The sequence below is a fragment of the Electrona antarctica genome, assembly GCF_951216825.1.
Source record: "Electrona antarctica genome assembly, contig: scaffold_25, whole genome shotgun sequence".
Lineage (NCBI taxonomy): Eukaryota > Metazoa > Chordata > Actinopteri > Myctophiformes > Myctophidae > Electrona > Electrona antarctica.
The window spans coordinates 1,234,661-1,306,749 of NW_027637034.1; the positions used below are offsets into that span (position 1 = coordinate 1,234,661).

General features: G+C 42.7%; 2 long non-coding RNA genes across 2 annotated transcripts; one reads left to right on the plus strand and one right to left on the minus strand.

Moving 5' to 3' along the window:
- Positions 1-12,578: 12,578 nt before the first annotated feature.
- Positions 12,579-24,059, plus strand: LOC306919467. Its single transcript, XR_013789542.1, has 3 exons — positions 12,579-12,744; positions 16,859-17,050; positions 23,017-24,059. It is a non-coding gene; the product is annotated as an uncharacterized lncRNA (long non-coding RNA).
- A 13,107-nt stretch (positions 24,060-37,166) lies between these two features.
- Positions 37,167-38,521, minus strand: LOC306919289. Its single transcript, XR_013789498.1, has 3 exons — positions 38,368-38,521; positions 38,166-38,286; positions 37,167-38,083 (listed from the first exon to the last, which is right to left on the minus strand). It is a non-coding gene; the product is annotated as an uncharacterized lncRNA (long non-coding RNA).
- Between the last annotated feature and the right edge of the window lie 33,568 nt (positions 38,522-72,089).

Sequence of the window (72,089 nt, forward strand, 5' to 3'; positions counted from 1 at the left end):
GGTATGGGAGAGGAGCAGGTTGCAAAAAACTTTAAAAGTTGCCTAACGTTTCGGGCATGGTTTTGATGGTTTTGTTGATGACAACACGACAAGTAGTACCCTACTACTGGAACAACCTGGAACACAATACATTGTTGTCTGTTTTGGAGGTATGTTGTGCTATATTTTATTCATGCAGACTTATTCAATGACTCATATATACTGTGTGTGTGTGTGTGTGTGTGTGTGTGTGTGTGTGTGTGTGTGTGTGTGTGTGTGTGTGTGTGTGTGTGTGTGTGTGTGTGTGTGTGTGTGTGTGTGTGGATGCAAGCTGTACACATTCACTGTATTTACAGTATACTGCTAAATCCTTATCTTTAAATGTATGCAACGTCACTACATTTTTACTCTGTTTCATATTTGAATGCCTAACATTGTTGTCTTGCAGATGGTACCATTGACATCACGGTATATGAAGTATGTGTTGGAGGAGTCCTGAAAATGCTGCACAAGGCCTCTGCTAATGGTATGGGAGAGGAGCAGGTTGCAAAAAACTTTAAAAGTTGCCTAAAGGAAATATTCTCTTGTGATCTCTGGAATGAGTATGAACGTTGGTATGTAAAGTATGAAAGTAGAGCTCTAAAGAAACTCAACATGATCGATGACTTCTTAGTCTTTAAGGATGTGGATGATGATATAGAGATCCGCTGTCCTTACAACTTAGCTTACCTAGCTCATAAGAAGCAACCAATAGAGAAGTACTTCAAGAATGTGCAAGGTGTCAGCTGGGACGATGGGGTGATCACAATCTCAAGAGCAAAGAAGAGATCTTTCTTCAATGAAAGTCTGAGTGGCATCACTAAAGGTCTCAAAGAAATCTTTAAAAAGGATCTCAGCATTGACTACCTCTTGTTAGTGGGGAATTTTGCCTCAAGTGAGATTCTACGCAAACACATTACAGAGCAGGTTGGTGCTCAGTGCAAAGTTATTTGCCCATGGTTGCCCCAGCAGGCTGTTTTGAAGGGAGCTGCCATGCTTGGAAGAACCCCTGACTCCCTGAGGTAATAGCATCACGGCAAAGTGTTGCCACCAAAATGTGGAAGGTCCTACCAACAGTCATTTGCCACCAATATGTGGAACGCCCTACCAACAGTCTTTTGCCACCAAAATGTGGAACGCCATACCGATACCAACAGTCACAAGTAAGACGCGCGAACGTGGGTACCTTTTTAAGGTTTTTTCTTTAGTTCTTTTTTTTTGTTTGTTTTAAGTTAAGTTTTTTTTTAAAGTTTTTTCTATTTAAGTTTTCTTTTTAAGTTTTTTTGAAGTTAAGTTTTTTTGAAGTTAAGTTTTTTTTAAGTTAAGTTTTTTTTTAAGTTAAGTTGTTTGTGTGTGTGTGTATGTGCGTGTGTGCGTGCACGTGTGTTTGCAATAACAACAATTAGAATAAATGACATACTTTTTTAAGGTTTTTTTTAGTTATTTTTTTGATTTTTTTTTAAGTTAAGTTTTTTTTAAAGTTTTTTCTTTTTAAGATTTTTTTAAAAGTTTTTTCTTTAAGTTTTTTTTTTAAGTTAAGTTTTTTTTTAAGTTAAGTTGTTGTGTGTGTGTGTGTGTGTGTGTGTGTGTGTGTGTGTGTGTGTGTGTGTGTGTGTGTGTGTGTGTGTGTGTGTGTGTGTGTGTGTGTGCGTGCGTGTGTGCGTGCACGTGTGTTTTTGTGATACAGCTGCGCCCTCTGGTGGCGGGCAGGTGGTGTTACAGCGTGACACACACACACACAGACAGACAGACAGACATGATCTGCTGGGTCTCATAGTAAATGCTCACTGCGTTCGCAATCACTGCGTTCGCAATCACTGCGTTCGCAATTAAGACATGCAAATCCCTTGACTCCTTCAAAACCGCTCTCAAAGGGCACCTACGGACGACTGCAATTTGAAACTGGCCCCGGTAAAATCTGAAACCCCAACCCACCCCCTTTTCCCCTCACTGTAGGCCTTTTTTCCCTTTTTTCCCTCCATTATGATGATTTCCTGTTTTTTGCTATATAGAAGTGTATATTTTACGTCTCTAAATGTTATGATGAATTGAAAATGGTGGGCAATATTACAAGTGTAATGCTTTATGGTATCGTCCACAGTTAACAGTTTTTGTTTTGAGTTGTGCTTGAAATGTACTGTAATTCTGCAAACTTTTAATAAATACTTCAATCAAGTCTTTGAGTTGTAATGCTATTCATTGCTCATTTAGTGAGAAGTGGAGAGGTTAGTGAATTCCCATCAGCATATGTGATAAAGGCTCTCATCGAGTCGACCTGCAGGGTCTAAACCCCCCTCGGTTAATAATGAATTGCATTTTTAATAAATTGCATTTTTATAGCGCTTGTCCAAGTGTTCAAAGCACTTAACAATGGTTCATTAATGTATACATTGGGAGGTGAAACGGCGAACAGTCGGCGCCAGCGTCCTCACTTCCCACAGTCACACACCAATGGTGGCAAGCTCACACCGACCGACTCATTGGAGGCCATGTAGGGTTCAGTGTCTTGCCCGCAAGGACACTTCCACATGTGGACAGGAGGAGCAGGGATTCGAACCACCGATCGAGGGATCATTGGACGACCTGCTCTACCTCCATAGCCACAGTCGCCCTTTCGCCCGCCATTTCGACGGTTAGACTTTTTCGGAGTGGTATGGAGGTATGTTGTGCTATATTTTATTCATGCAGACTTATTCAATGACTCATATATACTGTGTGTGTGTGTGTGTGTGTGTGTGTGTGTGTGTGTGTGTGTGTGTGTGTGTGTGTGTGTGTGTGTGTGTGTGTGTGTGTGTGTGTGTGTGCATGCAAGCTGTACACATTCACTGTATTTACAGTATACTGCTAAATCCTTATCTTTAAATGTATGCAACGTCACTACATTTTTACTCTGTTTCATATTTGAATGCCTAACATTGTTGTCTTGCAGATGGTACCATTGACATCACGGTATATGAAGTATGTGTTGGAGGAGTCCTGAAAATGCTGCACAAGGCCTCTGCTAATGGTATGGGAGAGGAGCAGGTTGCAAAAAACTTTAAAAGTTGCCTAAAGGAAATATTCTCTTGTGATCTCTGGAATGAGTATGAACGTTGGTATGTAAAGTATGAAAGTAGAGCTCTAAAGAAACTCAACATGATCGATGACTTCTTAGTCTTTAAGGATGTGGATGATGATATAGAGATCCGCTGTCCTTACAACTTAGCTTACCTAGCTCATAAGAAGCAACCAATAGAGAAGTACTTCAAGAATGTGCAAGGTGTCAGCTGGGACGATGGGGTGATCACAATCTCAAGAGCAAAGAAGAGATCTTTCTTCAATGAAAGTCTGAGTGGCATCACTAAAGGTCTCAAAGAAATCTTTAAAAAGGATCTCAGCATTGACTACCTCTTGTTAGTGGGGAATTTTGCCTCAAGTGAGATTCTACGCAAACACATTAAAGAGCAGTTTGGTGCTCAGTGCAAAGTTATTTGCCCATGGTTGCCCCAGCAGGCTGTTTTGAAGGGAGCTGCCATGCTTGGAAGAACCCCTGACTCCCCGAGGTAATAGCATCACGGCAAAGTGTTGCCACCAAAATGTGGAAGGTCCTACCAACAGTCATTTGCCACCAATATGTGGAACGCCCTACCAACAGTCTTTTGCCACCAAAATGTGGAACGCCATACCGATACCAACAGTCACAAGTAAGACGCGCAAACGCGGGTACCTTTTTAAGGTTTTTTCTTTAGTTCTTTTTTTTTGTTTGTTTTAAGTTAAGTTTTTTTTTTAAGTTTTTTCTATTTAAGTTTTCTTTTTAAGTTTTTTTGAAGTTAAGTTTTTTTGAAGTTAAGTTTTTTTTTAAGTTAAGTTGTTTGTGTGTGTGTGTATGTGCGTGTGTGCGTGCACGTGTGTTTGCAATAACAACAATTAGAATAAATGACGTACTTTTTTAAAGTTTTTTTTTGTTTTTTGTTTTTCTTTTTTTTTAGATTTTTTTTAAGTTAAGATTTTTTTTTAAGTTTTTTCTTTTTAAGATTTTTTTAAAAGTTTTTTCTTTAAGTTTTCTTTTTAAGTTAAGTTTTTTTTTAAGTTAAGTTGTTTGTGTGTGTGTGTGTGTGTGTGTGTGTGTGTGTGTGTGTGTGTGTGTGTGTGTGTGTGTGTGTGTGCGTGCGTGCGTGTGTGCGTGCACGTGTGTTTTTGTGATACAGCTGCGCCCTCTGGTGGCGGGCAGGTGGTGTTACAGCGTGACACACACACACAGACAGACAGACAGACATGATCTGCTGGGTCTCATAGTAAATGCTCACTGCGTTCGCAATCACTGCGTTCGCAATTAAGACATGCAAATCCCTTGACTCCTTCAAAACCACTCTCAAAGGGCACCTACGGACGACTGCAATTTGAAACTGGCCCCGGTAAAATCTGAAACCCCAACCCACCCCCTTTTCCCCTCACTGTAGGCCTTTTTTCCCTTTTTCCCTCCATTATGATGATTTCCTGTTTTTTGCTATATAGAAGTGTATATTTTACGTCTCTAAATGTTATGATGAATTGAAAATGGTGGGCAATATTACAAGTGTAATGCTTTATGGTGTCGTCCACAGTTAACAGTTTTTGTTTTGAGTTGTGCTTGAAATGTACTACTGTAATTCTGAAAACTTTTAATAAATACTTCAATCAAGTCTTTGAGTTGTAATGCTATTCATTGCTCATTTAGTGAGAAGTGGAGAGGTTAGTGAATTCCCATCAGCATATGTGATAAAGGCTCTCATCGAGTCGACCTGCAGGGTCTAAACCCCCCTCGGTTAATAATGAATTGCATTTTTAATAAATTGCATTTTTATAGCGCTTGTCCAAGTGTTCAAAGCGCTTAACAATGGTTCATTAATGTATACATTGGGAGGTGAAACGGTGAACAGTCGGTGCCAGCGTCCTCACTTCCCACAGTCACACACCAATGGTGGCAAGCTCACACCGACCGACTCATTGGAGGCCATGTAGGGTTCAGTGTCTTGCCCGCAAGGACACTTCCACATGTGGACAGGAGGAGCCGAGGAACCGCCGATCGAGGGATCATTGGACGACCTGCTCTACCTCCTTAGCCACAGCCGCCCTTTCGCCCGCCATTTCGACGGTTAGACTTTTTCGGAGTGGCGGGTGTTCGAAATGGGGGGTTTTCGAAGGGGGGGGGGGGGGGGTGCTTCAGAATGGCGATCTGGTTAAAAGTGACAATTTAATTATTTTCAGAACAATAACGCTGCTTACCCTTTTCTGCACATTGTATCCAAAAAGTGAAGGTCCGTTAATGGTCTAAACTAATTTGAACTTAGGAACGGCAAAGAAAATCCAAGTTTAAACGTTTGGAAGCCGCTTCCATTTTTTTCCAAGGAAAATGCTTTAGCGCCTCCCCTGGTCGAATTCTCCAACTGACTCCAGGTCAGTCGACATGCACACCACAAGCACAACACAACTAACTTGGGGGGGGTTTCTCAGTTCAAATTAGTTTAGACCATTAACGGACCTTCACTTTTTGGATACAATGTGCAGAAAAGGGTAAGCAGCGTTATTTTTCTGAACCGCAGTGGGAGGGGACGTGACTGGAGGCTGGAGTCTGTGGGTGAAGTTATGTGGCTGCCGTCCGACCAACACAAGCAACGTGCAGTGTGGAGAAAGTTACAAAGCACACCATTTGCTCCAAGGTAAGTTGTTTGTTGTTTATTAGACGATTGATTTAACCATTGTTTAGTAAAAGTTGACGTTAATAGTATGATTTAGTAGCAGGGAGGGTGAATGAGTGACCGCCGCGTCCTCCTCCTCCAGAAAGTAAACATTGACATGTGCGTGTGCGCACCCACGGGAAAAGGAATAAAAAGAAAATGCCCCAAACGTTCTGGGTACTTATGAAGCACTGCTGCAGGACGCCCAACAGCAACGTTTCACTATGGTGTTATTATAGTATGAATGTTGGTGATTGGAATGCTTCTATTCCTTCTTGGAAAAATGCCGACATAACACGGTCCTCAATGGAGGCTCGCTGATAGTAGGGATTGTTCGTCCTGCTTAACAACGATATCGATGCAGGTGCGCGAGCGGGCGGGGCTTACCGCAAAGTCTATTGGCTAACATCTAAGTGGAGCAGATTACTGAAACGATCGTTCACTTGATCATACAAGCACCAAATTTGGCACACAGGTGCTTCAGAACCTACTCTCTCAGAAAAGTACGTTGTCCACTTGAAAAAACAAAATGGCCACAATTTTTCAAGATGGCCGCCTTTCAAAATGGTTTTAAACAGTGTTTGAACTATAGTTTGATTGAATAATCCTATTGTGATGGCCTATACATCGAAATGTATGTTTCTGAGTATGAGAAATCCAATTCCGCATTTAGCAAATCAAAATTATTGAATATTATGATGATACAATGGGAATTAAACGAAAAGCTGGGGCAGATTAAGTCAATATTTCATAAGAATCTTTCACTTGGTGGTACAAGCACCAGAATTGGCACACATTGGGCAGTATTATGCGTGTCTTAAGTACCAGGTCTTATGACTTAACTTAAGACCTGGAGGCGTGGTCAATGCTGTTTGGCCACTCAGAATAGCCAAATGGCATTGATCACGCCTCCAGGTCTTAAGTTAAGTAATAAGACCTGGTACTTAAGACATGCATAATACTGCCCATTATGTCCAGGATGTACTTTCTATGAAAAGCACATTATCCAGCTGATAATCCAAGATGGCTGCCAGTTTTCAAGATGGCTGCCTCGTCAAATGCAAAAAACAAAACAAAAAGGTTTTCAAAGTAGAATTTAAATGTGTTAATGATTCAAACATCAAAATGAATTTATTCTGACTGTAAGAACTCAATGGTGTTCCAATATGGCCGCCAGTTTGCAAGATGCAGCTATTACGTGACTCAAAATTTGCGTTTTCGGAAGCTGTCTGACCACAGATATTGTTGAAGGGCAACATCATCATGCATTGAAATGCTGTGATCAAGCTCTATTGGTTTGTAATTTTGTATATAAGAGTGATGTCAAAGCACAACCAGGACACACTGGTTACATCACTGCTGTGAGACTCAGCATGGGGTTCAGTGTCTGCTTGTAGCGTATAGCTGTAGTTGTGGTTTACTAACTGTTGTAGTGGTGTACTCATTGTAGTTTGTAGTATACTGTGCTAATTAGCCCCTGTATATATCTCCACTAGAAGTTTAGTTAGTTGTAGCATTGTAGTTGATAGCCGCACCTGAATTGACAAGATGTGCCAGCGTGGGAGAGCTGAGACAAGGGTAACAGGGATTCAGTTACCTGGATGGTGTACAGATCGCACAGGACTTAAATGGCACTGGATGAACGGTCGTGCTAGGTGTAGGGCACCAGATGCTTGAACCTAGATCAAGGTTCAAGGTTGGACTTTATTGTTACATCTTGTGTACAGGTACATACGAGTAAAACCTATTTTTGTTTGGCCTCCTTACAGACGATGCAGCAGCATAGATAGCATAATATTCAAACAACAAAAAACACTGCAAGCACAGCAAACAAAGGGATAGAATAAAGAATACTAGAAAAATAGTAACACATGTGCATGTTTCCCTGTAGTAGCAAAGTTAGGTAAACTTTCGCCCTAGCTGGTTCTTATCAGTTCGTTCATGTATCTGATTGTTTGGGGAAAGAAGCTGTCTGTTTCCAGTGGCTTTGAGACTGTGAAAACGTTTTCCATGTGGCAGCATCTCAAACAGTCTGTGGTTGGGATGGCTTGGGTCCCTCATAATTCCACGAGCTTTGCCGACACAACGATCGTCATACAGGGCTTTGATGGGGGGAGATCACATCCGCTGCACTGCACTCTTTGAATTTTTGCGTGTCCTTCACCAGGATCATCATCATCGTGGAACGCTGGAGTTTCAGTTGCTAAACATTTGCCCGACAATTTTGGTGATACTTTGTACTGTTTTGCCTCAATGTATCCTCACTGCCACCTCCATCATCCAATCTGGATGAGTCTAACATGATGGGCAACAGGTGCATTGCCTCAAATACAGGGAGACTTCAACTCCTCTTTTGTATCTGTTTGACAGAGGAAACACTTCCTCCAATCAGTTTTAGTAGCAGAACATCTTGTGTTATACGGTTAAAGGCCAAGGGCTATATCCTTTTACCACCCAACCATACAAAACATCAAAGCACATTGAAATATGTTCAAGCATCTGGTGCCCTACACCTAGCCCGACCATTCATCCATTGCAAGTCCTGTGCGATCTGTACAACATCCAGGTAACTGAATCCCTGTTACCCTTGTCTCAGTTCTCCCACGCTGACACATCCTGTCAATTCAGGTGCAGCTATCAACTACAATGCTACAACTAACTAAACTTCTAGTTGAGATATATACAGGGGCTTATTAGATAGCATTTAGGACACTAAAGTATACAACAAACTACAGTGAGTACACCACTACAACAGTTAGTAAACCACAACTACAGCTAGTACGCTACAAGCAGACACTGAACCCCATGCTGAGTCTCACAGCAGTGATGTCACCAGTGTGTCCTGGTTGTGCTTTGACATCACTCTTATATACAAAATTACAAACCAATAGAGCTTGATCACAGCATTGATGTTGCCCTTCAACAATATCTTCGATCAGACAGCTTCCGAAAACGCTAATTTTGAGTTGCGTAATAGCCGCCATCTTGAAAACTGGCGGCCATATTGGAATTAAATTGACACCATTCTTACAGTTCTTACAGTCAGAATACATTCATTTTGATGTTTGGATCAATGTGTGGATCACACATTTCTGTTCATTAAAGTTTTACTTATTCATTTGACGAGGTGGCCATCTTGAAAACTGGCAGCCATCTTGGATTTTCAGCTGTATAATGTACTTTTCTTAGAAAGTACATCCTGGACATCATTTGTGCCAAATATGGTGCTTGTACCACCAAGTGAAGGTTTATAATGAAATATGGACTTAATCTGCCCCACCTTATCGTTTAATTCCCATTGTATCATCATAATATAATAATTTTGATGTTCTAAATTCAGAATTGGATTTCTCATACTCAGAAACATATATTTTGATGTATAGGCCATCAAAATAGGATTTTAAAACTCAATATAGCTCAAACACTGTTTAAAACCACCTCAAATGGCGGCCATCTTGAAAAATTAAGTAACTTTTCTCAAAAATCAGGGTCATTTTCTGAAGGTTTCTTTTTTTCTTCCATTTGGGAACCAGTGTATATTCTATGAGGAGCTGTCTGCAGTAATGACCTTTCTGTCTTGATGAAAAATAACCAAATTAATACCAAGATGTATTTAAAATGGTGCACGAGTTAACTATTTAGAGGAGGGCCACCTAAACAACATCTTTATGCACGGTGGATCACCGTATTGGTTGCAGGACCCCAGTAGTTTAATTCATAGATGAGTCATAATCATATTCTCAAGCATTTTTATAATTGAAAGTTCTCTGACATCTCTTAAAATGTATATTTTCATTGTATTAATAATGTTTTTATGGTGCCTCTATGAAATGATATGGAGAGAAAAATCAATTGTTGTGACTCGGGAGGCAGACAATTACACATTGTACACACATGGCGCGCGTGCTGATGATGAAAGATCCCATTCACAATTTAGCATTCAAATACTTATTCCTTTGTTAATCCAATATTCCAATGCAATAAAATAAAGTTTTTTTTATAGCGGTTTTCCCTACTTTAGAAGTGAGTTGGGGATGCGTCCTACAGGCTGAGGAGTTCATGTGCAGTTCAACACTGCATGCGTGATGACATATTTGTATTGGGTTATTGGCATGAGAAAACGTACGTTTACATTGGCAAAGCAAGTGTCAAAGTATCAGTCTTGTTACTTCAGCACCATGGACAGACAGCAAATGGGAATCATCTCTCTTTCTCTCACACACACACACGCTCACACACGTACACTCACAATTTAGCATTCTAATACTTATTAGTCGTTAATCCAATGCAATAAAAATATGTTTTATAGTGGTTTCCCTAGAAGTTAATTGCTTATGCGTCCTGGCTTGTAGATCAGCTTTTTTGTGATCCGTGATGCATGCATCCGATTTTTACATTTCTATTCTATTGAGTGGTTAATCATCAAAACATAATCGATACACAGAAGTGGGCCTAACAGACACTTCAGAAACAGAAATGATGAGCTTTTATTTTACCATTGGCCCCGCATTTGGGGGATTTCACCCTGTCAAACCACTCTGTCGATCATCAATGAGAGTGCATGGGAAACGGTACTACTGTCTGTCATGTATTATGTCTAGGGATGGAGCCCGAAAATCAGGCAGAGCGCAGAACTTGTGCTCTGCTGTGAAGTTATGTTTGGCAGCAAGGTTACAGTTAGTTAATACGTGTCTGTGCGCGCTGCCGCCGCTGCGCAAATCATAATTATATTACGATTTGCTGCGCAAATCATAATTCATACACAGAACAGAAAGCAGGACATAGCCTACACACAAGACAGAGGTATTAAGCATTCATTTTATTACAGGAGTTATAGGCCGCTACACTGTTCATCGGAATGGCGGGGTTTAAACCCCTTTTCGATAGGCCCGCCATTCCGAATAGACTTTTTCGGAGTGAGTGTTCGAAATAGGGGGGTTTCAAAGTGGGGGTGTTTCTAAGTGGCGGGCTTCGGAATGCCAATCTGTTCCCCAGTTGGTTAGCGGTGAAATGAGCCTCCTCATTCGGACAGAGTGAGCAGAGAGGTGGGCAGTGGAAGTTATTAGCACCTTGCTGCTTGGAGTGCAGTTTGGTTTTGCGGGGGAAAAAAACGTTTGAAACGCGAAACAATACCGAACGGACAATCAGTTAACACACTTTGATTTGATTTAAAAGCATGTTATTGACTCTGAAGCCTTATGTATTGTTGATCGCCATTAATTGGACAATGCGTATCGGGTTGGTCTTGTGTAGGTTAGGTTGTGTGAAAATACACGACATTCGCAACTTCGCATTGCACTTTACAACTTTGATCTAGGGCAGTGAGCATCTCTGTGTGCATTTTCACATGTCTTCCGTGACTCGAATGATGTAGGTAGGCTATAGCTCGCCTGAGTCGCCTCTAAGCACAGCGTACACAAGTTTACCCCATGTCGCACAATGCAAACTGAAGAAATAAGTATGAAGACCCCCCCCCCCCCACACACACACACACACACACACACACACACACACACTCACACGTACGTCCATCCCCTCATGTGAAAGCCTGGTAACACGAGGTTACCCCCATGCTGCAGATCTACAGGGCAGTACAAGCTCACAATGTCGCACCATGCAAAGAAATAAGCATGAGGACCCCTGTCCCCCCCCCCCCCCCCGTCCATCCCCCCATGCAGATCTACAAGCTCAGTCACTCACAATGCGTCGCAATGTGAGCTTGTAGATTTTCAATTTGACAAAATGTATAGAGCTGAAATGGTTGATGTACTGTATGTTTTGTAATAATCAAAATCTACAAACTAATTGATAAATAAAGTTTTCAAATAAATGTAGTGGAGTAAAAGTACAATATTTGGATCCAATATGTAATGAAGTAATAGTGTTGGAAATTGGAAATATTCAAGTAGGCTAAAGTAGCCTACACATAGGCTACTTGTATTACAAAATTATAATTAAGTACAGTACACAAGTAAATGTACTTAGTTGCTTTCCACCACTGTCTCTTTTATCTTCAAAATAAATACAGAAGTAAAATCTAACTGAACCAATTGGCTGGCATGGAATTGGAAACAAGCCTAGGTTGATGCTAGACATCAGCATTATAATTACTAAAAGATGTGGGAGGGGAGTAGCTGGGATGAGGGTGTGGCGGAGAAAATTATTTGCATGAGTTGGATTACACAGGGGCACAGCTGAGGCCATTGTGGTACTGCAGCTAAAACAGCTTCAGAAGCACATAAAGCAATGTCATGGACTGGTTATATGCTGAGTGAGGCTCAAACCATTAGAAATATGCTTGAGGGAAATATACAATATGATATTCAGTATTAAAAACACATTTAAAATGCATGTTATTTGCACTTTAAGCATTCAATCAATAGAATAATACAAATACAATAAGCGACAGTAAAACATAGGTCGACAAAGCACCTTGGACACCATTGGCAACTCGATTTCAAATTGTCAGTTTCGTCCAAAATGTTTTAAAAAAATCTAATATTTGAAAAATAGTCTCAAGTAATGTAAAATACACACGATGTGGACATGCCCTGTGGTGACGGTACATCATTATCAGACTTAATTTGATCCTTCAACTTCTTGTTTATGCCCTAAAATGACTGGATATAGCTAAGCACCCGCTAAGCCTACAGGTTACTATAAAATGACTGGATATAGGCTATAGCTGTTCCATAGCTGCTCCCCACTGTATTACACTGTACCATGGCTCCCTCTAGTGACCGTTTATATTTAGTGCACCGTACGCTCCAGCAGCGCTAGTGCGCATGTGCACAGTGCACAACGATATGTGAGTTTTCCGGCTGCTAGGTATTAGTTTCGGTAGCTGCTGCTAAAATCCACAGACAGAACAACAATAAGAAGTTTGTTAAAACAACATTATGGCGTCTGACTGTTGACACTTTAATATGCACAGAACACTAAAAGGTGGTTTGAAAACAGTGTGGTCGTTAAGCAGCAGGAGCACGTTTGTTTGTCAGCAGCTAAACTACTGAAAGAAACGCAGCTACAGGTAAAAAGAAGAAGGATTCACCACGTTGTGTTTTTACTACATGTATCTTTTAACTTATTGACTCATCTTTTAACATGGAACGTGAGTCGAATGTCTCTCTGCTTGTTTGTTATAAATGTGATCATAATAAACAACCAGTGTACCAGCAGCAACAATAATACAGTCTATAGGCCTACATTGTTTGGTTGCATCTTGTTGATGCCACTATTATTATTACTAATGTAACCACAACGTTACAGCAATTTGTTGTAGTTATGATACAGTATCCTACATATTTTGATTGTCCACAAATATAACCTTTTTCCTTCTGTTTTAAGATTTTCTTTCACATTGTTTAAATGATCATTATAGACTAGCAATAACCTCACCTATCTCCCAGACTCTGTCCCTAGTTAGAGTTCAGAGTATTAATGAATGTAGAATTATGTGCAGGATGCAATTTTTATAGAAATGTGAGGGACTTTGTTTATTTAACTAATTCTTTAATTAGTTTTTTTTTTTTTACTCCTCTCTCACACTCTCATGCCAGTGTGCCAGTGCACCCTCCTTTGTGCCAACGTTGGCACTGGTGCCTAAGGTTGCCCAGCCCTGCTGTAGGCTCTAGACTAGGGATGGATCCGATTTAGCCCCTCTCGGGACCCTCCATTTGACATTTTGATGTCACTTTACGTAGGGTCCCTATGCATTACAGTTAGTTAATTTAAAATGTATTTGTGTGTGCTCGTGCTCCGGACAAGTGACTTTTGTGCCCGGACAAGTTAATGGGAAATGTACTTGTCCGCAGGACAAGTCCCTCAAAAAGTTAATGTCAAGCCCTGCAAGCAATGCAAATGTAGATTGTAAACGAGTAGGATATTTACTCTGTCCACTGTAATGTTAATGTGATTGTCAAGTGAACTTAGAGCTCCATGTCTTCATGAACCAAGCATTGAAACCGTACCAACTAAACCTTTGTCATGCTCTATTATTGTGTCAGTCTTAGAATGACCATTCAGGTAATGCATAACATTTGAAATTTTTTTCCTGTCTTGTTCATACGCTGAAAACTTTGCCTCAAACCCACTTTAACACAATGAGTGCTGCCTGCTGGACGAAAGTGGTATGACACTTGGGTGCCGGTGATTTCAATCCGCTTTTGGCATCCATCTTGGATACTAAAGTATTAGCGTTTATTACCAAGCTAAAATAAGGCCAATCCTTGCTCTAGAAAACGCCAATGTTCCATCCACGATCACTGGATAATCAGAAATGACCTCCGAACACTATCCGAGAATAGTTAAACCACACTCTAGTAGGCCTAGTAATTCATGAATCCCATAATCTCAAGATTCTTATTAACCCTTAGACAGATTACTACTGGAAAACACGTGGAGTTTTGCATTAGTCTTTTCTGCCCTGTACGTGATTTTCCGTAGTTCTCTTTTTTTACTAATACCAATACATTAATTCGGTCCGCACCTCTGTATTGAGTATTGAGCATAAATATCAACTACATTTCCCAGAATTCCCGTGTCACGTGACACACGTGTATGCTTTCCTATTGGAAACTGACGCCCAGCCCCCAGTGAACAGGGGGGTTGGTTGACTCCTCCGAGGTGGGCACTGGAGGAAGAGTTTTTCAGCCAGGTTTGCAGTCGCCGCAAAAAAAACAATCTGAAAAATGATCCATCCGTGTCCAGTGGCATTCTCCAGTCCCAGACCGTTGGCCGGGCTGCAACATCCACCCTCGCGGATTACACGTGTGCAATGTTTTTTCTTCTCCCCACCGGAGTTACCACCAAGGCTGATGCCTTCGCTAAAAGGTAATTTTATTGTATTCGAAAATGCCCTAATATGACATGTCTAGTAAGACGATCCCTATATTTGGCCCGAGCCGACCTAGTGCTGATATCAGATAGATGTGGTAGAACCATATATGGATAGATCTAACTGGTTTAGTCATCGTGACAGGCATAGTCGGAGAATATATAACAAGGGTCGGTACTATAGGTGATCGACGTAGCTAACAAAAACATCTGATCAAATGAATGTATTGTACTGTGTCTTTGTGGGCCGAATCGTGGCATCGTGGCATACAAATAGATGTTTGTATAATTAGTATCACGATAAAATAATATGGCGACGTTAGAATGACACCACCAATGAGTGATCGCGTGTAATGTAGCTGCCCAGCGTATATCCAGCACCATCACGTCACCACATTCCACTGGCTGTTGGCTAGTAGTAGTTGCTAACAAACACTGCACAAATGGTACTGGCTATTGGCCGGGCCACAAGCCCGGGCAATAGCCAGTACCAATGTTGCTGGATGATTGCGACGCAATGGTGCTGGATATACCCTGGGCAGCTAGCTACATTACCACCGATCACTCATTGGTGTTTCATTCTAACGTTGCCATATTATTTTATCGTGATACTACTTATACAAGCATCTATTTGTATTTGTCATGCCACGACTCGGCCCACAAAGACACTGCACAATAAAATCATTGATCGCCAGCAGCCGGGTAAAACGCCATGTAATAGTAGCGTGCACTGACTACAGCTAAAATGTTTATTTCTTTTTATATATTTAGAACTGGCATCAGATGAGGAGGAGGAGGAGGAGGATGAAGAGTCAAGACTGCGATGGCGTTCTCCGACACTGAACCGGATTCATTCATTCATTCATTTCAGGGGGGGCAGTTTTTGGGTGTTTTTTTTATTTAGCCTACTCACACATAACCTGACTCCGCCAGATGGGGCAGCAGAGAGTACACTGGGTTCCCCCCTCCTGCTCCCATCTGGGAACTCTCAGGCAGACTTGATGCCCGGCCACAAAACGGCCTGGCCAATCAGCAGCAGCTAGAAGCGAAGTTGCTCACAAAATGGCCTGGCCAATCAGCAGCAGCTAGTAGAAGCTAGAAGCTGCTGCTAGAAGTTGCTAGAAGCTGCTGCTGATTGGCCAGGCCGTTTTGTGGCCGGGCATCAAGTCTGCCTGAGAGTTCCCAGATGGGAGCAGGAGGGGGGAACACAGTGTACACTCTGCTGCCCCATATGGCGGAGTCAGGTTAACTCACACACACACACACCGTCAAGGACTGGGTTTGGGGACATTTGGGAGGAGTAGCTCTGATCCATAGCTCTAAATGCGCATTTAGAGCTATGGATCAGAGCTAGGGGAGGAGTAACTGTTTTGTATGTAGGCCTATTTATTTTCTGTAATATTTATCATTTTATTATGTTAGTAGTCGTAAAAAATAAAAGACGCTTTTACAATGAGTTAGACCTGTCATGACTATTTTGTTCACTATTGTGAGGTTTATTGTATATGACTAAGCAAGTTTCAACTGTGATTTACTCTGTAACGGTAGATGGTAATAACTCAATTTCTTTTTTATAATACAGTATACATTCAAGTCTATATTTTGATACATATCATGGGCACCAAGTCATATCAAAACAATGTCCTTGGATGTGTTTTTTATCAAAACTGTGTTTCTTCATAACAGGTTTTTGAGATACATGCATGAATAGACAAGGTACTGGTAAGACTATGTAAACATGGTATATATCAAAATGTGCGTTAGAATGTCTAATTTTACCCCAAAAAAGAATTGAGTTTATATGATGTTCCAATTTCAGAGCTATGGGGACTTTTAGCTGGATAGGTCAGATTGATCATGACTGACCATGCTATTTATAGATGGCAAAATATCTACAGTGGTACATGTGAGAAACTTTTTATTTTATTTTAATTGAACTAGACAACTCACCCTTTAAAATGAGATATTGCATGGCTATGTATGCCCAGCAGAAAAAAAGTTATTTAGAAAATAAAACTTCAACCGGGCATAACTTTTTTTGGTTGTCCTAGAAACAGAAACAGTGTAAATGCAGGCTCTTTTAAATGGCTTCCAACACAAGAACTAAACATTTTATCAACTCAGTTCATTTTTTTGCTGGAAGCAGACAAGTCAAGCTTTCTCTGAAGGTCTTTCGTTGTCACACATTCACAACAGAGAATTTTCAATAAATCATTCAAAAACGCCATTCTGCCATAGAGAAGTCTACAAACTATATAGAAATCCTTGAAACTCTCAAAGAGTTAAAGTCCTGATTCACTTGATTTCAGACCGGTGTATGGAGTCCAGACTGCAGGTGAAAATGAACTCTCCAGACTCGGCCAAGGATATTTCTATTAAACAGGAGGAACCTGAAGACATCTCTATTAAACAGGAGGAACCTGAAGACATCTCTATTAAACAGGAGGAACCTGAAGACATCTCTATTAAACAGGAGGAACTTGAAGACCACCCAACCCGTAGTATGTATTTTCACTTGGCCTAAATGTTTTACTGTACCTAAAGGTGGCCTTACACTAGCCGATAATCGGGCATTTTTGACGCTCGGGGGGTGCCCGACCGCTCAAAGCGCGATCGGGATCGGCCCGATCAATATCAAGAATGTTTGATATTTGCTCTGCCCCGCTCCGATTATCCTGTAGTGTGTGGTGCTATCAGATTTCAGATTGAAAAAAATCGGCTAGTGTAAGGCCACCTTTACCCTAATCCAAACCTTGATGCTGAGCGGGGAGACATCGTCACTTTGGAATATTTTGCAATACTACCAAGCGATTACACCTTTTTAAAGTGGATTTTCATGACAAGCAACTCAGCGGTCGGTGTAATCGCTGTTCAAAGGTAACTTTAAACATAGGCAGTCTAGCCTGAAAGACGGCCGTAAATTGTCGGCATTCATCCTGTTAAGGATCACATTTTTATTACACAACAAAAATACAAAGAACCACTCTTTAAATAAAATAACCCTTTCCACTTTTTTTTTAACTAAAATGTTTCTGAAATTCCAGCCCAACAAAAATCACTACATAAACATTTTTTTCTTTCTTTCTTTAACATGATAATGTTGACAGGAGTCAGCAGTAGGTTGCGTGCTCTGCTCGCACACATGTAGGCCATCCATGGCCAGCATGTGTGCAAAGCGCAAGTTGGAAGCTCGACAGATCTCTGATTTCAAATCATTCATGTCCAAATAAGGCCTTAAGGTGGCCTTACACTAGCCGATAAACAAGAATGTTTGATATTTGCTCTGCCCCGCTCCGATTATCCTCCTGTTGTTGTGAGAGGTGGATGTTCCGGCGAGATGTTATAGGTGATAACCTCAGTTTTCTTGGCATTTAGCCTAAGGCCAACATTGGCACACTCCAGCTCTACTCTGTTCAGGAGTTCCTGAGCTTGTTCCACGTTGTCGGAGAGCAGGCTGATGTCATCCGCATAGTCCAGGTCTGTCAGGACTACTTTGGGATGTCGTCTCGACCTCCTTGGTGTTAGGGTGAAGCCAAGATCCTGCTCTCGTCCACTGATGGCTTTCCTGAGTGCATAGTCCAGGACTATGATGAAGTGGAAGGGAGCTAGGGTATCCCCCTGCATTACCCCAGCCTGGATATCAAACTCCTCGCTGTTGCCATCTGGGGTCACCACCTTGGCCCTTGTTCCTGCATACATGGTCTCTATTGCCCTGAGCAAGTTGGGAGGGACACCATAGGCCTTAAGGATCTTCACCATTGTGCCTCTGTGAATCGAGTCAAATGCCTTTTTGAAGTCGATGAAGCAGAGAACAGCAGTCAAGTTATCCTTCTTCACCTCCTCAATCATTCTCCTCAGTGCCAAGATCTGTGCTACGGTAGTTCTCCCCTCTCTGAAGCCATTTTGGTTCTCCCTCAGGAGAGGGTCGATGGCATGCCGTATCCTGTTTAGGATCATTCTGTTGTAAACCTTTGCAGTGATACAAGTTAGGCTGATGCCTCGGTAGTTGTCTGGCTTTGAGAGGTCCCCTGCTTTAGGCACTGGAATGATGTTAGACAGAGACCATATTTCAGAGACCATGTTCATTAGTGCCAGGTTGCAAAACTCCAGGGTGAGGTCATCAAGGTCACAGTTCTTTAGGACCTCTGGGGGTATGCCATCTGGCCCAGCACTCTTGCCCTCCCTCACTGTGGATTTCGCCTTGGAAAGCTCACTGGTCGAGAAGGGACCATCTTCGATGTCCAGGCCCTGTAGGATTGCTGGCACATCCTCCTCAACTCCATCCGCTGCTGTACCCAGGAGCCCCCGGAAGTGGCCGAACCAGGTAGTCACCCTGTCCTCTGGGCTGTGTCCCTCCACCTGTCCCTCCTTAGCTCTCTACCGCCCAGTCATCTCATTGATGACTCTCCAGGCCTCCCCATATTGCCGTTCACCATGCGCTGCCTGCACTCTTTGTATGCTCTCCATCAGTTCCTCTCCTTTTATGGTGTCGTATGTACTGAAGAGAAACTGCTTGGCTTCATTCAGTACAACACGTCTCTCCACGGTTGGTTCCGTGCTTCCTCCACCCTGCTGCGTGCAGCTACAACCTCCGGATGTCTGGACCGCATGGACACTCTGGCTTTGTCCAGCATTGGCACGCACAGCCTGGTCGCCTCCTCATTCGCAACAACGAATCTCTCGTATTCGCTGCTGGGCTCAGCTCCCTTGTCCAGCTGCCGAAAGCGCTTCCTAACCTCCTCCGTGTACCTGGCTTGCAGGCATGGGTCGGCTGCGGATGCCTTCCAGTCGTGCCGGATCTTGGGGCTTGGCTTGGGGACCCTGAGGCTCAGTTGCACCCTCATGGAGACCACGCGGTGGTCAGAGCCCACAGAGCTGAAAGTGCTGAACGATTCAGCATTCAAGATGGAGCTCCTCCACTTTCGCCTTACAAGTATGTAGTCCAGCTGACGTACAGTACCTGTGGCTCGGTCTCGGAAGGTCCATCTCTTGCCTGTTCTTTTCTGGAACATGGTGTTCGCTGCCAGGAGCTGGTGTTCCATGAGGAGGGCGTTGAGGTGTGTGCCATTGCGGTTGGTAGAGTCGTGGTATTGGAAGGGTACGTCCTCTGGACCGAGCCTTGCATTGAAGTCCCCCAGGATTGCCAGGAAGTTGTGTGCTGGGACGTCTCGGACTGCTGTTGCAAGGTCCTCGTAGAACTTCACCACTTCCACAGATTACACGACTATGACTGTTGTTACTGGGTTGCCTGAGAACTCTGCGATGAGGATCCTATCGGTATGGTGGTAAACCCGACGGAGAGCCTTACGTGCCAGAGAACCCAGCATTAGCCCTACACCCCCTGTTGCAGCCTGGGCCTCGTTTCGCCACGCAGCTGAAGTGATGAGCGTGCATCTCTCCACTCTGCAGTACACGATCCGCTCTTCAGTGTGCACTCTTCTGTGTTCTTGGATCCCCAGGATCTCTACTCCACACTTCTCCGCACAGTGTGCTAGCTCCACCAATCTTGCTTCTTCTACACTGTGCATGCGTTGAAGGTTCCCATTACAAATGGTCTCCGACAACGCAAGAGTGCATTGGACGGGGTGCTGTGATCGGACAGGGCCCTCCCTTGCGGGTTTAAGGTCCTATCGTCATGGTGTCCTCCGGGAGGAGGACCAGCACCACCGTCCTCTGCGATGTTCCTGCGGACTCCCGCCGCTGGAAGTATAGGATTTGGGATGACTGTGTTCTTCATGGTTGGCTTTACAATGCTAATTAACGACTGTGGGGCGCAACTCCTCGCAGTCCTGGTTTTAGTTCAGAGTGTCCTTATCCTAGATGGGTTGCCTTCCACGGCTATGAGCCCCATCTGCCCATGCTATTTGCCCATAGCTGGGACAGTGGTTGGCAGGCGCCAGGGCGTGTCCACACACCGGTGGGCCTGCGCGCCTTGCCTCTGGGGCCCACTGCTGCTCCGAGGTCCCCTACAGTTTGGCCTGGGACCGCAAGGTACCCAGTTACCGTGTGTGGCCACGAGGAGGCACTGCAGAAGTATTGGCGGTGGAGCGGCTTTGTACCAGCAGGAGGAGACTTACGCACTCGGCTCCTCTTTTCACCCTCCGCGAGGAGGGCTAGCCGGCGGCAGTAGCTGAAAGCAGAGTAGCAAGCAGAAGCAGCATGCACAACATGCACTAACTACAAGCACTACTACAGTTCTACTGCACTACGCATCACACAGCCCTGCATGCACGCACGCACACACACACTGCTGCTAGATGACTCATTTGAACACTCATTTGTTTTACCATCATTTTGAAACCTTTTTAAGGCTGTCAAAATTATTGCGTTAACGGTGTTAATCAATTGCGTTAATTAATTGCATTAAAAATACCCGCAGTGTTGTCCCTGTACGCGTTCAATGAATGATCGTTCACAAATCCGTTTATTTTTTGTTGAACTGAACGTACTGTATTTCTGCTTGATGAACGTCATTGTGAACGCGTTCATTCTGGGCATGTGTGAACCACTCTCTGACAGTTCACTTCAAACAGTGTCCCAGATTTCCATAGAGCCTTCTAGGAGAAAACCAGCTAAAACACACCCTAAACATAGAGTCTTCTAGGAGAAAACCAGCTAAAACACACCCTAAACATAGAGCTTTCTAGGAGAAAACCAGCTAAAACAAAAACACTGAGGTAAACTTGATGTTGGTTGATTAAACACAACGTGCTAGGCTGCCACCGAAAACTAGCTTCCCGTAGCTTATTACTTTTGCGCTGTGTAACGTCGCTTCGGCCAACAAAACACAGCTCTCAAGTGAAGCTTGACTGGTGCTTGACTTGTGCTTCGTTGTACGATGTGTTGCATGCTGAAAATAGTTGATCTACAAGCTCACAACGCATCACATCCACAATATGTTGTGAGTTTGTAGATCGGCTATTTGCAGGTACGCGGAAATATGCAGAATGTGAGACATTTAGAAACTTTAGCCTTCACAATATTATAGAGCAGCAGTTTATTCAGAGTGACAACGTTTCGATCTAAACGAACGTCATCAGGTATCCTAATAATAAAGGTTGTTTAGACCGAAACGTTCTCACTCTAAATAAACTGCTGCTCTATAAGTGAAGACAGTGTGCGGGACCCTTTTCTTCTCATGATTTGCATTCGGTTGCTGGCTCCTACAGACCTGTCCTTGTAGGTATGCACAAGGCCTTTTCTCTACAAAGCTTTCACAAACCTGGGCTTCCATAACACCTCAACAGTGCCACAGGCTGATCACCTCCATGCCACGCCCCGTTGATGAAATAATTTGTTCAAAAGTAGCCCAGACCAAGTATTAACTGCATACATTAATATTCTTTTCAGATGGTCAACATTTCTCGTTTAAAAAAATAATTTTTTTAGTGGTCTCGTAAAATATTCTAATTCATTGAGATAGGACTTTTTGATTTTCATGAGCTGTACGCCATAATCATCAATATTAAAACAATAAAAGGCTTCAATTATTTCAGTTGTTGTGTAATGAATCTAAAATATATAAAGGTTTATTTATTTTTATTACATTATGGCAAATAATGAACTTTTTCAGATTATTCTAATTCGTTGGGATGGACCTGTATATCTTCGGGATTAATTAATTAATTAATTAATATCGTTACATGCCTAGTGGGCACCTAAACATTGTACGTGGGCACCTCAGAGTTAAATTGGCTTTTTTTTCCAAAAATGTAAAATAAATAAATATGGAATTCATTTGTATTGTATAATGTAATGTGTGGACTAGGCATGCCACGGTATGAGATTTTACAGTACGGTACGGTGCCGGTATTGATAACCTATACCTCGGTATTCCACGGTATTTATATTAAAAAAAAAAAAAAACTCCTTATAAGCCCTTCTTTGTTCCCCAACTTGTAGGCCTACATATCTTATTTTTTTATTTTTACCTTTTATGATAATTTGAATTTTGTTATTTGTCATGTGACTTGTCATGATTATGAATTGAAACCGAATGGAAACAAGACTGCAATGAATCAATAGCTATTCCCCACTGTATTTCACTGTACTATGGCTCCCCCTAATGGCCGTTTTGTACCCTGCACGCTGGATCAGAGGTAGTGCAATCTGCGCATGCTCACAACTGCGTGCCTCTGTGTTGACAGTTCACACTTTTAGTTTAGTACATGTGGAAATATGGAATATACAATTGGATCTGGGTGTCTTTCAGCAACACTAACTCAACGGTAGGAAGCAACTTTTCAATCTACTGCAGCTGTGTGGTGAAAATAAATGTTTTGCCTTAGTCTGCGAGTGGAGTTGCACTGCATGCGCAGCATGCGCCGCCCACCAACGCTGTATTAAAATACCGTAAGCTCGGAAATCTCACGGTATCAACACCGTGGCTGTTCCTGTCGCGGTAAGTCCATTAAGTAGTGTCTACTACCTCTAAACAACATTCCCTTTGTCTGTGTTTCCAATACAGTGTTGCATCATCAGTCTGGCTTCCCTGTTCTACCAGAGGTGAAAGAACGAAGAAGCTTGGCTAAGCAAAAATGCCACTGTTGTGATCAGTGTGGTAAAAGCTTCCCTACAATGTCCAGCCTTAAAGGACACCAGATAATTCACACTGGAGAGAAACCCTATGGATGTGATCAGTGTGGACAACACTTCTCTACAATGGGAAACCTTAAAACACACCAGAGAATTCACACTGGAGAGAAACCCTATGGATGTGATCAGTGTGGACAACACTTCTCTCAAATGAACACCCTTAAAACACACCAGAGAATTCATACTGGTGAGAAACCCTATGGATGTGATCAGTGTGGACAACACTTCTCTACAATGGGACACCTTAAAACACACCAGAGAATTCATACTGGTGAGAAACCCTATGGATGTGATCAGTGTGGACAACACTTCTCTCAAATGAACACCCTTACAACACACCAGAGAATTCACACTGGAGAGAAACCCTATGGATGTGATCAGTGTGGACAAAATTTCTCTCGAATGGACAGCCTTAAAGGACACCAGATAATTCACACTGGAGAGAAACCCTATGGATGTGATCAGTGTGGACAACACTTCTCTACAAAGGGACACCTTAAAACACACCAGAGAATTCATACTGGTGAGAAACCCTATGGATGTGATCAGTGTGGACAACACTTCTCTCAAATGAACACCCTTAAAACACACCAGAGAATTCACACTGGAGAGAAACCCTATGGATGTGATGAGTGTGGACAACACTTCTCTACAATGGGACACCTTAAAACACACCAGATAATTCATACTGGTGAGAAACCCTATGGATGTGATCAGTGTGGACAACATTTCTCTCGAATGAACACCCTTAAAACACACCAGAGAATTCACACTGGAGAGAAACCCTATGGATGTGATCAGTGTGGACAACACTTCTCTACAATGGGACACCTTAAAACACACCAGAGAATTCATACTGGTGAGAAACCCTATGGATGTGATCAGTGTGGACAACATTTCTCTCGAATGGACAACCTTAAAACACACCAGATAATTCACACTGGAGAGAAACCCTATGGATGTGATGAGTGTGGACAACACTTCTCTACAATGGGACACCTTAAAACACACCAGAGAATTCATACTGGTGAGAAACCCTATGGATGTGATCAGTGTGGACAACATTTCTCTCGAATGGACAACCTTAAAACACACCAGATAATACACACTGGAGAGAAACCCTATGGATGTGATCAGTGTGGACAACGCTTCTCTCAAATGAACAGCCTTAAAACACACCAGAGAATTCATACTGGTGAGAAACCCTATGGATGTGATCAGTGTGGACAACATTTCTCTCGAATGAACACCCTTAAAACACACCAGAGAATTCACACTGGAGAGAAACCCTATGGATGTGATCAGTGTGGACAACACTTCTCTACAATGGGACACCTTAAAACACACCAGAGAATTCATACTGGTGAGAAACCCTATGGATGTGATCAGTGTGGACAACGCTTCTCTCAAATGAACAGCCTTAAAACACACCAGAGAATTCACACTGGAGAAAAACCTTATGGATGTGATCAGTGTGGGAAACACTTCTCTGACAAGTCTACCCTCAGAAAACACCAGAAAACTCACACTGAAGAGAAACCCAAATGATTGTTGTGTGTGGAAAAGCTTTTGGTATATTTTTGTGAACATACAGCTGTATGTTTAGTTTAACTTGTTAATGGATTTTCTTATTTGACCTTTTAGACATTTTAAACATTTTAAATTAGACACATTGTCTGTGACAGGCAGGAAATTAGCACATAATCACATTTTGTACATATGTTGTTGTAAGTATATGGGTGAAATAAAACGTGTTACAAAATACACATGACTGTTCTTTTAGATTTATGCCGACTCCTGCTTTGACTTAACTCACGTTCACATGATGTTTTTAAGGTTTATTATAAACCAGCAGTATTTATGTTTTAGATGAATTAAACATGAAGCTTACAAAGCAATCTCACAGTTAGCAGTTTATTTCTAGAATGCTTTGTGTGCTGAAGTGGTCTCAGTCTATCTATGGACACAGCAATGTGCTTTTGGGGCAATCTTAACTTGTAAACAGCATGCAAAACAAAAGGATTAGGATTACTCAAATCATATAAAGCTGCAACTTAGAAATAAAATGTTATACAGATTTAACCAATGCATATGGTAAAGTATCCTGATATAATATAACTAACTGCGGTGGTTGTGAGTGGTTTCTCTTGTCTTTATGTTGGGAACTTTAGACAGTCCCATGTGATAGACCTATTTCTGTAGTTTTGGTGAAACTCGTCACTCAACAGGTGATCTGTCCAATGCCAGACAACCAGTGGCCATTAACACGTTTAATCTCTGCATTTGAATGCATTGTTTATAGTGAATGAAGCATCGGCCATCATCATATTCACATGTAGCCTATTAACCCTATTTACACTTCAACCATGTGAAAGAATGCAGGTGTACTTCATTATTTGCATTCAAATTACTTTGAATGAAAGCTCCACGTTCCTTCACAACAACATAACCTGAACGAAGGTCTTACACTGTAAGATTTCCATATTTAAAGTAACATTAATGTTGCTGTTATTGTGTTTGTTCAGTTGTTATACTCTGCTGTACACTGGACACATGACCGTTCTGAATTTGATACTTATTAATAGGCCTTATTATATTAATGTTTATAAAATATTAATATAAAATGTATAAAATAAACACATGAAAAGTCAGTTGAGAAAGAGAAAATATAATAAAAAACAACAATGAATTGCCTACTATGTCTTTGCAGAATAACAAAAGCGTGGATCAGAATACTTTATTACAGATACAATAAATGTAGGCTACAAAAATAAAATAAAAGGACATTTTAATTTTAACCTCAGAAATACATAAATGACCGAATATTTAATTTCAATGTAATGTTAAATGTATTCACAGCTAATAATATAAAGATAAAAGATAAAACAATGATTGAATATAAGTGCAGTCATCACAACCCTATTGAAACTAATTCCACACACCTGAGTGCTCTTCATTCCCTCAGAGCAACACAACCTGAACAATGACTTAAAGTTGTTTCCCAAGTTTACACAAATACAGTTGTTGATGTTATTGTGTCTCTGTTGTTAATAACAATGTAATTGTGAATATACCATATAATGATAATGACCTGATTTATCTTGACTTATCCTGATCATTACACTATATACACATTACACTATGGACACATGTTTCTGCACACAGGCCTACACATTACACAATGGGATTTCACTGTAAATACAGTTAATAAATAAAATGAAACCAAGTGTGACCCGATGTGACTGAGAGCATGCCACCATACATCCTCTAGCTTTTCACCAGAGGAGAAAAACTGAATTTATCAATTTACTGAATGTATCCAAAATGAGTTAATAGCACAGGCAGCCTCTTCTATAAATAAATATCAGAGCTGAAATCGACATGTAAATATGAAATAAATGCTTAAACATATAGCTAGGTGTAATGCTATAGAGACCACAGAAGTGAACCTTTCAAGCCTGTTTTCTCAACTCGCTGTTTTCTGCAAGACATTACTCTATACGCCATATCTCCGAAACTGGTAACTGAACAACCAATATCTCTATTAAAAAAAAGCAGTCCCTCAGTCACATTTTGTCACAATAGAGCACAATAGGATATGAGACTTTGAGGATTTTACAATAGCCTATATTTATTTGTTGTTAGGCCATGACCAGTCCTGTACAGAAACTGTCTTCTATACTAAAGTGGAAACAAATTGAACTTACATTACAACTTAACACATACAATAATACAAGTACAGGGGGCGGTATATACTTGTAAAAGACAAGATGTGAAGGCTTGTGTACTATGTATAAAGACTGTGCAATCATGGGTTTGAGTATTGGGAAACAAATAGGCCTAACTGTTTTTAGTTGTTTTGTTTTCTTCTTGTTTTTAATAAATGTTTAAGAGTGTGTGTGTTTGTGTTTGTGTGTGTGCGCGTGAGCGCGCAAAATTGTACATATTTATCCAGACACTCAGTGCATGTACATCACTCATTCTTGAGATAAGGGACAAAACCTTTTTCAAATCAGATTTTTATTTATTTTAAGAACCATTAAAATGAAATGGATGTATTTGTAGACACAGGTCTCAACTACCAATCTTGAGAAGGAACAGGTTTTTCGCACAACATTTATTTCTAAAATGGGACATTTATGCACTTTATAACTGATTTATGTCAACTCCGTCAGACACACTAAAATCCCTTTTATTTTAATTTGATAATTTCAACAATACTATAAAGTCCTCAGTTATCTTATAATGGCTTTTAGTAGTCAAGTTAAGTAATACAATTCATTTAATATTGTTTTATTCCAATATCACACTATTATGAAATATCCCATTTCTCAAATCCTTCATTTTAAACCTTTACTTTCAATATTATAACATAAAAACCATGTTAAAAAAAATAAAAAGCATCATTAAGTAGTATTTCAGTTGGTGTTTCAATACATAAGCACAAAATATTTGACATTGAATCATCTATTTCTTTGGAAATTAACAAAAACATCATGTGACCAACGTCTGACGGAGTTGACGGACATCTGACGGAGTTGACAAGTTGAACTGATTTAGGTTCTAGACCACCTAGGATCTTGATTCTGGTAACTAATCCCACATTTTCAAGGATGAGGAATACAGTGGTACTATTTAGATTTGCCCTGTGACCATGGCAGCCATTTTTTTAAATGGCCGCCACCTGCTGTTACTTTACAATAACTCAAGTTCTACACCACCTAGGATCTTGATTCTGGTGACTAATCATACATTTTCAAGGATGTGGGATACATTGGTACTATTTAGATTTGTCCTGTGACCATGGTAGACATTTTTCAAAATGGCAGCCAACTTTCTGTTATTTCCCAATAACTCAAGTTCTACACCACCTAGGATCTTGATTCTGGTGACTAATACTACATTGTCAAGGATGAAGAATACAGTAGTACTATTTAGATTTATCCTGTGACAATGGCAGCCATTTTCAAAAATGGCGGACCTGCTATTATTTTACCAATTAGTCAGGGAATATTATCAGAATGTCAAATCTGGGAATACATTTCTTACCAAGAATGTTCTTGTTTGTAAAGGTGTCTACCCACATTGGTTTCTATTGAACCACCCTAGGGGAATTTTTGACAGCTGCTGAAAGTTGGGTACCATCAACAACCAATATAAGGCTAAATGTTCTAATTTTCATTATGCTTTAAGTAGCATGTGGCATGTCAAACGAGGGGGTTTTCATGATTCTGAATCCATTCCAAGCATTAGTTTTGCACGAAAAACACTCCTTGGGCTAAAAACGGCCATAGCCATCATCACATATGTGATGAGGTAAGCACATTTGGGCACATTTGGGCAAGTGGCTATGGCCAAACTAGGGGGTCTATGGCCAAACTAGGGGTCAAACTCCTTGGGCTAAATTCGGCCATATCCACTTGCCCAAATGTGCTGACCTAATCACATTTGTGATGACGGCTATGGCCGTTTTCAGCCCAATGAGTGTTTTTCGTGCATAGCTAATGCTTGGAATGCATTCAGAATCATGAAAACCCCCTAGTTTGACGTGTCACATGCTATAAGCATAATGAACATTTTGCCTTATATTGGTTGTTGATGGTACCCCAACTTTCAGCAGCTGTCAAAAGTTCCCTTAGGGTGGTTGAATATAAAGCAATGTGGGATATGTTAGTAGACACCCTTCCAAACACATTGGTGAAGAAAATTCTTGGTAAGATTTTATTAATATCCCCATACTAAATAACGTTCTAATAATGTTCTAGACCACCTATAGACCCGACTTCACCAACAGAGACCCGGGTGACACCTAAACAACAAGTTTGGACAGCCCCACAAATTAGTGTTACGGAAAATAGCAAGTGTCTTGGAGGCAGCCAACATCTGTCGAGGCGATGGCGTGGCCTTTGAGAAGTTTGCGCTTCAAGTACAGTCGCTGGTAGTCATGCTAACAACCCTAGGCCCAGAGGGAGACACAGCACTTAGATGCGGCTCACAAGTTGCACGACTCCTCAACAAGCTGCCACCAGAGATAAGAGTTGAATTCCGCCGCACAATGCTCTGCGGCCCAGGAGCAACCAACACCCTGTTGGAGTTCTCGGAGTGGTTGAAGCACGAGTCCTAGCCATATAGCCTGTGCAAAGGCAAACACCTTGAAGTCCTGCTTGAGGTGAACAGTGAGCGAAAGACTCTGCCTCAACGGAAAACCTGAAGATCTGCCTTCAGAACTATCAGGCAGGATGTGCAGACACTGAAGGCATCAGTGTCGTTCTCTGTGTCCCCAGCATGTCAACCAAAGCAATGTTACCAAATCAAAGGAGCCTTCACCCCAAGTCACCTGGGGCTGGGTGAGCAATCGTATCCTGTATCTAGCCTCACAATTAAATACAGACACTTGGCCAGACTGCCGCTACAACGGTTTGAAAGGGTCAAACCCCTCATCCTGATTGGGGAAGACCACCCCACCTAATCACACCAACCGAACAATTGAGGTTGGGCCAGCAGCCATCTGCACAAGACTGGGCTGGACCCTGCAGGAAAGCAATCTCCAGCCAAGACAATGTAAGAGCCCCAGAACACAGAGCTCATGAGGACGGAGAAACACTGGCAGGAGGCCACCAAGATACAACGCCCAAGAGACCCAGAGTGTGCCACCGCTCGCAGTAAGGAGATCAACTGCTGCAGCAACGATGTCATGAAAGGCAAGTCTCTACCAAAAAACCCCTGAACCTAATCGGGGTGTCAAGAGACCAAAGTTTCTCCCCCACAGTTCCCTGCAGTGGCCAGTGAAGTCAAACTGTGCGTCTGTGCCTGAAAGGGACAAGTCAAAGGCCATAAAGCCCACCTACTGTAATGTCCTGTCAGTAGCAACTCAACCTGCACCTGAAATAAGCCCTGACCCCTCCCAGAGAAAGTTCATCCTTGAAAATGTAATGATTAGTCGCCAGATCCAAGATCCTTGGTGGTCTAAAACTTGAGTTATTGGTAAAATAACAGCAGGTTGGTGGCCATTTTGAAAAACAATGGCTTCCATGGTCACAGGACAAATCTAAATAGTACCACTGTATTCCTCATCTTTTAAAATGTATGATTACATTGATTAGTCACCAGAATCAAGATCCTAGGTGGTCTATAACTTGAATCATTGGTAAAATAACAGCAGGTTGGTGGCCATTTTGAAAAACAATGGCTGCCATGGTCATAGGGAAAATCTAAATTGTACCACTGTATCCCTCATCCTTGAAAATGTAATATTAGTCACCAGAATCAAGATCCTAGGTGGTGTAGAACTTGAGTTATTGTAAAATAACATCAGGTGGTGGCCATTTTGGAAGATGGCTGCCATGGTCACCACGAGACAAATCTGTGATGGCCCTATAGCCAAAAATGTTCCTTAAGGCATGCTCTAACTGTCTGCCAAATTAGAATACTTCCCATTATTCAAAAACTATCATTTTATTGTTTTGGGAACACTTTTGTCAACTCCGTCAGATACATGTCAACTCCGTCAGACACAAAACCTGATGGAGTTGACGTCTGACGGAGTTGACAAAATGGCATTTGTTTTCATCTTAACCCTCTGTAGTACAATTTATCCATTTAGTTTTTCTTCAGTTGTTAGCTAAACCTAACCCTAAACTAAAATACTAAACATTATTTTGGAATTCTTAACAAAGATCATAATAATGTCCTGACGGAGTTGACATGTAAAAGCTGTGACCACATTGATATCAACATTGTTTGTTTAAAATATCAAACAATTGAATGCTTGTCAGACCAGGTGCTCCACTGTTGCAACAAATATAAACAGGACTTAGAAAAGGAGTCTTCAGGCTAAATCTGTCGACAATATTTTCTGATTAATTTAAGACTTTCAAAAAACCTGACGGAGTTGACGGAGACGTGGGACACACATTTGATATGAGATATTTAATTTAAAATATAAATTAAAATTAACTGTGTATATTGTTTGCTATGTTGTTGACAATCTACTTTCATTTAGTATGTATATTTATGTGATTGTGACAGTATTAGACACTTTTTTGGCAGTTTGAAATTGTGACAACTTGCTGGGGACAGGCTAAATACAGGCCTTTTTGGGTACAGTGCCTGCTTTTAACTAATTTAGATGGCATATGAAAAAATATATAATTAAATTAATGGCATAATAATACACAACTGTATTACATTTAACTTTGCAAGTGCTTTTATTTTTATGAATTAATTTATTTTTAACATAAATAAGGCTCTTATGTGTGGGAAATTTTTCCACTTTTGTAACTCATCTCAAGAATGAGTGACATAATATCCATACCATATAGTTTGATAACATCAGTCTCCAGTAGGAGTCCCAATGGAGAGTGTTTGGTAGAAAATAAATATTCTTTTGATGAACTACTACTGATTTGTTAGGTTTATTATAAACCAGCAGTTTTTATGCACCACATGTGGAAGAACTCCCAGAAAACAGCAGGTAGGCTATGCCTTCACTCTTATTTATTTTAAATCACAATTACAGTTATGTTTCTCAATGCATTGGATTGAGTTTTATACTGGTTTAATGTTTGTTTTTAGTTCAATGTTGGTTTTAAAAACGCCATTGACAAGGGGAAATGTACGTCATATTGTCCCTCATTACGTCATATTGTCCCTCATTACGTTATTGTCTCTTTATTGTTAATGACATTTAATGTTTGTGTTGGCACCGTTTGTCACCATTACATCACCTAATCAAAATTAGTTAGACTTTAATATATTAGCGCCCCCACTTCAGGGTGTGATTATATAGCTGTTTCCTGATTTGTGCAAAGCACATTGAAATGCCTTGTTGGAATTTGCTATACCAATATGTTAATCATGTGTTCTACATGATATGCTTTGACTCTGACATTGGGTACGTTTACATGAGGTCTTTCAACCCCTCTTAATTCCGAATAGAAGTTAAATCCTATTAAACGTTGTCATGTAAACACCTACAAAAACGTAAATCCGAATGAAAATGCTCGATGCGATTTAAAAACCATTCCGATGTCACTGGCCGGATTATTCCGATGTTGAATGCGATTGGCCGAAAGTTGGACTCATGTATACACTGCTTCGGATGTAAATTCATTCTGGTCTTTCTGAGCATGCTCATTTCCAAGGCGCTCCAACTCCAAGGCGCTCATATCCAAGGCGTGCCGAGGAGTTTGCACATAGAGCGCGTTATTTCGTGCATTTTGCAGATCCGAAATCCACACAAAAAAAACGTGGAGCAGGCTGCAGCAGTGGTGATGATCCCCCTGATCTGTGAGTGTTCAAAGATCCAACCGTCCCGAGTTGATGATCACTCTGATAATTTTCAAACATGTTTGATAGGCCTATAGGTTATATAGCCAGCCTATATGTATATGGATGCTTCATGCTACTGTAGGCTAAGTGCATCGGGGGACTCACAGAAAGACGGAGAGAGGACGAAATTCCGTCAGTCCGCTGTTCAGTAATCTCACACACACACACACACACACACACACACACAGTCCCAAGAATACGATATTATCGCTATAATGTCCATCCTATCCCTTTAAACTTTTATAGGCTATAACTTGCCTATTCCAAGTTGCAACCAAAACGTCATGAAACATAACGGCTTAGCAGTTTAATTGGGACACGTTGTCAGCCTGTAGATCAGCGCTTACTTACACAATGTACGTGCATTGTGCAAAGACGAATCACAAATAAACCCAATAGCCTTGTGAGGCGCACAGCGAAAAGTTGATAAATGTGATGTGTGTGTGTGTGTGTGTGTGTGTGTGTGTGTGTGTGTGTGTTCAACAGTCTCTCTCTCTCTCTCTCTCCTCTCTCAAAAATAACGAGCGACCCTTGATACAATAATAATCAGTGTGTTGCGTGCCCTGGCCGTGCTGTGTAGATAATAAAGTACAAATAAAAACGAGATGATCACCTTCCCAGCGGAGAAACACACCAGACAACATTTCTCTCGAATGAACACCCTTAAAACACACCAGAGAATTCACACTGGAGAGAAACCCTATGGATGTGATCAGTGTGGACAACATTTCTCTCGAATGGACAGCCTTAAAACACACCAGATAATTCACACTGGAGAGAAACCCTATGGATGTGATCAGTGTGGACATCAGTTCCCTACAATGGGAAATCTTAAATCACACCAGAGAATTCATACTGGTGAGAAACCCTATGGATGTGATCAGTGTGGACAACGCTTCTCTCAAATGGGACACCTTAAAACACACCAGAGAATTCACACTGGAGAGAAACCCTATGGATGTGATCAGTGTGGACAACGCTTCTCTCAAATGAACAGCCTTAAAACACACCAGAGAATTCATACTGGTGAGAAACCCTATGGATGTGATCAGTGTGGACAACGCTTCTCTCAAATGAACAGCCTTAAAACACACCAGAGAATTCACACTGGAGAAAAACCTTATGGATGTGATCAGTGTGGGAAACACTTCTCTGACAAGTCTACCCTTAGCAGCTCTCGTCTTACTGTTTGTTTTCATGTTATATGTCTCTGTCTTTACACAAAGTACGTCGTGCACTGTTGTGTATGACCGCAAGACACTACTGGACATAAGAATTGATGTTCCCAGCGATTGGAAGCCGCGGTATTTACCGAGAGAACTTTACAACAACAACGCGGATACTCCGCCACGGAGCAGCAACAAACACAGACGGGGGAAGCGAGGAGGCGTCCTAGTGAGGTTACGAGGACGACCTACCAGACCCCCGATCCCCAGTTTGTTGCTCGCTAACGTTCAGTCTCTCGACGAGAACAAGCTGGATGACCTCCACAGCCGCTTACGTTCACAACGGGACATAAAGAACTGCTGTGTGTTCTGCTTCACAGAGTCGTGGTTGAGCCCAAACACACCCGACAGGGCGATACAACCGGAGGGGTTTTCTGTGTTCCGCACAGACCGTTCCAGGACGGTCACGGGCAAGTCAAAGGGAGGTGGTGTCTGTTTTCTCATAAATGACACTTGGTGCACCGACGTGGTTATTACCTCACAGTACTGCTCGCCAGTGCTAGAACATCTCACATTAAGGTGCAGACCATTCTATCTCCCCAGGGAGTTCCCCTGTGTATTGCTAACGGCTGTTTACATTCCGCCAGAAGTCAAGGCAGCCGAGGCGTTGGATGAGCTGTATGGCGTTATTAGCAAACAGGAGACCATGCACCCGGAGGCCATATCAATTGTGGCGGGGGACTTTAACCACTGTAATATGAAAACTGTGCTACCAAAGTATTACCAACATGTCAAATGCCCAACTAGAGGGAATAAGACTCTCGATCATTGTTACTCCACTATCAAGGCTGCTTACAGAGCGCTACCGCGCCCTCACTTTGGGAAATCCGACCACCTGGCCGTGCTTCTACTCCCTGCCTTTAAGCAGAAAGTGAAGTGTGAGCAGCCCACAGTGAGATCGGTACAGTGCTGGTCCACAGAACACGTTACCAAACTCCAGGGCTGCCTTGACGCGACAGATTGGACCATTTTCAAGGACTCTGCCACGAGTCTGGATGAATATGCTGATACTGTCACCGGCTACGTCAAGTTCTGTGTGGATAACTGCATTCCGGTACGTTCCGTTCGCTCCTATCCCAACCAGAAGCCATGGATTAACAACGATATACGCATTAAACTGAGGGAGCGCACCATCGCCTTCAAATCCGGGGACGTGGAACGCTACAAACGATCCAGGTACGATCTGAGAAAAGCTATCAAAGCTGCAAAGGGACAGTACAGGGACAAACTGGAATACAACTACAGCGGCTGTGACTCGCGGCGAATGTGGAGCGGACTGCAGGCAGTTACGGGCTATAAACCCAAGTCAGGTACAATCACGGACACCTCCGCGTCTTTACCGGACGAGCTGAATAACTTTTTTGCCCGCTTCGAGGCTCACAACACGGACCCAGTTACAACGGCGCAGAGCTCACCTGAGGTGGTGGACCTACAGGTGACGCAGAGGACTGTGAGTAAAGCATTTAAAAAAGTTAATGCTCATAAAGCCGCAGGACCAGATGGAATAGCCTCTCGTGTCCTTAAGACATGCTATAACCAGCTGTCATGGGTCTATACAGACATATTTAACCTGTCCCTGTCATTGTGTGTGGTGCCATTATGTTTTAAAAAAACAATAATTGTGCCCATTGCCAAGAAAAAACCTGTTACCTGTCTCAACGATTATCGACCTGTTGCTTTGACTTCTGTTCTCATGAAATGCCTGGAGAAATTGGTTATTTTTTATATCAAGAGCATCATCCCTGCTAACATTGATCCATTACAGTTTGCTTACTGTTCAAATAGATCTGTGGACGACGCGATCTCTCTTGCTTTACACACTGCCCTGGTACACCTTGAAAAGAAAAACTCTTATGTCAGACTACTGTTCATAGATTACAGTTCCGCATTCAACACTATTGTACCATCTAAATTAGTGTTGAAACTCAGTGGCCTTGGTGTGGGCAGCTCCATCTGTAATTGGCTATTTGATTTTCTGACAGGCAGGCCCCAGTGTGTACGCATAGGAGAGAGATGCTCATCCACAGTTCTCACCAGAACCGGTGCGCCCCAAGGCTGCTGCCTCAGTCCTCTGTTGTACAGTTTGTTTACGTTTGATTGTGTCGCCAGATGTGGGAATAACAGCGTAATTAAATTTGCGGATGATACCACAGTGATCGGTTTAATAACCAACGGTGATGAGAGGGCCTATAGGAGGGAGATAGAAGATCTAACTCTATGGTGCGATAACAACAACCTCTCACTTAACACCAATAAGACCAAAGAAATCATTGTAGACTTCAGGAAGTCCAAAGGTATCCACACCCCCATTTCCATCAAAGGGTCATCTGTCGACATAGTTGATAACTTTAAATTCCTGGGCATACACATCACAGACACATTCACATGGTCACTCAACACCGAGTACATCCTCAAGAAGGCGCAGCAGCGACTGTACTTTCTGAGGCGCCTTAAAAAGTTTGGCCTAAGTACAAAAGGACTAGTGAACTTTTATCGCTGTATAATTGAAAGTGTCTTAACTGGCTGTATCACAGTGTGGTACGGTAACACGACCGCTCAGGACCGCAACAGGTTGCAGAGGACCGTTAAAACAGCAGCTAAAATCATCGGTAACACAGAACTACCCAGTCTCCACAACATCTACAACACTCGTTGTATGAAAAAAGCCCACAACATCATCAAAGACACCAGCCATCCCGCAAATACCCTGTTCAAACAACTCCCTTCCAAAAAACGCTACCAGAGCATCAAATCTCGCACCACCCGTCTCAGCAACAGTTTCTTCCCCCAGGCAGTCAGGCTGCTGAACAGCTGACCTTTAACTGTATTGCACTGTTTTGTCACCCACTTGCACTTTGTCTGTGTTTTTGTATTTTTCTTTGCACTATAGATGTTTGTCTATGTCCTGTGTTATAAGATTGAGAATGCTCTGAGCAAAATGATTTTCATTGTATTTATACTTGTATTTATACATATGACAAATAAACCTGAACCTGAACCTGAACCTGAACCTCACAATTCCCTCAGTCACACAACATGCATCCACAGATACCTCCATATTCTACACCCGTGAAGGGTGGCCCCCGGGTACTTGGGCAGCAGGGGTATGTCCTCCAGGTACCGACACAGACCATTGTCCATGTGCACCCTAACCTCAATCCCTCACCGCCCAAGAGGCCTAGAAGAAAGGAGAAGTTGCAGGGAGGTGGCCCATTTAAGGCTGCCATGCACCTCCAAACTTCCCTTAGGACTAGCAACAACAACCCCGATCAAACCTCTTTCCACCACCCGGTCCCTTGACGGGAGAGCCTAGGATCAGCCTAAGTGCTATTCAAAGACATCCTTGACGAATTAGATGAAAATGTTAGCATCTGTTATATGTGGATACAATTAAAATAATCTAAAAGTTGCTCGGCACCTGAAGGTGGGCAACAATCCTCTGTCCAGCTCCTTGCTGAGTGAACAGGCCAACACACACCTTAAAAACATGGTTGCTCAGCTCCTTTGGAGGTGAACAAGAACAACTCACTTGGCCTGCATGGGGGGGGGGGGGTCCTACTCACTGACATATGCTGCTGCCTTGCCTCTGCTTCTGGAAAAGATACAACTCAGGTTGAACCACAAACACCCAACCACATACACAGTAATGTCATTAGAAAGAAAAAAAAATAACCACGTCTCTGCCTTTAATTAGTACGTCCTGCCGACCCACGCCAAATGTAGCATGGCGGTATAAATGCGACTACGCCACCTAGGGAATTGCGCCCTAGGAAATAGTTATAAATCTAATTAACCACCTGAATACATACATACATGATATAACTCCTCACACAGTTCGTTGTACATTTTAAATAAGGCAGAAACGGGTTTACAAAAGTACAAAGCTTTATTCACTTATAGGCCTATACAAAAGTTAAGAATGTGTCATCATAACATTTCAGAGATAACAGTCATCGATAGTTTAAAATACAGGGGTTCAACACTAATTGTACTCTAAAAGGATCAGTACTGAGGGTTACCAGCTAACCCGTCCAGGGCAGTGGTACCCCCAAGCCACAGCACACAGTAAAATAATCAAATTGGCACACAAAAGGAAAAGGGGATACCGCCACCACTTGAGCGGGCGTCGGCTGGTCCCGAGCTGGGGCCTCAGCCCCAAACTAGACAAAGAGAATACACTGAATTAGTTAAGTCCAAATATAATATAGTAAAATAAATACAGTTCTTTGGATCAGGCTATATGTGACCAGGGGTTTCACGCAACAAGGCAACATAAGTTTGGTTTGATAATATTAGTCTGAAAAACCCAAAGTAGAGGCTGTTGGTCAGTAAAAGGTCATATCCAAGCAAAGGCAAGACAGCAACATGGTTCCTCTTCCTAGTCTGGAATACAAGGAGCTGTGTTAGCCTACCATTTAATAATAATTAACCAGGTACAAGAACCAGAAAACAGACAGTAACCTACCACTCATTCCAGTGCAAAATGCACGGTTAGTGCCCATGGACACACTTTGAGCGGTCCAGTCACGACTCGCAGGGGGGTAGAGAAGTACTCTCGTGGAGAGACGTACAGTTGCACACAGGGACTAAACAAGAGGAAACAACCATAAGTTGTGACCATAGCATGATATTCACTGGAGCCACTCGCTAAACAAAGGGACACATACCTGTGCTGAAGCATAGTGGACACAAAGCTGAAACCCAAACGGGCCAGCATTGTCCAAGGAACCTGGTCAGTAAGGACAGAACATGACACGCACACCGTGGACAAGTGTGGCATAGCTGAAGCCCAACAGGCCAGCTCTGTTTGTGAGACCCACACCAAACTGAGGCGACACCTAACACAGGCAGACAGTGAGCTGCTTAAATAGTGCAGGCAATCAGCCCACTGATTAGTGAGAGGAGGATGGGCTATGGGCAGAGTGGGAGCAACGCCCATCCTGCTACACCTGCATCATACCAATGGTCGACCCTGCAAGCTTTTCTTGAAGTCCTTCATTCTCGAAAAATGCTGTAAATCCACCACTAAATCTGTTTATTCTCCTCCTTCAGCCGTTTTCCGCGTTTGTTTGTGAGTTAAATCTATTTAGCTCCTCAATCAACCCACATATGGGAACTTGCGCAGAAAGTTTGAAAACCCAGTTCTCTTTTCTCATTTGACAATATTTCCCCCAGTGATGGGATCCAAGCAAGACGTTAACGTCACCAAAGGCCAGCTAGCTGGCGCTGGTACATGAAAGAAAACGCCCAGCAGGGCAAACTCGAAATCTGATTGGCTAAGGAACCTGTCAATCTCTATATTGCTCCCATTCATTTCAACGGCAAGGGGATTCACTGGAGTTTCTGCAGGCCTCCCGGTAGAGAATTTTACCCGGAGACAACACAATGAAATAATCTCATTGGTTAAAAAAAAACAAGGGCTGTTGTACCTGCACAGAATGGAAGCAGAGCATCCAGCCTGTCTGAGTGAGAAACAGTGCAGTGGCAGCGAAATAAATATAATATTATATATATAATATTTGTTAAAAATAAAAACGTATTATAAAATATAAATTTCTGCATCAGGCAAGTGGGCCAGCAGAGAAGGCCTTGCTGGCCCTGACGGCCCACCACTGATAGACTGTAAAAATCCAAGGCTTCAACGGGAGAGAGAGAGAGAGATGTGTTAGAGAGAGCGTCTCTCTCTCCAACGCGCGTTAGAGAGAGATCGCTCTGCGATCTGCTGTTTATAGAACCAACGTTCGTTGCATGAAGGGCAGATCTGCGGGCGCGCAGCACATCGTGTCACAAACTCATTACTCACTCATTGTAGTAGCCGTAGTAGGCTGTGGGATAGATTTCACTTGCTTTGGTTTTGTGTAATTTTCCTCCCTCCTCCGCAGTTAGACTGCTGCGCTCATTACCGGTAGTTTTATTGTCGGTGGCCATGAACAGTGCTTATTGGCGTTCCCTCCCGAAGTTAACCACCGGCATCTGGACAGTGGACGCTGGCGTGACAGGCACAGCCAGCCAGAGCAGCGAAGGTAACAGATACGGCACTTAAAAAAAAAAAAAAAAACCCGGCTCATAAAAGGAGGCCGGAATGTATTACCTAATAGATTAATAGGGGCCCGGTAATTAATAGAAAGGAGGACTTTATTGGAGGATTTACGGTAGACAGGAAAGAGGGAGAGAGAGAAGGGGAGAGACATGCAGCAAAGGTAGTCATGAGCGGGACTCGAACACTCAACGCGCTGTCAGGCCAGAGCCTATATGTGGCATGGGCCTGGACCACTAGGCCAGAGCCTATATGTGGCATGGGCCTGGACCACTAGGCCAGAGCCTATATGTGGCATGGGCCTGGACCACTAGGCCAGCGGGCGCCCAAAGGGTTTTTCATTAACCTGGGCAGTATAATTTGTCAGGATTTATTGTTCCTTGTTGTGTCATTCTGAAGGGATCAATAAAAAAGGCTATTTATTTACTTTAGCTCACGTCTGGTTTGGTATGTGAAATAAGGCTGAAAAAGGCTAAGTTATACTTTTTGTTAACAGCACACACCTGACAAAAGAGCATTGAAATTAAATAACTTTGATAGTAAAATACAAATAGAATTGTTTAACTGCAATGCATACATGTACAGTATGTGGCTGTTATTGTCTGAAGGTACATTATGTAAGATGTAGCAACACCCTGATCTACACAAACCCAGCAGCTTGTGAGCACTTTACTGCACCATCATTTACTGCATAGCAATGAACATAATTATTGCATGAATGTGAATGCATAAGACTTGTTAAATACTGACAAATGTGGACACACACTGATGCTCATATTGTACTACCAGTAACCTATGAGCTGGAAAGAATAATGCAAGCTAAAATAAAAATAAAATCCCATCATGTTGAATAGAAAATAAGATCCATACACAAGATACAAATTAAACTCCATCACAAGGAACTATTAATGTGTATTTTATTCAGTCGTGTTGATATTGTCAGATCATACATGTAATTCCTCTGCTTTTGCATCATTGTCATCCTGGATTAGACTGACTGATCATTATGACTTAAACTAAAGGCTTTTTGCCTGTATGAGTCTTCATGTGTCTTTTTAGATGACTTGTGTTAACACAGCCTTTACCACATACTGTACAAGAAAATGGCCTTTCGCCTGTATGAGTCATCATGTGTGATTTTAGGTTACACGCCTGAGTAAAGCCTTTACCACAAACTGTACAAGAGATTGGCCTTTCGCCTGTATGAGTCATCATGTGTGTTTTTAAGGTACCCGCCTGAGAAAAGCCTGTACCACATACTGTACAGGAGAAGGGCTTTTTGCCTGTATGAGTCATCATGTGTGTTTTTAGATTACCTGCCTGAGTAAAGCCTGTACCACAAACTGTACAAGAGAATGGCCTTTCGCCTGTATGAGTTATCATGTGTGTTTTTAGATGATGATGATGAGTAAAGGCTGTACCACAAACTGTACAAGAGAAGGGCTTTTCACCCGTATGAGTCATCATGTGTGATTTTAGGTTACACGCCTGAGTAAAGCCTGTACCACAAACTGTACAAGAGTAGGGCTTTTCGCCTGTATGAATCCGCATGTGTGTTTTTAGAACGCCAGAGTCACGACAGCCTTTACCACATACTGTACAAGGAAATGGCCTTTCGCCTGTATGAATCTTCATGTGTGTTTTTAAATTCCGCTTTAGATTAAACATTTTGCCACACTCTGTACAATTAAAACTTTTCTTCCCTGTGTGACTCCTCTTGGAGTCAGTTTGTTTCGATGAGTTCAGATCCTGGGACAGCTTGTGCTGTCCTCCCACATTTTGTGTGTTTTGTGATATCAGTGTGTTTAAAGCTGACTGATCTCCCCTAGTCTCCTCCCAATCATCACTGTCTTCAGTATCAGATTCAGAACAGTGTGAAGAGAGTAGCTGGTTGTCACTAGTTGGTTGTGATGTTCCACAGTCCTCTACATCAGCTTGTGCTTTCATGTGTACAGTTGAGGTGCCGGCTAGAGGCTCTGTGTCTCTGTTTTCATCATCATCTTCACTTTTCACTGTTAGTAATGTCAACGCTGATCCACCAGCCTCTTCTGGTCTTTGAAGTAGCTCCACTTGTTCATCTTTTATCTCTGGAGCTTGTGGTTCCTCCTGGACCAGACTGGAGCTCTTCTCCTCTTCAGGTGGAACTTCCTCTTTACACACAGGGACGTGCAGAAAGTCTAAAAAAAAAATACAATGTGTTACGACCCTTTTGGTCTAGGAGCAAAGGCCCTTAAAGTATTCAAATAGGATAACCAGATTAGCTTGTAGAGCGGCTATTTTCGGTGCAAAGGATATATTTGGCTTTACACTTTACATTTATATTTTGCCTTATGGCGGCGTTGCTCGCTGAAAGTATCTGACCTACAAGCAAGCTCACAGTGCGTTGTGATGAGACACGCTGTGGACTTTCTTTCGGCAGAGCGACACTGTCGTCAGAACTTCTTCAGTTCGGTCATGACTGTCGTTTGAGGTAATGCAACAAAGTTGTAAGAACGAGACGGCATATTATCAATTGTAGCATATTTGTCATTTACACTTAAACGCCTCATTTTGAATGATATGGTGCTGCACTAGTATAGCCTTTGCGTGATTGACATGTTTGCGGTCTAGCGGCTGGAATTTTGCGATGCGTGTTACCTTGCACGACTTTGATGTTTCAAAAACCACTGCTTGCAAATTATGACTCATGATTTCACACCTGATTGTGTTCCTTTAAGTAGCCTACCACACCCGGAGTGAGCATGTTTTTCGGGGGCTTACGTTCTTGTATTCTTGTTATGACCCTACAAACCCTCCCGCGTGCTCAGATCAGCCAACGCAGGGAAGCTGGAAGTACATTCACTAAAAACGCCGGGACAGCGCTCCACACGTCCCAAACTCTTCTCCTCTCTGGCTCCAAAACTATGGAATGGGCCTGGGCTGGCTTAGCGGTCCAGGCACCGTGGCTGGTAATCCAGCATGACAATATGTCGTGGGTTCGAGTCCCGATCCCGACAAACTTTACTGTGTGTCTTTTCTGCCCATCTCTCTCCCCGTTTTCTGTCTACCTACAGTAAATCTATCAATAGAGGCAGAAAAGCCCCAAAAATATATAAAAATAAAAAACAAACTATGGAATGCACTTCCCATTGCAATCAGTACTCCTGACTCACTCCCAATCTTCCGCCGTAGCCACCACTTCAGACTCCATCGTAGTCCGTAGCACTTGCATTAGCACTTGCCCTAGCCTCGACGACCTTACAGGCCTATGCAAAGGCTCAAGTTATGTAGACATTACACATAGTGTATACACAGTTTCATTATATACATATTCCACTGTTAGGTTCTTAGCTTACGTATGATTATTGATTTTTTTTCATGCATTTGATGTATTACCATGTTTTGTTCTTTCTTACTGTAAATTACTCTGGATTAAGAGTGTCTGCTAAATGCCTAAATTGTAAATTGTATGCAACTTTACTACAGGTTTAAACCACAGTAAATAAAACACTACATACCTATCTTGTACAATTTTACTACAGGTTGCATCCTTGCATCAAACAGTCCATGTCTCTGGTCCATCTCTGGCTGCTCCTCTGACAACGTTGAATGTCTTTTGGAGGCCATCTCTCTAGATACTGTAGACCTCTCTCTGTGGTGCTCTGTGGAAATCACCAGTAGAAAGACCTTTCATTATACTACATATTCAAATCAAACTTTACCAAGTCTATTGTCTTGTTCAGTATAAAAGGAGCAGTCACTAGTTGTTCAAGTGCTAAAATAATTATCCCATCCTGATGTGAACATCAGCTGAAAATAAATTGTATATTGAATTTGTAAAAGGGAAAGAAAAGTCAAAAAGTAACACAAATAGCCAATCTACAAGCTGCTCAAAAAATTTGGCATCGTGAGCTTGTAAAACATGGTCAAATATTGGATATAGTTTGAATGCTGATTAATCGTGATTAATACATTTTAAACTAAGATGCATCCGATTAAAATGTTTAATCATTTGACAGCCCTACTCAAAATCTATTTCAAAATGAAATAAGTATTTCTTTAGCCTATTTGAAAAATGTCAACAGTCATTGACCCACCAGCCTCTTCTTGTCTTTGAAGTAGCTCCTCTTGTTCATCTTTAATCTGTGGAGGTTGTGTTTCCTCCTGGACCAGACTGGAGCTCCTCTCCTCTTCAGGTGGAACCTCCTCTTTACACACAGGAACGTGCAGAAAGACTAGGAAAAAATACAAAGAGACTCTATAAAAGGTTTGCATCTTATCCCTCAATGCGGAGTAGTGGCTGGAAAAAGTATCAACAGATTACTCTTTGGCCACATTTTCCAAAATTGAACATTGATGGTGCGCTGACTGCGCTCTGTGCTGTATGGCCGTTTGTTTACATTATAGCGTTCTCATAGAAGATGTGAGACGAGTTGAATGTCAGGTCTTCTCCAGCAGGTTAGTTGTTAACTATGGAATCGCACATTTCCCGTCAGTTGGTGTGTCGGAACCATATGGTAGGGGTGGGAGAGCGTCTGACATCACGTGACATCATCAGGGATGGAACACGTGACATCACATGACATCAATATTAAGCCCATACTGTAAATGGAGATCCCTGATTTCATCAATATTGGCCAGCAACTCTACATCTGACCTCAAACCCTAAGATCTCCATATATGGAGCTGACCTGTTCTGACATGCCATATGTTGATCCTACATCCATCCTTCCTCTTCAATGTCTCCCTTTTGACCGATACCTGTCCATTTAAACTCTAGATGGGCCTGCCCCAAAGTTATTAGTGCAGCCGCGCTCGGCAGCCAGCGAAAACTAGAGTTCTTAACAGGCCCAAAAATTAAGATTTTACCCCCCATGCCAAGCAGTCTGCCGTCACCCAGGTGGATGCGTGCACGCGACCTGAGGTCGCTTCTCGCCCTCAGGCGTCTTACTGGTACTGAAGTAGAATGAACTGCAAAGCCTTATGTGAACCCATTAATACTTTTACTGACGAACCGGCGTCCCATTCAGAATACATTTTGATCAAAGCAGAGGTTAATGCATCAACGCATTCACATTGTTAATGCTAAAATCGATAACCGATTCATATCTGTTCATCTTTAAACTCTCAGTACCGACCCACTTTCACCAATAAAACAAATAAAGACGGAGTGATTTAAACTTACTGAGATCCAGGTGGTCTTCAGGTTCCTGTTTAAGGTGGTCTTCAGGTTCCTGTTTAATAGAAACAGTCGTGGCTGGAGAACTGATCTTCACCTGCAGACTCGACTCCACAGACTGGTCTGGAATGAAGGTGACATTAGTAACAACTTTAATAATAAGGTTGTTCATGTGTCATAAACAGCATAACACTCCTGTAGAAAACTGAACCAGACTAAATTGATTTATACTGTATTATGAACCAGAATGATTTACATATAAAATAAAATAAAATGAAAATCAGACCCGTCTGTACCAAGTGGCGCTGTACTGTACTCGTGCTGTAGTACTGTACTGTACAAGCCGCCCTCCCTGGTGTGTGTGTGTGTGTGTGTGTGTTAGGCTGCGCAACAGTGACACTTGGTAGTCAACAAACGCTATAACGCTATTTCCGTGCTTGGACGGACAGACAGACCCAGCCAGGAAGTCAGGGACACGCATTGCTGTGCATTGGAGTGGCTGCACCACTTAAAAATGAAAGAACAAAATGAAAGCACATCTAGAAACTAAAGCAGTATTTTTTCATTGCATAATTGAAACAGCCAATCAGCTTGATAACAGATTAATGATCCTGAAATAGATATGAAATAGATATGACAGAGTAGCAGCATCTCTGCCTCCCAGCCTCCACATCAGTGTCCAAACACACATTTATATTGGCAGGCAATGTCCACAACGCTAACAACATAGATATCTGCAGGTCTCCGGACATCTCAGCCATTCTCCATCGGAAATGAGGAGGTGGAGAGGGTTTCTAACTTTACGTTTCTGGGTGTGACTATGGCCGACGACCTGTCCTGGAGGACCACCATCACCTCTGCTGTGGGGAATGCACAGCAACACCTTTTCTTTCTAAGGAAACTTAGATGGGCAAAACTCCCACAGAGACTGTTGATCAACTTCTACCACTGTGCAGTAGAGTGTGCTCACCAACTGGTGTGGTTTTCCAGCTGCACCAGGGCAGAGAAGGAGGGCCTCCACAGAGTGGTCAAGGCTGCAGGGAGGATCATTGGGACCAGCCTCCCAGAGATCTCCACAGTCTTCACCTCCCACTGCCTACGCTGTGCCAATAACATCCTACAGGACCAGTTCCACCCAGCACACCATCTTATCCAACGTCTGCCCTCTGGTAGGAGATACCGATCTATCCGGTCCAGAACCAGCAGACTGACCAACAGCCTCTACCCACAGGCTGCCAGGCTGCTGAATGAACAACCTGCCCCCCGCCTACCCCATCCCTGACCCCCCTCTATAGTATTATAAGTGTACTGTACTGGACTTGGACTATGCATTAAACTTTGCATTGCTGAACTCTATTATTATTACACTGCACTATTACGTTGCACTTTGCACTTTGGGTATTATGTATTACAGTGCGTTTATTTGTATGCCAGTGGTGAAGCTCAACTTGCATTGTTTCGTGCAAGCAATGCCCAACGTGTGTGGTATCGTGAGCTAGTAAAACATGGCATAATCTTGGACATAGTTTGAATGCTGATTAATCGTGATTAATATATTTATAAACTCAGATTAATCTGGTTAAAATGTTTAATCATTTGACAGCCCTACTTAAAATGTATTTCAAAATGTAAAAGTATTTATTTAAGCAGTATTTAGTTAAGCAGTATTTTTATTGCGTATTTGAAAACAGTCATTGACCCACCAGCCTCTTCTGGTCTTTGAAGTAGCTCCTCTTGTTCCTTAATCTGTGGAGGTTGTGGTTCCTCCTGGACCAGACTGGAGCTCCTCTCCTCTTCAGGTGAGACCTCCTCTTTACACACAAGAATGTGCAGAAAGTCTAGGAAAAAATACAAAGACTCTATAAAAGGTTTGGATCTTGTACCTCAGTGCGGAGTAGTGGCTGGAAAAAGTATCAACAGATTACTCTTTGGCCACATTTTCCTAAATTGAACTTTGATGGTGCGCGGACTGCGCTTTGTGCTGTATGGCCGTTTGTTTACATTGTAGTGTTCTCATAGAAGATGTGAGACGACCTGAATGTTAGGTCAGTGAGTCTTCTTCAGCAGGTTAGTTAATACTGAAGTAGAATTAACTGCAAAGCTTCAGTGAACCCATTCATACTTTTACTGCCGAACCGTCGTCCCATTCATAATACGATCAATGTAGTCACATTGTTAATGCTAAAATCGATAACCGGGTGATATCGGTTCATCTTTACACCCTCAGTACCGACCCACTTTCACCAATAAAACAAATAAAGACAGAGTAATTTAAACTTACTGAGATCCAGGTGGTCTTCAGGTTCCTGTGTAAGGTGGTGTTCAGGTTCCTGTTTAAGGTGGTCTTCAGGTTCCTGTGTAAGGTGGTATTCAGGTTCCTGTTTAATAGAAACAGTCATGGCTGGAGAACTGATCTTCACCTGCAGACTGGACTCCACACACTGGTCTGGAATAAAGAAATATAATAAATAATTTAATAAGGAATTTGATGTGATATTAACAACTTTCATAAAAAGGCTGCCGCTGATCATGTGTCATGAAAGGAGTATAATATATTTATCATATTAAACTTTATAAACACCTGTATAAAACTGAACCAGACAAAATTAATTTAAATTATTAATCAGAAAGTTTTAACCAGCTACGCTGACACCCAAACCCTAACCTCACAGGGAAGACACAGCTGTTTCGGGAGCCATGGGTGAGTTTTAACCAGCAACGCCGACACCCAAACCCTAACCTCACAGGGAAGACACGGGTGATGTTTAACTGGCAACGCATATCGTGAGCCGTGACTGTTGTCGGCAGTTGCGGCGTCGGCCACGAAACAAACCAACACTGCCGCGGAACTCCACTAATCCCCCCACCTTCCCAGGCAGGTGCCGCCCGCGTCTGATTGCCGGTGTCGGAGAATGCACTCGCTCCTTCTGAATTATGGAGATACAAGGTTTCTCTGCCCGGCAGCAATGATAAAAAGTAAACCCAGCTGCTATAATAGAACAGTGAGAAACATGTAGAACTCAGGATTCACATGGAAACGGTGAGGGCCTCACAGAACGTAGACCAGATGTCTCCCTTTGCGTGGGACAGTCCCTCATTTCCAAGACTTTTCAAGCATCCCACAAAATGAGACCCTGTCCCACATTGTGACTGACAAGCATCAATGTTCAAATGCCCTAATATATTCAGTCCGGTAACAAGACAACTCACCCTTTTTGCCCCTCCAAGTGAGTTGTCCGGACATCTCACCCCGAACGTCCGGACAACTCACCAGGGGTGAGATGTCTTCACTTTCGGGATGAGTTGTCTGACTGAATATGTAGCCTTTGAGCTCTTTTATATACTTTACTGAATATTGCACAATAATACTTTACTGAATATTTCACAAGAATATAACAGAAGAGTCAAATGTACGGTCAAATGTAATGTAGTTTATTTAAATATAGAAACATTGTAAATTGTGTGTGTGTGTGTGTGTTAAACCCCTCCTAATTCATTTACTCCAGATGGCTGAATGGTTATATAAGGTCACTTGTAATTTCTCACATGCTAATGTATAACTAGCAGTAGCCATCATCATCGTTGTTGGGGGGGGGGGGGGCAATATTGCTTTGCTATTCAGATGTAATCCAGTCAGTATAAGTAGGCCTATTAGAACTGTGATTGATTGATCATGCGTGCGTCTTAATTAGCAACTTTGTACAGCTGTGAGACTCTGCCTTTGAAGCGCAAACATTATCCACAAACGATCCCCCCCCCCCCCCCTCAATGCTGCATAGAGAGTACAACAGTGTTTCACCGGATTTTACTGTTAAATAAATAAATAATTAGCGCGTGACTGCGCATGTCTGTAGGAACCGATAGTTAGATCCGAATTAGGCCTACTGTAATGGGTGCCACGGAAAGTACAGACAACTCACCGGGGTGAGCTGTCCGTCCTTTCTCGCCCAACTCGCCCCAGCGGAAAGTACAGACAACTCACCCCGCCATGTCAGAAAGTGAAGACAACTCACCGGGGTGAGTTGTCCAGTATTCGTTAGTCCCCTAATAGTTCCTGATAGATGCCTTTTTAAGCCTTTTAAAATAACATGAGCAATATCCCCAGCTACAGGGGGTAGCACTTATCCTACCCCCTTAGATAGCACTTTTTAGACTTAGATAGCATTTGAAACAGACTTATAGCATGTCATGTAGACAGCACAATAATTGCATTGTATGTAGTCATAGCACATCATAGTACATATGTATAGCATAGTATAGTATATATGTAGTTAATATGTATAGTGTCATTATATAGATATGCTCTAGTTACGTTCTTAGCTTACGCATGTTTCTTGATAAATGCATTTTATATATGTGATGTATTCCCATACTTTTGTTCTTGCCTAATGTAAATCGCTCTGGATTAAGAGCGTCTGCTAAATGCCTAAATTGTAATTGTAAATTGTACAGTACCAAGTCGGCCATACCACTGATGAGCACATCAAAACACACACACACACACACACACACACACACACACGCGCGCGCGCGCGCAATTGGTGAAGACAATACGTTTTACTCTTATGTACCTGAACACAAGATTTACCAATAAAGAAAAACGTGAAGCTACTGGGAAATGTAGTTCAGTTCAGCTAGCTTAATGCTACCTGTAGCTAAACTGAGTTTACTGACCTGCAGTGTGTAGTTTGGTGGTGTTGGTGTGTGTGTGTGTGTGTGTGTGTGTGTGTGTGTCACACACATACCTGCAGTGTGTAGATCGATATCCATATCAACATCAATGTCCAGCACTTTGTTTTGTTTCTCCAGCAGAGTTTCTAGTGTCTCCATCTCTCTCTGGAAGAGGTTGACCATGACCTGAGCAGCCAAACTGAGACGCTCCAACACAAACACTCTGACATCAAGCTTCACACAACAAACATCAGCACCACCACTCTGCTGCTGTTTGTCCAAAACACACAATATATCCTCTCCCACCGACGTCATGTGTTCATGTATCTTCAGCCGTACAGACTCCATTTGAGTCGTTTTGACCTCCATTATGGGACGTCGTTTTAGCAGCACTCCGTTTAAACAACCAGAGCTAAATGCTAACAAACTCCATATTGCAGTGCTAACCGCAACAACAACACGCACTTACTTCCGTTTCCGGATCAACGTGTTTCGAACTTTCGAGCGCATGCGCACCAATGGATCCTCCAGGCCGTTTGCTCAATGCAAAGTCTCTTCCTTTCGCCCCCTGGTGGAGGAGGTGTGTAACTGGACGTACGGATTGAATACTTTATTAACAGTTTGTGAAAGAAAGGACAGAGGTACAGAAGTTAAACAATAATCTAAAATAATAATCTAAAATCAATGATCTAAAACCAATTATCTAAAATAATTATATAAAAGCCCTGAGAGCTGGGAGCTTGTTTCCATTTCAGACAGACAGACAGACAGACAGACAGACAGACTAACACCAAAATACAATATCATGAAAATATATAAAACAGTACAGTATGTATAGGAATACATTAATAGATAATTGAGTCATTTCACAAAACCGGCACGATTTGGCCTTTTCTTAATAGCCCACAATATTATGGACATCTTTAGCTATCAGAAAAACATAATTTCCCATCTCAGGCATTCAATTCATATTTGTATGTATTTTTTATATAGAATAATATAGTAACGTGGTTGAAAATTATAACGGGGTTGTGTCAACCCCATGGAGACCACATGGCATGCATGAGATTGGAGGGGAGAATTACTTGTGTAACGGGGTTGAGTGCGATTGGGGGACAGAGCTATATAATGCTATTTTAATGATTAATCATCTATTTATTCAAAAACTAAACATGACCAGCAATAAAGCACCGATAGATGTACATGTGAATGGCATAATTTATGGATTTCTGTACATTTTTAATAGTCATATCTCAAGTCCACTTTCATCGAAGGCCATTGGGGACATGAAAAAATGGACAAAATAGGGGGTGTCTACTGAAAGATAGCAAGATAATTTCTGATATGAAGATAAAATCCATGTACTATTTACACAATATTAAAGGGAACATTTAAATTGATGAAAAAAGCTTTTAAAAATAAGATGTGGTGACTCAATCGATAAAATACACCTTAAAAGGTCATAGGGACTGCAAAACGTACCGGTTTCGTGGAATGACTCAATTAAATACATAAATAAAAACACAAACAAACAGAAAAAAGGCTATGTATTAGTTTGGTCAGCAGCTGCAGTGAGTTTCACGTAATTTATAATTAATACAATCAGATTCAGATTAGACTTTTCTGTTTGGATGAATGGGCTGTCAAGGGTTGGTATTGCAACTCCAAAGACGCCCTATATGCCAGATAGCAGAAATAGCACAAGAGACAATTATGTCTACATATTTACACATAACTCCATATCCATGGAGCAGCTGGTTTATACTGGTTTAGCATGACATGATTTGATTGATTGATTGAAAATTGTATTAACAGTTTGCAGAATTACAGTACATTTCAAGCACAAACTCAATACAAAGGCTGTTAACTGTGAGTGGACGACCCAATTAAGCATTACACTTGTTTACAACAGGGTCCACCATGTTCAATTCATCAAAACATTTAGAGACGTACAAATAGACACATCTATATAGACAAAGAACAGTACAGGAATTCATCATAATGGAGGTAAAAAGGGAAAAGAAACATGGACAGTGAGGGGAAAAGGGGGGGGGGGGGGGGGGGTGGCGACGGGGGGGGGATTCAGATTTTACGGGGGCCAGTTTCGAATTGCAGCCATCCGTAGGTGCCCTTTGAGAGCGGTTTTGAAGGAGTCAAGGGATTTGCATGTCTTAATGACTGTTGGTAGGGCGTTCCACATTTTGGTGGCATAGGAGCGAAAATAATTTAGTCCCTTGTTTGTGCCGAATCTGGGTTGAACATGGTTCGTTGCACTCCCTCTGGTGTTGTGGGTGTGGACTTTGTTAACATTAAGGAAGTATCTACACAGGTACATGGGTATCTTGGTGGAGTATCGAATCTTGTGGACCAGACCCATTGCAAGATGCTGTACTCTGTCGCCGACCCTAAGCCATGCCAGTCTGTCAAAGTGGGCAGGGGTGAGGTGGGTTCGGGGGGTGAGGCCAAGTAGGAGCCTGACCAGTTTGTTTTGGGAGGTCTGGAGCCTGGTTTTAGGGGCCTTTGAGGTGCTGTGGTACCAGGAGGTGCATGCATAGTCAAAGAAGCCTTGTACAAGGGCTCCTGTTAAGGTCTTCAAGGTGTTTTTGTCGACCAGTGAGGAGATCCTGTAAAGGAATCTTGTTCTTTGGTTGACTTTTTTGATTACGTTGGTGGCCATTTTATCACCGGAAAGATTAGCCTCCAGGATGGAACCTAGGTAGGTAATTTAATCTTTACGTGTGATAACATTGTCACCCACTCTAACCAAGAAGCCATTTGCCTTGCTGAGATTACAATTAGATCCAAAGAGAATGGATTCAGTTTTTCCCAGGTGTAAAGATAGTTTGTTATCAGCGAGCCAGGTGCAGAGTTCAGAGCTGAGGGCATTTTCAACCTGCAGTTTGTCCCTGTCCGAGACCAGCAGTGCCGAGTCATCTGCGAACAGGAACAAGTTGCAGTCACAAGCTGAAGTCATGTCGTTTACATATATTAGGAACAGTAGAGGCCCTAGTATGCTTCCTTGTGGAACGCCACAGCTCACTGGGAGGGGGGGGGGGGACAGTGTTCCGTTAACTTCCACCATCTGTTCTCTCCCCTCCACGTAGGATTGCATCCAGCTCACGGATGTGCTATCGAAACCAATTGCTTTTAGCTTGTTAACCAGTATGGAGTGGTTCACGGTGTCAAAAGCCTTTTGGAGGTCCAGCATGACCATGCCGCAGTATTTGCCAGCGTCCACCTCTTGTTTGATGTGGTCGCTCAAATAGAGAAGGCATGTGTCAGTGGAGTGGGATGTTCTGAAGCCAGATTGGAACTCGTACAATCATTTATTAGTGGCAAGATACTTTTCAACCTGTTCATAGACTATTTTTTCCATCACTTTCGAGATGGAGCTTAGAATAGAAATAGGGCGGTAGTTGCCGGGGTCTAATTTACTCCCTTTCTTGTGCAGGGGGGTTACTTTGGCCAGTTTGAAATCTAGGGGGACCTGTCCCTGTTTGATGGAGAGGTTTACTATGTGGGTGATGATTGGAGCTATAGAGATGGCTGAGTCTCTGAGAAATTTGGAGGGAATATTGTCATGGCCAGTGGCCTTGTGGGGTTGGAGGGCACTCAGTTTCTTAAGTACCTCATCAGTTGTTACCATAACTAGTTTAAAATCGTCTTTACAAACACCTAGGTTTCTGTAGAAGGTTTGAATGTGCTCTACACCAAAGAGCCCAGAGTGGGAGGGCAGATTGTTAACCAGCGTTGTTGCTATGTTTGTAAAGAAGATGTTCAAGTAGTTGGCCACATCAAGCTTGTCAGTGATGAGAGTGTTGTTCGCTTTAATGTTTATGTTTGAAAACCTGGTTTTCAGTTTCTGACTACAGCCTAGTTGGTTGTTGAGTAGCTTCCAGAGCTCTCGAGGATTGTTTTTGTTTTCCTCAGCTTTATTATTAATAAAGTTACTTTTGGCGGATTTGATCATGGCAGTAACATTATTTCTTAGCCTGTTTCGTTGGGTTTTTAGGTTGTCCAGCTGAGCTTGGAGACCCCTGTTGAAGCGCTTGGCAAGCTTTGACTTGCATTTTAGAAATTCAGAGCATTTTTTGTCTCTGGCATTCGTTGCAGTCATTATGTCCGAATTCATCCATGGCTCCGAGCGGGTTTTGACCCTGATGGTTCTCAGAGGAGCCATGTTGTTCAGTACTGATGTAAATTTGGTTTTGAAGCCAAGCCAAGCTTCTTCGACAAGTGTGCTGTTAAGCTCATCGGACCAATCCAGACTCTCCAATTCTTGGTTAAAGACCTCACTAGAGTAGGTTTTGAGGTCCCTTGATATGACTGCTTTGTGCCAGCCAGACTTTGTTTTTTGTTTTTTGCGGGTACAGAATATCATGAAATGATCACTAAGCCCGCATACAATAACACCTTTCTTGGAGATTCTGGATTTGTCCGAGGTCAGAATGAGATCAATGACAGTTTGAGTAGAAACACACACTCTAGTGGGTTGGGTAATAAGCTGGCTAATACTATGCAGATCACAAAACCTACTAAATGATTTGAAAACAGGCGCCTCTTTACGCTGTACGTCTGTATTCAGATCGCACATCAGGATTTTCTCTGCACCCTCCTCCTCAGCTAAGCAACCCTCAAGAATATCATAAAAGCCTTGCTGATCAGGAGGTCTGTAGACTGTGCCAACTAGTACTGATTTCGCATTTTTGAAAATGAATTCAACCCACACAGTTTCAATTTCAACATGCTGTACGGGTAATGAATTCAGTATCTTTGTGGATATACATGCAAACACCACCCCCATTACGGTTTCTATCATTTCTGACTACTGAGTAGTTCTCAATTTCGATCTCAGCGTCCCTGATGGATTCATCTAGTTTGGTCTCAGAAAAACACAAAATGTTTGCCTTGCCGGTAAGGAATAATTCTCTAATTTCGGCCAGTTTGGAATAAAGGCTGTTTATATTGAGATGAAAGCGAGACGAAACACGTCTGTCCATCTCAACGACCGGATAGTTGATGAAGCTTTGTTTCATCATATTGTACAATGTAGCCTACATTCCACACAAATATAAGATGATACTCTATTTGCAGAGTAATGTGCTAAATTGTATGAATAATCTATTTTACACACTGTGACTGAACATTGAACAAAAGCAACACTCGGAGACTGTAGACAGTATGTTTAAAGCAATTTAGAAAAATGGAGGAGAGCGCCAAAGGTAAAGTAATAAGGTCAGGAAAAAACAAAGATTTCCGCACATTATTATAGTTTTAGTCATAGTATTTTGAATAAAATTACATTTAGTTTTAGTCTAGATTTAGTCGACTTATACTTGGCATTGTGCTGAAAATAGCCAATCTACAAGCTCACAGCGTGGCCCGATGTGACGCGTTGTGGGCTTGCAGATTATATTTTCGGAGGGAGACACCACACCCACGCATAAAATGACATGCCTAATTATTTCTACTGGATCCCTTATAGTACCCCATAACATTTTTGTCTATAGTTTTTATTTGTTGTTAAAATAGTTCGTTTTTTGTATTTTTAGAGTTTTAGATTTTTGGCATGGTGGTAGGTTCAGGCCCGGCGCCAGGATGAAATGACTGAGGGGTCAATTGTGATTTTTGAGGGGGCAAATATATATATATTTTTAGGTTACGTAGGTATGGTATAAGGTTTTCAAAAACCATCGCAAACGAGTTGGGCTCGCCCCCTAGTGGTCCGTTTGCAATGAATCTAATATTAAATGGGCCAGTATGGTTAAGAACCATAATAATTGATAAAAGAACATTTTCAATGGATTCTATTAGTATTGGGTATGCTAAATAACATACTAAAAATGTAGGAAAAAATTACTTCTGGAAAGGCATCATTTTCAAGATTGCATCCACGATAGCTGCAAAATGCCTATAAAGCTGGGATTTAATATGTAAAAAATCATATAAATTATGCACTTGGTGACAAGTTTTAGATATTTGGCATGATGTTAGGTAGGCCTATGGGCATAATGTTTTCAAAAACCATCGCAAACAAGTTGGGCTCGCCCCTTAGTGGTCTGTTTGCAATGAATCCAATGCTGGCCTATTTAACATAGGATATATGTTGACCGTTGAGCTGATTCTAATCTATGGCTCCGAGACATGGACACTTTCAAAGAAACTAGAGAAACGGTTGGATGGCACTTACACCCGCCTTCTAATGAGAGAGCAAAATCTGTCTTGGAAGAGCCACCCATCGACTAATCAACCTTCCCCGTGTTTCTTCACTAGTCCGATCCAGAAGAACACAGCTTGCCGGCCACTGCTACAGAGCTGACAATGAGGTTATATCTGCCCTTCTTCTCTGGAGTCCTGCCTCAAAGCAGACCAGAGGTAGAAAACTGTCGTTCCCTGATGTCATCGCTAGGGACACAGGCATCAGTAAGCAGGAACTGGCGTGATATTGTGAAATCCACGATCTCGACCGCGGTCGAATAATGATGATGATGAACATAGGATTCATTGCAAACGGACCACTAGGGGGCGAACCCAACTCGTTTGCAATGGTTTTTGAAAACCTTATGCCCATACCTAACACCATGCCAACATTTTAAAACTTTTTGTATGTATTACATCCCAGTTTATAGGCATTTTAACCTCTTAAACCCCAGGGGGGTAAAGGGGGTAAATCCGCAACATCGGAGTTGGAACCGGAGACCAATTGGGTCTCCATTGACCCGCTGAGCGCTGTTCAGAGGTGGACAGCCGCTGCCCCCGCCGGCGGGGGCAATGGGACTCAAGAGGTTTGCTCGTGGCAGCCATCGTGGACGCCATCTTGAAAATTATGCCTTTCCAGAAGTTATTTTCCCCCAATGTTTTAGTATGTTATTTAGCATACCCAATACTAATAGAATCCATTGGAAAATCTCTTTTATCAATTATTTTGTTTTTTAACTATATACTTAGTGGGTCCACATGTTGTGACAGTTTTACACCAGCAGAGGGCAGTCATAGACAATCAAATCAATCAAATCTGTGTTCACTGATTTCAATCTGTCAAGTGACAGAGAAACACTCTGTATTTATTTGTTTTGCTTGGATTCAATTTCATAAAACTGAAGTTTAATTTAAATTAGCTGCATTTGAGGTGTTACTATTTATACTCCTACATTAACACTGCCAGTGTCATGCTCAGACTTAACGCACGCATGCACGCGTGCGCCACACACCACTTCCCGTGTATTAGCACGGGAATCATCCGTAAGTCCACTCGATGGCTCCGCCTGGTGGCGGAAATATCATATATTGGAGTGATCCAATATAGTGCTACATAACACCTGGAGAGACAGGAAGACCCCTGTTACTGAACAAAAAAACTCTGATTGCAATGCTATGTAACATTAATTATTAAACAAAAATAGCACATTCACTCATTCACTTTAACATACTGGACCAAAACAAGCCTTGGTTTAAAAAAATGTTATTATGAAAGGACCAAGCAGTCCTGAAAGGACTTGGTCTTTTATTGTTGTTAGTTTTTTCTTCTCCTTCCGCCAAAAATAGCAGTTCTGTCTTTTTTTTGCGAAATTTGGAAATATGGTAGAGGGCCATGCCAAACGGTGAGGATGCGAAGACCACAACCATTGGCCAAAGGGTGGCGCTATAGCACTCAATTGAAAATGCAAACTTTGACCACGCATAGCTCATGAATTATATGAAAATGTTGCCTTATCTGTTTTTGTAGGAAGGAACCATAACAGCATTTTATTTTCATTCATGTTAATGGAAGATGCTTCTAAACTTGCATCCTATTCCTAGTTTGATCACATCAAATACTCTTTCAACTTAAAATAGCTAATGACCGTAAATAGCCGATCTACGAGCTTGACGTGTCGTGAGCTTGCAGATCTGCTATTTTCAGTGCACAGCATGCTTTCACAGAAGACGCTGCATGGCTTCTATGGAATCCAAATGACTGAAATCCTTTGTGGCGACTGAGAACTTTTTTTCCACGTTTACGCACATTCCAGGAGGAAGCGGCCAACGTGCATCTGTCCAAGTGCAGGAAGATCCAGCATGAACTGGAGCAGGCCGAGGAGCACGCCGACATGGCTGAAGCCCAGGTCAACAAGATGAGTGCTAAAAGCCGCCATGCCGCCGTAAGGGCATCGAGCAATAGTCTACTAATGTCACAACATATTGATTAGCATTGCTTAGATTTAACTAAAGATGAATGTGGAATGTTGTCTAAAAGTATATTACTCTTTTCACAGGGAAAAGAAGCCTCTGAATAGGTTCTTTAAACTTTATACTTAAGTAGGTTCTATTCAACTCACCATGCAATGTCATAAAATATGATATATTGTTGTATTCAATAAAGGTAGCAAAATAAAAAGGTACGTTGTTGTTTCTTATATTCATTACTTGGTATTGTTGTCAGACACTTGATATATCTGCCGATATTTAATTATAAAAGCATTATTGGTATTGAACCGATTTTCACCGATATTTTCCGTCGGTACATTACAGTCATTTAGCAGACGCTTTTATCCAAAGCGACTTACAATAAGTGTATTCAACATAGGTAGGGAACAAAAACTACTAATCACCAGAAGTCTTTAGTGCATTTTCTGCAAAAACAAGCAACCAAGAGTATACCTAGCGCTAAGGTAAAAGTGCAATATATCAGCTACCTATTTCCTTAAACAGATGAGACAAAATAGCTAAATCAAATGAGCATGAGCTAAAACAATTAAGTGTATCGACTAAACAAGATCCAATAAACAATACAACAATAGAAAACAAGCGTTCGTACAACTAGTTAACAACAAGTAGGTCAGGCAGAGAGGAAGGGTAGTGTTTCCTGAAGAGGTGGGTTTTCAACCTGCGGCGAAATATGGGCAGTGACTCTGCTGTCCTAACATCAGTGGGGAGTTCATTCCACCACTGTGGGGCCAGAACAGAAAAGAGTCGTGACCGTGTGGATCGGCCAGAAGGACCCTTGAGTGACGAGGCAATCAGTCGCCCCGAGGTGGCAGACCGAAGTGGTCGGGCAGGGGTGTAGGCATCGACCATAGCCCGGAGGTAGGAAGGAGCTGTTCCTTTCACTGCCCTATAGGCTAACACCAGGGTTTTGAACTGGATGCGGGCCGCTACGGGGAGCCAGTGTAGAGAACGGAGAAGGATGGTTGTGTGGGAGAACTTGGGGCGGTTGAACACCAGACGAGCCGCAGCTTTCTGAACAAGCTCCAGAGGTCTGATGGCAGATGCCGGAGCACCAGCAAGGAGGGAGTTGCAGTAGTCCAGGCGGGAGATGACGAGAGCCTGGATGAGCACCTGGGCTGCCTTCTCCGTGAGGAAGGGGCGAATCCTCCTGATGTTGTAGAGGAGGAATCTGCAGGACCTTGTCACTGATGCGATGTTTGCCGAGAACGTCAGTTGATCGTCCAGGGTCACACCCAGATTTTTCGCAGTCCGAGTTGAGGTCACCACAGCATTATCAATGGTGATGGCCATGTCTCGGTGCGGACAGCCCTTCCCCGGGAGGAACATCAGCTCGGTCTTGTCCAGGTTGAGCTTCAGGTGGTTTGTCGACATCCACGCCGAGATGTCAGCCAGACAAGCAGCAATGCGTGCCTCCACTTGGGTATCAGAGGGGGGGAATGAGAGGATCAGCTGGGTGTCATCGGCATAGCAGTGGTAGGAAAAGCCATGGGAGTGGATGACAGCACCCAGAGATGTAGTGTAGAGAGAGAAAAGAAGAGGACCCAGAACCGAGCCTTGGGGAACCCCAGTTGTGAGCCTGTGTGGTTCTGACACAGACCCTCTCAGCATCACCTGGTAGGAGCGACCCGTCAGGTAGGATGCAAACAGGGAGAGTGCAGAGCCTGAGACACCCATCCCCTCGAGGGTGGAGAGGAGGATCTGATGGTTCACCGTGTCGAACGCTGCAGACAGGTCCAGGAGTATCAGGACGGAGGAGAGAGAGTTCGCTCTAGCGGCATGGAGCGACTCCGTCACTGCCAGCAGGGCAGTCTCTGTCGAGTGACCCACTTTGAAACCAGACTGGTTGGAGTCCAGGAGGTTGTTCTGGTGGAGATAGGAGGACAGTTGTTTAAAGACAGCACGTTCGAGAGTTTTAGATAGGAAGGATAGAAGGGAAACCGGTCTGTAGTTCTTGATCTCAGAGGGGTCAAGTGTCGGTTTCTTCAGGAGGGGGGTGACTCTGGCAGTCTTGAAAGTAGAGGGAAAGTAGCCAGATGTCAGAGAGGTGTTAATAAGGTGGGTTAAGAAGGGAAGAAGTTCAGGTGCAATAGACTGCAACAGAGTGGATGGGACCGGGTCCAGAGAGCATGAGGTGGGGCGACTAGAGGTAACAAGGAGAAGGACCTCGTTAGGGGAGAGGGGAGAGAAGTGGGATAGAGAGGGGATGGGGGGGGGAAGAGGAGTAGATGAAGGTAGAGAGGGGGGGGTGGCAGGCAGACGGGGGTGGGTAGTGCGCAGGGCACCAGCCGGGGGAGGAGGGAAGGAGGATCGGATATCGTTCACCTTCTTGTCAAAGAAGTTGGCGAAATCGTCAGGGAGGAGGGACGAGGAGGGAGGAGGGGGTGGTGGTTGTAGGAGAGAGGAGAAAGTTTCAAAGAGTTTTTTCGGGTTGGAAGCAGAAGCCTGAATTTTAGTGCAGAAAAAAGCAGCTTTAGCAGCTGATAGAGAGGAGGAAAAAGTAGAAATGAGAGATTGGAAGGTGAGAAGGTCCTCCGGGAGGTTGCCATTTCTCCATTTGCGCTCAGCCACTCTCAGGCTCCGTCTCTCAGTCCGCACTGAGTCCGACAACCAGGGGGCAGGTGGAGTTTGGCGTGCAGGCCTGGTGGTGAGGGGACAGAGATGGTCGAGAGAAGAGGATAGAGTAGAGAAAAGAAGATCTGTGGCGGTATCAGGGGATAGAAGAGCAAAGGATTCAGGGGCAGGGAGAGCAGAGAGAACAGAAGAGGAAAGATCAGTGGAGGAAAGTGAGCGAAGATTGTGACGTGAGGAAATCATGTGGGTAGGGAGGGGCTGTGAGGGGGGAGAGGAGAGAGAGAGAGAGTAGGACATGAAGTAGTGATCAGAGAGTTTCTTACCCTTTTCACTGGAAAGAGGAGTGACAGACAGGTTAGCAATAGAGCAGCCTCTGGTGAAGATCAGGTCCAGTTGGTTGCCCGCCTCATGGGTAGGAGGAGATGGGGAGATAACTAGGTCAAAGGCGGCGAGAAACGAAAGTAGTGGGTCTAGCTGCTTCTCAGTCGGGAGGTTGAAGTCACCCAGAAGGATGAATCCAGAGCCATCGACAGGGAAGTGGGAGACTAGATGGTCCAGCTCCTCCAGGAAGCCACCAGCAGGGCCCGGTGGGCGATAAACAACTGCAATGGTGAGCTTGACTGGATGAGAAACAGTGACCACATGAAATTCAAATGAGGTAGGAGAGAATTGTGACAGTGAAACAGGAGAGTATTTCCATTTTCTGGAAATTAGCAGACCAACCCCACCACCTGTCCGCACGGCTCTGGGAGTGTGAGAGAAAGAGTACACATCTGACAGAGCCGCGGGCGTAGCAGTGTTTTCTGGTCTGATCCAGGTCTCAGTCAGAGCAAGGAAGTTAAGGGAGAGCAAGGATGCGTAGGCTGAGATGAAAGCAGATTTGCCTTCCACCACAGCCGAGTGGCAATTCCAAAGCCCTCCCGTTACCACTTGCTCGACGTGAGTTGAAAGAGTAGGATAGATGAGATTAGTTGTGTCGCGACATCTGGGTGTAACCCAGTGTTTGTGCGACCGCCAGGAAGAAGAGAGGACAGGAATAGGAAGAAAACACATTGTAGATCACTAAACATATACTACAATACACTACTATATCTATCACACTACTATATATGTCACTAATCAATGATACAGCTTATCGTTCAGTGACGAAGTCGGACTTTGACAAAGTCGCCTGTCGCCTTTGTTCGCCTGGCCTTCGTTTGCTGGCCGCCGCTTAAAAGCTGACGCTTTCAGCTGGTATTGACTGATATTTCAGCAATGAGCTCAATATAAATATAATATCTAATAATGTAATATATCGGTATCGGCCGATTTGACCCTACTGCATATTATTGGATATCGGATCTCTGTAATTAGAGATGAGTGTGTGTGGGGACAGAGGAACGGGGAGGTGGGGTTCCCAGGCTCGCAGTATAGCCAGCACAACGCAAACGCGCTATTCCTAAACTGCCTTTCGTAGCTCCCCCCGTTCCCCCGCCTCCCCGTTCCTCTGCCCCCCACCCCTTCCACCCACACACGTCACGGCCAGGAGGACACAGGGGTCGACAGCAGTGCTCGGTGTGGCTTTGCTCCGTGGTGGTTTTGTGAGCTGAGCTCCCGGCGGAAAAAACAAACAAACGCCCAAAACAGAGCAGAGGGAGAACGACAGAATAAAGGAATGAAATAATAGAGACAGCGACATAAATATAATAGGAAAGGAACAGAAAATGAACAGAACGGAATAGAGGCAGATATGTGGTAGAGAGAAAGCAGAGGGAAAACAATGGACGAATATGAGGAAGTGTTGGCCATGGAGTGTAAGAGATATGAGCACGGTGATGGAGTATGAGCAGCGCCATCACAACTACCTCTTCACCTAAATCTGGACTATGAATAGGGCTCTAGGCCCCCTGAACCTACAGTGCCCAGAACCTACAGTTCTGGGCAGTTGAGATCCGTAACATATATTGCAGGGCCGTGCAGAGCACTGAGGGGACAGGACAAAGCCCACAAAACGCCACATCTGTCAGTTTTTGGAGTGGTCTTTTTGTGGGGATCCCTCGTGCCATTTCACACCAGAAATGTAGTGCATTGGATGTCTTATTCTAATGGGGAAAGGTGTTTCACTTGGTCCATGTCATTGGACCGTAAAATAAGCAATAGGCCTACGTTCTCATTACCATCTAAAAATGAAAATGGCTATGTTGGGCAGGCCATTAACACACACACACACACACACACACACACACACACACACACACACACACACACACACACACACACACACACACACACACACACACACACACACACACACACACACACACACACACACACTCTCTCTCTTGTGCTGTAACATATATATTAGTGTGATAAAACACTGCTAGGACATTGGTCTCCCCAAGACCCAGACGTACAAGAACACCCATTATGAACAAACTGTATAATGTATAGACTATTTAATAGTGAGAATAGCAGATCTACAATTGTTTACATATATAATATATGGGTGCTGTTGATGTTGGTTTTTTCCTTTTTTTCTTGTCTACCTTGAATGTCTGTGATGTGAAATAAGGCTGAAGCAAGGCTATTGATATTAAATAATGATGATGATAGTTAACACTAGCATGTCTGAGAGGTCATTGTTTAACTGTGATGCATATGTGGCTTTGTTATGGTGTGAAGGTATATTATGTAAGATGTAGCTAACACCCTGATCTACACAAACCCAGCAGCTTGTGAGCACTTTACTGCACCATCATTTAATGCATATCAATGAGCATAATTATTGCATGAATGTTAATGCATAAGACTTGTTAAATACTGACAAATATGGACACACACTGATGCTCAAATTGTACTACCAGTAACCTATGAGCTGGAGGGAATAATGCAACCTAAAATAAAAATGAAATTCCATCATGTTGAACAGAAAAAAAGATCCATGAACAAATTTAAACTCCATCACAAGAAACTATTAATGTGTGTTTGCGAACGCCAGTGAGCCTTTACTATGAGAGCCAGCAGAACATGTCTGTCTGTCTGTCTGTGTGTGTGTGTCACGCTTAAACTCCATCACAAGAAACTATTAATGTGTGTTTGCGAACGCCAGTGAGCCTTTACTATGAGAGCCAGCAGAACATGTCTGTCTGTCTGTTTGTGTGTCACGCTGTAACACCACCCGCCCGCCACCAGAGGGCACGGCTGTATCACACAAGCATGCACGCACGCATACACGGAAAAAATTAAATAAATTTGTTTTTAAAAACATTTAAAAAGAAAACTAAATTAAATACAAAAATTAAATAAAGCTCTGTGTATGTGTGTGTCAGACTGCCACAACAGCTGCGTTCGCTTCCCGCGTCCACGCGTCTTACTTGTTTATTCAGTCATGTTGATGTTGTCAGATTATACATGTAATTCCTCTGCTTTTGCATCATTGTCAACCTGGATTAGACTGATCATTATGTCTTAAACTAAAGGCTTTGTGCCTGTATGAGTCTTCATGTGTCTTTTTAGATCACTTGTGGTAACACAGCCTTTACCACATACTGTACAAGAAAATGGCCTTTCGCCTGTATGAGTCATCATGTGTCTTTCTAGAGCACACTTGTGAGCACAGCTTTTACCACATACTGTACAAGAGAATGGCTTTTCGCCTGTATGAGTCTTCATGTGTGATTTTAGATGACTCGCCTGAGTAAAGCCTGTAGCACAAACTGTACAAGAGAATGGCCTTTCGCCTGTATGAATCCTCATGTGTGTTTTTAGAACGCTAGAGTCACGACAGCCTTTACCACATACTGTACAAGAAAATGGCCGTTCGCCAGTATGAGTCATCATGTGTGTTTTTAGAACGCTAGAGTCATGACAGCCTTTACCACATACTGTGCAAGGAAATGGCCTTTCGCCTGTATGAATCTTCATGTGTGTTTTTAAATTCCGCTTTAGATTAAACATTTTGCCACACTCTGTACAATTGAAACTTTTCTTCCCTGTGTGACTCCTCTTGGAGTCAGTTTGTTTTGATGAGTTCAGGTCCTGGGACAGCTTGTGCTGTCCTCCCACATTTTGTGGGTTTTGTGATTTCAGTGTGTTTAAAGCTGACTGATCTCCCCTAGTCTCCTCCCAATCATCACTGTCTTCAGTATCAGATTCAGAACAGTGTGAAGAGAGGAGCTGGTTGTCACTAGTTGGTTGTGATGTTCCACAGTCCTCTACATCAGCTTGTGCTTTCATGTGTACAGTTGAGGTGCCGGCTACAGGCTCTGTGTCTCTGTTTTCATCATCATCTTCACTTTTCACTGCTAGTAATGTTAACCCTTGTCCACCAGCCTCTTATGGTGTGTGAACTAGCTCCACTTGTTCGTCTTTAAATTCTGGAGCTTGTCGTTCCTCCTGGACCAGACTGGAGCTCCTCTCCTCTTCAGGTGGAACCTCCTCTTTACACACAGGGACGTGCAGAAAGTCTACAAAAACATAATACAATGTGTTATATGGTCTAGGAGCAAAGGCCCTGCAATGTATTCAAAAAGACATCCAGATTAGCTTGTAGAGCGGCTATTTTCGGTGCAAAGGATACATTTGGCTTTACACTTCAGGCATTATATTTTGCCTTATGGCGGCGTTTGCTCGCTGAAAGTATCTGACCTACAAGCAAGCTCACAGTACGTTGTGATGAGACACACTGTGGACTTTATCTTTCGGCAGAGCAAAACTGTTGTCAGAACTTCTTCAGTTCGGTCATGACTGTCGTTTGAGGTAATGCAACACAGTTGTAAGAACGAGACGGCATATTATCAAATGTAGCATTTTTGTCATTTACACTTAAACGCCTCGTTTTGAATGATGTTGATATGGTGCTGCACTAGTATAGCCTTTGCGTTATTGATATGTTTGTGGTCTGGTGGCTGGAATTTTGTTGCATTTCAAAAACCACTGCTTGCAAATTATGACTCATGATTACACACCTAAGTAGCCTAGCAGACCCGGAGTGAGCATGTTTTTGGGGGGTTTGCGTTCTTGTATTCTTGTTATCGGAACCTACAAACCATCCCGCATGCTCAGATCAGTCAACGCAGGGAAGCTGGAAGTTCACTAAAAATGCCGGGACAGCGCTCCACACATCCCAAACTCTTCTCCCTTCTGGCTCCAAAACTATGGAATGGGCCTGGGCAGGCTTAGCGGTCCAGGCACCTTGGCTGGTAATCCAGCATGACAGTGTGCCGCGGGTTCGAGTCCCGATCACGACAAACTTTACTGTCTGTCTTCCCCCATCCCTCTCCCTGTTTCCTGTCTACCTACTGTAAATCTATCAATAAAGGCAGAAAAGACCCAAAAATATCTAAAAGGGGGAAAAAAATTACGTAACTTAGATAGCATTTTATGTTGACATTGCACTCTATAGTGTATACACATAGTTTCATTGTATAGATATTCCACTGTTCTTAGTTTACGTATGATTCTTGAAGACAATTGACCTATAGCTAAGCCCCTCCCCAAACTGCTATGGTCCAATCACAGATAAGCATACCATGGGTTAGACAAAACTCTCCACCAATAGTTTCCCTATATGATAAAACATTGTTTTACAAAATAAATGTCGCACACATATTTTTCAGTGCATATGGCAGGCCTTGTTGACGGATTTGGAAGAGATTTTGAAGGTCTGGTTCCAAAAATGAACCATTATTGAATGTGTAAAATGCATGATATTTACATTGGAATGAATGAGCCTGGCTGGAAAGTGTCCAAGTGGGAGTGTCTAAGTGGGAGAGGGCTTTGCTAAAGGTGAATTGTTTTTATGTATTTGATGCATTACCATGTTTTGTTCTTGCTTACTGTAAATCACTCTGGATTAAGAGCATCTGCTAAATGCCTAAATTGTATTCAACTTTACTACAGGTTTAAACCACAGCAAATAAAACACTACATACCTATCTTGTACAATTTTACTACAGGTTGCATCCTTGCATCAAACAGTCCATGTCTCTGGTCCATCTCTGGCTGCTCCTCTGACAACGTTGAATGTCTTTTGGAGGCCATCTCTCTAGACACTGTAGACCTCTCCCTGTGGTGCTCTGTGGAAATCACCAGCAGAAAGACCTTTCATTATACTACATATTCAAATCAAACTTTACCAAGTCTAGTGTCTTGTTCAGTATAAAGGAGCAGTCACTAGTTGTTCGAGTGCTAAAATAATTGCCCCCCCATCCATAATTGCCCCCAATGGAACAAAAAGGGCAGGTCTACGCTCCTGTATTTTAACATCAGTTAAAATACTTGAGTGCCAAAGATTTTCTGAGGTGGTAATTCAGTATAAAGACGTTGGGAACCAATGCTGTAAATAGTGTGGCCGTTTGTTTGCATTATAGCGTTCTCATAGAAGATGTGAGACGAGTTGAATGTTAGGTCTTCTCCAGCAGGTTAGTTGTTAACTATGGAATCGCACATCTCCCGTCAGTTGGTGTGTCGGCACCATATTTGGTGGTCGGGGTGAGAGAACATGTGACATCACGTGACATCATCAGGGATGGAGATCCCTGGTGTCATCAATATTAAGCCCATATATGGAGATCCCTGATGTCATCAATATTGGTCAGCAACTCTGACCTCAAACCTCAACCCCAAACCTCTCCATATATGGAGCTGACCTGTTCTGACATGACATCCATCCTTCCTCTTCGATGTCTCCCTTTTGACTGATACCTGTCCATTTAAACTAGACGGGCCTGCCCCAAAGTTATTAGTGCAGCTGCGCCTGGCAGCCGGTGGAGACTAGAGTTCTTAACAGGCCCTGACAATTAAGATCTTACCCCCCATACCAAAGTGTCAGCGCTTGCCCATCAGTCTGCTGTCACCCAGGCGGATGCGTGCACGCGACCTGAGGTCGCTTCTCGCCCTCAGGCGTCTTACTGGTACTGAAGTAGAATGAACTGCAAAGCCTTATGTGAACCCATTAATACTTTTACTGACGATTAATATTGGTTCATTTTTACACTCTCAGTACCGACCCACTTTAACAAATAAAACAAATAAAGTGATTTAAACTTACCGAGATCCAGGTGGTCTTCAGGTTCCCGTTTAAGGTGGTCTTCAGGTTCCTGTTTAATAGAAACAGTCGTGGCTGGAGAACTGATCTTCACCTGCAGACTGGACTCCACACACTGGTCTGGAATGAAGGTGACATTAGTAACAACTTTAATAATAAGGTTGTTCATGTGTTATAAACAGCATAACCACACTAAATTGATTTATACTGTATTATGAACCAGAATGATTTACATAAAATGAAAATCAGACCCGTCTGAACCAAGTGGCGCTGTACTGTACTCGTGCTGTAGTACTGTACTGTACAAGCCGCCCTCCCTGGTGTGTGTGTGTTAGGCTGCGCAACAGTGACACTTGGTAGTCAACAAACGCTATAACGCTATTTCCGTGCTTGGACGGACAGACAGACCCAGCCAGGAAGTCAGGGACACGCATTGCTGTGCATTGAAGTGGCTGCACCACTTAAAAATGAAAACAAAATGAAAGCACATCTAGAAACTAAAGCAGTATTTTATCATTGCATAATTGAAACAGCCAATCGGCTTGATAACAGATTAATGATCCTGAAATAGATATGAAATAGATATGACAGAGTAGCAGCATCTCTGCCTCCCAGCCTCCACATCAGTGTCCAAACACACATTTATATTGGCAGGCAATGTCCACAACGCTAACAACATTGATTTCTGCAGGTCTCCGGACATCTCAGCCATTCTCCATCGGAAATGAGGAGGTGGAGAGGGTTTCTAACTTTAAGTTTCTGGGCGTGACTATGGCCGACGACCTGTCCTGGAGGACCACCATCACCTCTGCTGTGGGGAAGGCACAGCAACGCCTTTTCTTTCAGGATCATTGGGACCAGTCTCCCAGAGATCTCCAGTCTTCGCCTCCCGCTGCCTACGCTGTGCGAATTACATCATACAGGACTAGTTCCACCCAGCACACCATCTTTTCCAACGTCTGCCCTCTGGTAGGAGATACTGATCTATCTGGTCCAGAACCAGCCGACTGACCAACAGCCTCTACCCACAGGCTGTCAGGCTGCTGAATGAACAACCTGCACCCCCGCTCCCCCATCCCTGACCAAGTGTACTGTACTGGACTTGGACTATGCATTGATCTTTGGACTTTGCATTGCTGAACTATATTATTATTACACTGCACTAGTAAGTTGCACTAGCACTGTTGCACTTTGTGAAATATTTATTACAGTGTGTTTATATGTATGCCGGTGGTGAAGCTCTGAACTCAACTTTCATTGTTTCGTGCAAACAATTACAATAAATATCTATCTATCTATCTATCTATCTATCTACAGGTACACTCTACAGTATGTAAACATCAGGTAAAAATAAAAATTATATTGAAAAAAAGTCAACACAAAAAAATACCCGATCTACAAGCTGCTCACCATGTGTGGTATCGTGAACTTGTAAAACATGGTATAATCTTGGACATAGTTTGAATGCTGATTAATTAATATATTTTTAAACTGAGATTAATCTGGTTAAAATGTTTAATCATTTCACAGCCCTACTCAAAATGTATTTCAAAATGTAAAAGTATTTATTTAAGCAGTATTTCTTTAAGCAGTATTTTTTTATTGCGTATTTGAAAACAGTCATTGACCCACCAGGGGTCAATAACACCATATGATATTAAACTTTATAAACAGCTCCTGTATAAAACTGAACATGACTAAATTAATTTAAATTATGAATCAGAATGTTTTTTGGTTTGTTTTTTAAAAATGAAAGAACAAAATGAAAGAACATCTAGCAAGCAGTATTTTTTCATTGCATATTTGAAACAGCCAATCAGTTTATTAACATATTAATGATCCTGAAATAGATAACACAAGTAGGTATAATATTGTTGCTGTGAGGTGGAAACCTCTTATGTCCAAAACTGTTACTTTTCAGAAAATGAAATGAAAAATAAAAATGAAAAGCTTGTAGATCGGCTATTTTGGTTACTTTTGGGTGACACTGTAGAATGATGACATTAATTTACAAAAAAACAGGTTAAAGGTTAAATTATGTGAGAGAGAGCGAGTGCATTTTCTGGCACCAGCGGCAGCAGTCTGACACACCCCAGACCCAAACCTCACAGGGAAGACACGGCTGTTTCGGGAGCCAAGGGTGAGTTTTAACCAGCGACGCTGACAACCCAAACCCTAACCCTAACCTCACAGGGAAGACACAGGTGATTTTTAACTGGCAACGCATATCGGGAGCCGCGACTGTTGTCGGCAGTTGCTGCGTCGGCCGCGAAACGAACCAACACTGCCGCGGAACTCCACTAATCCCCCCACCTTCCCGGGCAGGTGCGTCTGATCGCCGGTGCCGGAGAATGCACTCGCTCCTTCTGAATTATGGAGATACAAGGTTTCTCTGCCCGGCAGCAATGATAAAAAAGTAAACCCAGCTGATATGATAGAACAGTGAGAATCATGTAGATCTCAGGATTCACATGGAAACGGTGAACACAGAACGGAGACCAGATGTCTCCCTTTGCGTGGGACAGTCCCTCATTTACGAAATGAGACCCTGTCCCACATTGTGACAATGTGACTGACAGGCATCAATGTTCAAATGCCCTAATATAGTTAGTCCCCTAAATTGGCTTTCTGTTGTAAAGCTCTCTCAATGTCTCTTTTCCTGATAGATGCATTTTTAAGCCGTTTTAAGCCTTTAAAATAACATTAGCAATATCTCCTAAGCTACAGTACCAAGTCGGCCATACCACTTATGACCACATTTATTTTTTTAAAAAGGGAAAAAAGTGAGATGCCAGAGGGGTTTAATAACAAAATTATATGCAATATTAGGCCCATCAGGCGCGCGCACGCACGCACGCACGCACGCACGCACGCACGCACGCACGCACACACACACACACACACACACACACACACACACACACACACACACACACACACACACACACACACACACACACACACACACACACACACACGCACACACACACACACACACACACACACACACACACAGCTGTAATTGGTGAGGACAATAAGCTACTGGGAAATGTACTTCAGTTCAGCTAGCTTAATGCTACTTGTAGCTAAGCTGGTGTTGTTCAGAGTTTACTAACCTGCAGTGTGTAGTTTGGTGGTGGTGTGTGTGTGTGTGTTACGGCTGCGCAACAGTGACACTTGGTAGTCAACAAACGCTATAATAATATGTCCGTGCTTGGACGGACAGACACAGACCCAGACCCAGTCAAGGACACACATTGCTGTGCATTAGAATTGCTGCACCACTTAAAAATGAAAGAACAAAATGAAAGCACATCTAGCAAGCAGTATTTTTTCATTGTATATTTGAAACAGCCAAACAGTTTAACATATTAATGATCCTGAAATAGATAACACAAGTAGGTATACTATTGTTGCTGTGAGGTGGAAACCTCTTATGTCCAAAACTGTTACTGAACTGAAAATTAAAATGAAATGATCTGAAAAGCTTGTAGATCGGCTATTTTGGTTACTTTTGGGTGACACTGTAGTATGATGATTAGGACATTAATTTACAAAAAACATAAAAGGTTAAATTATGTGAGAGAGAGCCAGTGCATTTTCTGGCACCGGCGGCAGCTGTCGGACACCCTACCCAGGGTCCAGACCCTAACCTCACAGGGAAGACACGGCTGTCTCGGGAGCCATGGGTGAGCGACGCCGACACCCAAACCCTAACCCTAACCTCACAGGGAAGACACGGGTGAGTTTTAACCAGCAACGTTGACACACCAAGCCATAACCTCACAGGGAAGACACGGGTGATTTTTAACTGGCAACACATATCGGGAGCCGCGGCTGTTGTCGGCAGTTGCGGCGGCCGCCACGAAACGAACCAACACGGAACGCGGAACTCCACTAATCCCCTCACCTTCCTTGGCAGGTGCCGCCCCTCCCCCCGGCAACCTGTCTGATCTCCGGTGTGGGAGAATGATTGATTGAAATATTTATTAACAGTTTGCAGAATTACAGTACATTTCAAGCACAAACTCAATTCAAAGATTGTTAACTGTGAGTGGACGACCCAATTAAGCATTACACTTGTTTACAAGAGGGTCCACCTTGTTCAATTCATCAAAACATTTAGAAACGTACAAATAGACACTTCTATATAGTCAAAGAACAGAACAGGAATTCATCATAAAGGAGGTAAAAAGGGAAAAGAAACATATACAAACATATGCACTCGCTCCTTCTGAATTATGGAGATACAAGGGTTCTCTGCCCGGCAGCAATCATAATGAAGTAAACCCAGCTGCTAAAATAGAACAGTGAGAAACATGTAGATCTCAGGATTCACTAGCCGCAATTTGCAACTCTAGATTTTTTTATAATGGGATGAATCTAGAGTTGCAATACCCTCCATTGACTCCCCACTCATCATTTTGCGTTTGCGATCTGCTTGTCTTAAACGACGTTAAACTCACCAACATTGCAGCTGTAGTCCAAGCTTGAATTATTCTCTTTCAATCTGCCGAGCTTGTTTTTCATAAAAATCCCCCGTAGACATGTTACGAGCTACTTTCTGTCAAGAAGAAGAAATGTTGGAGTTTGGAAGCGCTCGTTTGTATTAAGGGGTCGCGCTGCTGCCTCCTGCATTATGTGCAAATGCGAAACAGATGCATGCAGGGACGTTCAGTGACTTACGACGAGCGCTTCCAAACTCCAGCACTTA